This window comes from Rhyacophila brunnea, unplaced genomic scaffold, assembly GCF_057557595.1.
Source record: "Rhyacophila brunnea isolate RB1 unplaced genomic scaffold, BYU_Rbru_1.0 scaffold_3, whole genome shotgun sequence".
In the NCBI taxonomy this organism is placed as follows: domain Eukaryota; kingdom Metazoa; phylum Arthropoda; class Insecta; order Trichoptera; family Rhyacophilidae; genus Rhyacophila; species Rhyacophila brunnea.
This window is the reverse complement of record NW_028232965.1, coordinates 57,302,909-57,360,289: the sequence shown is the minus strand read 5'-3', so window position 1 is coordinate 57,360,289 and position 57,381 is coordinate 57,302,909. Positions and strand designations below refer to the sequence as shown.

Genomic DNA, 57,381 nt, shown 5'->3' with positions numbered 1-57,381 from the left:
TTTCTAAGTTTATCTTAATATTCTCACCGTTCAGATTAGTCGTTTTTCGCGATCGCAGATTCACTTACATTTTTTCTGATATCGTTAGATACCAGACAATGTGTACAATAATTTAGCGCTATCGTTGATATTACATGCAAGTGTGATAAGTACTAATTTTATTGTTAAACCATAGCTGCGCAGGAAATATTATTAACATGGAACATGTGTTACTCATGATCTCCGACGCAAAAGCGTTACTAAAAATAGACGTAGAGTAACTATAGACGCGCAGCCCACCCGCGGCCCGCCCCAATTACTTACGCGCGCTGATTATTTTCATTTTACGTTCAGTAGCCCTCAATCTGTGCGACGTATTGTTCGTCTGTTTTTCTGTTACTTCTTTAGTTTTTTTTTTTTTTTAGAATTATTATTAACCATGTCCTTCCTTTTTCGTACAAGGTGGTTGTTAGTAATTTTGAACAATCACAAACACCCAGGCTTTGAGAAAAACACGTAAATGTTTTTGTCTTGACCAGGAATCGAACCCAGAACTCTCGGGTGAAAGGCCACCGCCTTACCCACTGCACCACGACAGCCGCCTAGTTTTATTATTGTAATTACATAATTTTGAGAAAAGTAAAATTGCAATTTTTGTTTCGAATTTGGACAACCAGCATTCAGAGAATCAGTAGGCAAAGCATGTTCCATGTTTAATAATTTTAGCCGTCAGGTTTTAACTAACTATAATCTGAGGGGGCTAGGGGGGCGGAGCCCCCCCCCACCCGCAAGGCGCGAAGCGCCGAGTTTTTATAATAATGTACAATATTGTCGAATAAGAACTTCTTACCTACGTGTTAAAACTGTGAACTAACAATCCCCTCCAGTGCAGCTAGTTGCACTTCCGTTTTAAAATGAGGAACGCCCTAAATTTATCATTTTATTTTACGCTCCCGTAGCGTACGGATCTATAAATTTATGTAATTTGAAGCTTTTTATAATAAAAATATGCCTAAAACGATCAGGAGCGATATTAGAATTATTATTAGTAAACTTTTGGTTTATTGCAAAGAAGAAAAAGAGTCGTATCTAAAAGAAGAGCATATACATTATTTAATCACGCCTCTAGCATGCGTTGTCGATAAGTACGTCACTGAGAAGTCTTCTATATGCGACTACAGTGATTTCCTGTTATCGTCAATTTCTTGTTGTCAGACAGTACAGCATGACTTGCCAACAAATAAAATTTTAGAATTGCGTTTACTAACTTTGAACACACAGAACAAAGAGGAAAGCGTTTCGTTTAAAAAGCGTTCATTAAAAAAATAAGTTGCCATCGTATAAAAGAAAGTTGATTTATTTTATTGTTGGAAATCCCTGAGATAATGTTTCATGGCCTACATCTATTAAATTTGTATTAAAGTAGTTTAATTTGCAATAAAAAATATAGTTTAATATAATAGAAATGTAAGTTCGGGATACATCACACGACGTAGAAAGTTCAATTGAATTAAAATGGCCGGGTCAAGACACCTGCCTCGTTATGTAGTAACCAGCGACCGCATCAGTATTGCCAGTGTGTCCGTCATTATCTATTGATGAAATATACGTGATGATTTTTGTCGTGAAGTAAATGTCATTTTTACAAATCACTTTGCGGTTTCTTTGCAATAGAGCGCAGAACCAAAAGCGCTGATATTAGCGTAATGATAATAAAGACTTTTCAGGAATATTCTAAAGCTGCAATATTCCATGGTTACTTTTAATGGATTTTTATTAAATGATCATTATGTTTAGAAATTATACTGATTCTCATACCATTGCATATATTTGTAAATCTATTAAAGAATCTTATATATATTATGTAATATGTATAGTGAAAGGAATCCATCACAAAGCATATTATATTAGTTTAGTAACACTGCTATGACATATTAAGTAAATTAGGTTAAGGTAAGGAGTGGTCTGACATCTGAATATCGCAATTACTGTCTAGATTTAAATATTATTTATTTATTAGTCGAAGATTAAAAAAAAAAACTAATACATATTCCATCGTGTACGTTTATTGACAATTTTATTTATTCTCTAATGTCAAAAAAGGTCATTTGTGAAACGTATTTTTGTTTATTGATTGCTACAAAATTTAAAACTTATCTGAACAACTTGAATAAGTTTTTTTTTATCTATTTTCTTTCTTGTCAAACTTGATATTTCCATCATACGAATTTTATTTTTCTTTAGCAAATAGCAAATCTTACACTACATCATATTTTCTTCAGTAGGAAGCTGTTCCGGGCGGCAAGTAATATTATATTATCAAATTAATATTAATAATATAGTTAAAAGAATATCTTATTCTAAATATTGTATCATTTATTGCTTTAAATCTTTGTTTGAAGACCACTGTGATTTAAAAGTAGTGTTTTTTTGTGCTTCTTTCACAGATTATAGTTATAAACTAAATATATATTAGCAGAGGAAATACAATGTATTTTAAATATTAAATATGTGGTAGATGTATATAAAACTATGTATACATATATGTAATTTAATATTTAAACTGTCTTGTTTTAAGCATTAATAAAAAAATGTGAAGAGAATTAATACTCCATGTATGAAGGGTATTGGGTACTTTAGAGACTGCAATCCCGGACAGAAATCAAAATATTTAATTAGACGTAAACCAGTAAAATTTCACCGATAATATTTACTACTATTCCACGATGGCCGAGTAGTAACTTGTCGGTTTATTATGTCGTGGATCCCAAGTCTGTGAAATTTTGTACGTTGTTTTTTTCCATGTGTGTTTGGACCCAAAATATGGATATAAAAAAGTTGAGAAAGTGGCTAACATCCATTTTTCGCTAAAAATAACAATCTTTTCATAAACCTGAATGATTCATTTAAGATCAAACATGGTAATGTAACATTTACTATCTGGTACCTGTGTATCCTTGCAAATTAAACCTTGGTTCATATTATTAAATATTTATGTCAGTATAATATGACATAAAAAACTTGTTAACACACCGCAAGAATCCATCAATAGAATATCAATGACAGTTTAAAACAATTACCGAGAAGTCTTTTAGGATTTCAAAATGACTTATCAATGATTTAATTTTAAATTCTTATAATATATATATATGAAAATTGAAAAAAAAACAGGACACGTACTTACGAAAGTACGGTCGGAATATTAACTAACAATAGTTGCAGCACATCGAAGATAACTAATAATTTACATTTTAGTATTTATCAGATAAATATTGCCATTAAATAAATAAGGATTGAGCGTGATGGTTTGAAGACACGTTTTACAACTGTGAATATAAATAGAGTTTTCTTAAATCAGTGATATAATAATTATTGCATGCTACAAATATTTAGCATTTTCTCTGGTCAATGGCTTGTTTATTGTTAATAATCATAATTTATTGAAAATAATACATTAGATATAGACATTACATTTTAGAGAGTCCTTAATTTATAAGTAATTGTAACATTAGTAAAGGCCCGCTAAGACAACCCTCAAATGCCTTTATCTGGGTGTGGCAGAAAAAAAGTATAATTCTCGAGAGTGAAGAAATATTGGATAAACTTGAACACATGTTAAAGAATATTTTTTTTTTTCAATAGTCACGTTTGTATTCATTAAAGTTTGTTACGTAATCTAAATGTGCATTCAATATTGGTAATATATGAGAACCTTCCGGAGGACCGTCATTTTGTACTAAACAAAATCCGGCTTTAAATTATTGGTATATGGCGATTGGCTTTACATTTCTATCTTATTAATCTGTTCTGTAGCATATACTTTTATTTTACCCAGTTATGATCCAACATAACTGGATGAAATCTGAAAAAAAATATCGGAGCATAGTACAGACACAAAGTAACGCATATTTTTCTCGATACAGCGCCACGTCTAGCACTTTTGCGCTCGTTTAACATCGCTGTAGGATGAGGAAGGATTGGTTATACCGCTATATCAATGAAATTCATGCGCCTATGCCACAAAAGTACACCACGTAAAACGTCTAATCCATGGGTGGCCAACCCGCGGCCCGCTGGGTATCAACTTGTGGCCCGCGGAGCAGTGAGAAAATAAAAATAATATCAAATGCTGCCACTATATGTGCTAATTTCGCATATTCAGATTCGATGTAGGCTCGCTCGAATTTGAATCGACTTTTAAATACATATTAATAAGAATACAAGCTGCGATTACCGAGTATTTTGTCTACCATACCGAGTCTTTACTAATTTTTTAAAGTGCAGTGAAGGTAAGCAAACCCAGCTATTATTTTTTAATCATTCTATGATGTTTGGCTTTAATTTTGTAGATTTTTCTTTTTTGTACAAAAAATACAAGGCATTTTTTAGTATTTTACTTTATTTACAAACTTTATTTTAATTTTACTAATGAATCAGCCCGAATCAGATACTTATGGACTTGACATCTAATGGTGATTTCGCTATTTGGAAAAACTTACACGTGTGAACAGCTTTTTAGTCAGATGAAGCATATCAAATCCAGAGTGAGAACACGAATCACCGATATGCATTTGGAAAACTGTTTGCTTGTAGGAACAACCTCACTCGATATCGATATTGATGCACTTAGTTCTGCCACACAAAATCAAACTTCTCACTAAAATTTATTATTTTTATACTATTTTGTTTATTTTTTTGTTATTTAAAAAAGTTTAATCTAATAAATATGTTTGATTCTCATTTTTGTTTTATTTTATTAATATATGATATAATATATATTTCTTTTTTGTTTTGTATAGATAATAAAAAAATCGGTTGTGCGGCCCGGTAGGAAATCTCATTTTTAGAATCTGGCCCGGCTGTTAAAAAGGTTGGCCACCCATGGTCTAATCCAAATCCGATATTATATAATATAATGTATACTTATATTATTTCTACTAATGTTTGCAGATAGTTTTCATACGTTATTCATTTATTTACGCGTGGATGTATTTTGGTCTGTTAGTACTGGGCACAAGATTTGTTTCAAAATGTGTCTTAGCCAAAGCTGTCACGTTCGATGTGCAAATCAATAAATATCACTGTTATCAAAGTGTGCCAACGGTGCTCTTTTGTCGTTTTGCATCGCATCGGAACCAAATATGTCGACTGCTTAATAATATTACGAGTATGCAGTCATTGTCAATATTCTGCTTTCTTTTGTTGCGACATCAATCCGATAAGGATTTGATTTTATTAATGTGAATTTTTGAGGAGGCGGACGAAAGACGCGCGGAAGTGAATGTTGCTCGTTTGGGAAACTGTGCTGTCAGCATTATGACATTAATTCCACTGCTCATATTACACAGAAACACTCCAAATTCTGTAAAAATCCAAACCATAAATATCGCCTATTTATATAAACTGATTGACTAAATATCCTAAGAAACTATTGAAGTTATACTTCTTTTGGCGCATTTGGGAAAACAGACCAGAGTGAATTTTTGGCATGTGACGAAGTTGCGCGCGCCGATGCAACACATAATTTATTATTATGATAATATTCATTTCGGTCTCAAGGGTACATGCACATGCGCATAGTGTCATTTAGTTAGTCGTTCAATACAAAAAAGTAGTTGTTTAAATTAAACAGCACGTGTTGTAAATATAACCAATATTGTCTCATAATAAATATATATGTTATAAACAAATTTCGGGAGACTAACATTCTACACTGTTAATTTATATTCATAAAACTTTATTTATATTGGAGTGTATATTTATTTTTCATTATAAAGAATATGTATCAAGATTAGAGGCAATATTTATGTAAGTATTATTTATGAGTAAAATTATATTAGTATTAATAAATAAAAAAATGTGAATGTTGAGTTGGTAAATAATTCAAAAAATATATTAAAATTTGATTTTTAATTAATTCATCATGGGCACTTCTGAATCGATTATAACCGCTGTATGGCAAAGATGAGCTTTGGTCCAATACAATAATTAAATTACAATTATCATGTGCTATATGAGACACAGATGAATCGCGTACGTTTTCATCAACCTAATCCACTGTAAACTGTAATTTAATAGACTCAGGTAACGGCTTATTTTGTTTTGTTACGCCTAAGAAGTATAACTTCTAACGCGCGTACATAAGTACACACACCGATTTTTGTTTTGCTATTCAAGATAGTGTAACGTTTATACATACTAATAGCGCCTATACACGTGCATGTATTTACAGGCAGCAATAGTGAATATTTTAAACTATCGTGACAATAACTGTTTACACCTAAAAGTGCTGACTGTCTCTCCAATTCATTCTTTAACAGTGAGCGAGACGCGATGTTGTCTTTTTATGGTACTATTTCGTACTATTTGACATGTAGTAAAATTGGTCAATCTGAAAATTCATTCATAGTTCGTTTTTTGCCGGCAGGTTTGCCGCTATCGTTCTACTGCGCAGGCGCAGATCGAAAAAATCCAAACCAAAAAAACCCATACATTTTCTTGTTATGGCCGTGATAATACTTACTGTCAACAGTAAATCCATGCACGTGTAAACGGGGTATAATAGTACACAGCTTGATGCTGTGGCAAACATTTAAACAAGCAATTAATATGCATTGTCAGGGTTTGGTTTGAAAATTGGCTTAAATCCCGAAAGCTGAAATACCGAAAAATAAAATGCCATATAATAATATCATCGGTAAATAGATAAAACGCTTTAAAAAACAATGTTAAAATTATGTGCAAGGCGGCTCTCGTGGTGCAGTGGGTAAGGCGCTGGCCTTCCACCCGAGAGTTCTGGGTTCGATTCCCGGTCATGACAAAAACATTTATGTGTTTTCTCAAAGGCTGTGTGTTTGTGATTGTTGAAAATTACTAACAACCACCTTGTACGAAAAAGCAAGTACATAGTTATTAATAATTCAAAAAAAAATGTTAAATTTGTTAAATAATACATAAAATTGGTTATATTTATTTACTTATTTTCATTCAGATGATTCTAGGCCGTAATTAGGAAAATAAACAGTAACAAGGAACACTAGATACGACGCATCAATAAAAACACACCTAAAATAATTGTATCACTAAACTGACTAAACGTTGATCTGATTATTATCTTCGTTATATTGTTACCTTTTTAATTAATAATGTCGTTTTCTGTGTACATTCCCTAAACAGGAAGATTATGATAAACCTTACTATTATTATTGGCCAAATTTATCTGTCTTCTCACATTTTAAAATTATCTAAGTCTATCTTACTATCTCTCTACTCAATCTGAAAAGTGTATTACTGTATTGTAACAATACACTCTCATGCAATTAATTGCTATAGTCTACATACACCATACTCATATATCAAACGGTAGCGATCTGAGAATATCATGCACTTTCCATGTACCATCAACTGATGCAATGTTAATCTGGTATTAATAATATGCTCTCTCGTATAATTTATTGACGTGATTCCAAGCTGACGCCGCTAGTCTTTGAGTCGGATTTAATTGAGTTGCGTCTTTCGTTGTAATATGGTGATATAACAAAACACAGCCGTGCTGCAAACATTATGCCATTAGCTCTATAATATAATGCATAATAAATTTAATCTCATGGTGTAATAATGATTTATCATACCAACCTTATGTTAAACGCCAGAAATGATTGTTTGTCAATAATTTATTTAAGATTCCAAACCCGTTCATACATATATTTGACAATATTATTATATCGTTAAATATTTCTGATTTCTTGGTAGCAGCCATCAAGTTAAAATGTGTACTTAGCCTAAATATGTTTCAATAATAAGACAATGAGCAATGCATTTAACTGAGAAAATAGATAAGTACTTATAACTATTACCGTATTATATCGATTATAAGACGCTCTCGATTATAAGGGGCACATTTATTTTTAAAAACCGATAATAAAATTAAAATAAACCATCACAAATTCAGATAAAACTTAATTAGGAAGATAAAAATTATGTAACGAAAATAAAAAGCAGCATATTATTATGTATGCACTTTCATTTGCAATATCATCACCAGAGCCTAAAGCTATTTCAAATTCAGTTTTCGATTTTTCAGAATCCTTTTTCGGCTCAGCGTCGTTGATCTTTGCGTTTTCGCATAGTTTCGTTATAAGCAGCGATTATTAAACGCATTCCGTATTCAGAGACTATTGATGCAATATGGTAATAACTAGTGGGTCTAGGACGATTTGGCGCCGGACAACTGGGCGCCACGCAATTAAAAGAAATTCGAAAATAAATAGTCGTTCGCGAATTATAGGCAGTTTTAAAATATATATTTAATATTATTATTTATATTAAAATTATTATATTATTATTTAATACTTGGTAATAATTTAAATATGCACATGTAAATAATGATATAATTGTGCATATGTTTAAGTTCCAAAGAGAAGAGAGTTCTTTTATTTTTATGACATGATAATTCTCAATCCGCAGTAAAAAAAAAACATTATGTTAAGAGCAAAATTAATTAAAACTACAAAGTAGTACCTAGATAGAAACTGATTAAAATTTCTCGTCTACTGTCTGTATAAAATCGTAACAAACGCCTATTTATTTCATTCTACAGTGCGGCGCCCAATTATCCTGGCGCCCAGTTGTCCCATTCCCTAATATGGTATGATTTTTTTATAGATATGCACAAACAGTGAACATTGGTTCGCATGTTTAACTCCTGGTTTGAAATGATGGGTTCGATAACTTGCCAGGATTAAATAAGTAACGTATTGTGTTTATTAATAATATATACCTACTGCGACTTTTCAACGGGCTGGGCAAATAGCAAACAAGTTTATCAAAATCTTCTTCTTGGAGTGGATTGGTGATATAGGTACCTATTTCATACATCCATTACTATTAATTGACCTAGACAAATGTATTTTTAAATCTTATTATCTGTACTTGATTAAAATTTTATAACATCACTGTATTATACTGATAAATTGAGAAAGTTTTATGGGTATTTTCAATGAATAAAAATCGTGACATTCGTATTATAGTAAGTACTGTATTATGTTTTAAAGCTTTTACGCACCGTTCAATTACTTTTAATTTGTATGATAACTAATGAAAAGCTTAAACCGGTGTACTTAATCAAAAAAACATTATTATCTGTTGTGTGAAAACCAATTATATTTTATTAAATCAAAAATATGTATTATTAGTGGGTACCTACCTACTATTCATTCAGTACCTAATTGAATACAGAAACAGTTTTTTTTGTTCATCTAACTTTGTAATAGTACAATTATCTATAAACCAGCCAAGACCACCCACCCTTCAGAGTCATATGCTTCACTCATAGCGAAGTGAAGACAGCCCCACAGTAAACTTATCCCATACTTGGCCTTCTATGAAGACTAGACTTAAGTACTAAGTAATTTGCCTGATAAACTTTACTGCAGAAGGCGTCTTAAGCGCGAAATATATTATGGTGCATGTCGTCTATCACGTGACGTCACAGTAAGCTGGCGCTATGGGGAAAAATGTGTAGTGTCGTTTTTCTTGGTGTTTAAAATGTTATCAGACTGATGCTCCCATCCCGTAGCACATTTTGAACCTTTAATCAAACATTGTCAGTTAGCAAAATCTGCCTATATCACCAGAACAACAATGAGGTCATCTCAGGTTGAACTGCACTGCACCGATACCTGCATGACTCAATGAACGTTTTTATTATCTTCTAATGTCAAAATCAGGTTTTTTTGTTTTTAGCGGTTGGCACTATGTATTTTCTATAAGAATGTTGTTTATTATCTATGGTCTGCAGGTTGGGTTCTGTTCAAAATATTATCTATGGACGTCATGTACGCACACATAGAAACTGTTAAAATTAATTGAAATTAGCATGAATAATTAATAATAATTCAAATTACTAATATGTACATTATAGTTGGCACTCTTCATCAGTGTCATTATTCAGTGAATTTACAGAGATGATGATCATTCAAAATATTCTGCAAAATGACGAAACCATAGACTAAATTTGTCGCCACGACAGCGTGACAATAGGCGACATGTAGGCGACATGCACCTCAATTTGATTACAACTTTAGATAATTTTCTATAGCCTTATTTTGATTCTCTGAATGACTGAGTGACTTGTTCTTTGCGTTGATTAACTAATTGGGAAATGTATGTACCTTCAATAAAAAAAATTGTTATGTATGCTTACTTGGAATAATTAAAATCTTCTAACCTAAACTGTAATTAAAAACCATGGTAATTTGAATTAATAGCACATATAGAACAAATTAATTAATATTATAATATATATGGTATACTAAACCTGATATAAATAAAATTATATTGTAGTTTTTTTTATGCATGAAAAACGATAAACTCTCGTCACAATTTCATGTATACGAAGAAAACAGAAACAATATACTAGCATTTAATATGCAGTGACATCCCGTGAGGGCAGTTAGGCCATGCGTTGCTTAGAATAAGGAATAGAAATATTACAACTTTTGAGAGCAGTGGAGGTTTTCCGTAATGTGGACGATGCGGTTTCTTCATTAGAAAATATTGACATCGCAGTTTTAAAACTAATTGAACCCTAAAAGTTGTATTGTAATACCCATTAAAATAGATATTTTATTGCAAGGAAACACGGGAAACGCTCTTAAGATTTTAGTGAATTTTTCTGTTTAAGATGGCTGAAAATAAGTAACTAGGTACCTAACAACTTTGCAGACAATTTGACACTAAAAATAAAATAGGACGGCATTCTAAGTTTGTATAAGGGTTGGCACTTTACCTAGGGATGCTATTGGCAATATGTACATACCTATTTAACATTATTTTAGGAATAATTAAACTTTGGTAATAATAACATAATATCTTTTTTGTTCGATCTAATACTTAACATCTGTTATAACATTCGACCAAGTAAATTCATTCATTGTGATGAAGATCTCGTATTATTTAAATGCATTATAAGTTCTATATTTTTTTTGGTGTCAAGGCTGTGAATTAGTTTTTTGTACCATTTTTTGTTATAAATCACTTTATAAACATCCGCGAATTCAATTTGGATGCGGCAAAATATTTTTATATCTACCTAATATAAAATAAGTGTATGATACTCGCATGTACCTATAAAATATTTAATATTCGAATCTGTTTTGCTGTAACATAATTATTATAACTCCCCGGTATTGTTTCCCTATGGGAGCAAATGTGGTGTAGTGCGGGACTTACTATTTGGTAATTGGTAGTGAATTTAATATTACTTAAAAATAGAATATTAATATCATAATATATTACTATTTATAAGTATTTTGTTAATAAATTACTACAATTTTACTTGTCCATTCCACTCGCAAGTTATGTATACATTTATTTGATTTGAAAATCTTCTAGTATTTTAAAATTAGAATATGCGGCGTGACAAAAAAAATCCCGCCTCTGCACGTCTTACTTTTTAAATATAAGTTACAACTGATATAATATGATGCTGAAAACATACTTACCACATATTTGTACATAAATAACAATGCATACAGCGTGATTAAATTTAACCGTATGCATGCTACAAGTGCATTTCGGTGCTCTACAATTCCGTGCGCACAAGGCCGGCCATATAAAATGCGCGTGTATACACGCTATACTTTACACTCATTATACTAGCCCCGATGAAATATTTTACATACACAGTCATCTTTTGGAACCACGGTGAAATACTTAAGTGAAATACAATTCCTTATGATATACTTTTAATATATTTCCATAACAAATATATTTTTTCTATTTCTAAAGACATAGCTCAGAATCGGTATCTTTAAAAGTATTTTTAAATGTGTAAATCTTGCCCATTTTTTGAATAATAAAATGCCTAATTCTTGTCAAATTTGGGATCACAGAGATTATCAATATAATTTTTTATTGTAAATATTTCACTATAATAATGTCGACATAAATTTTACTAATGGTTTTATAAATGCTTTTAAAAATTAATAAATATAAAAAATCTTAACAACATTTCGCATGGACGTACTGAAATATGACTATATTCTAAAAAAAATAGAGCGAGAGGCTTAAAAGAATACTATTTTATGTAATAAAAGTACTTTATGCAGTCATCAAATGTTTAAAATAAATATAAAGGATAATAAGGCTTAAAAATGATGTAAATAGATTATCTACAACGTTTAAGGGATGTCCAGGATCATGCTTTGAAAATAGAATAAAAGCTCCATTTTGACGTACGCTGAGCATGTGGGCCGTTATTACATTTTACTAGATAAATATTATATAATCAAAGAACATTACAAAAATAGAGAAATAAAATAAACTAGTGTGTTAACTTAGTGTTGTTAACTTAGTCAAATACTCTCTTCAGAAGAGGTCCATACACTACTTTATTGTATTTATTACAACTTAATCAATTTTTAATTTGTTAATTATGTATATAGAAGCAAAACTCCCACAGAGTCTGAGTTGGTAGATATGATAATAATAATAATATGTTGAACTCTTTTCATGCGATGACTAAATTACTGTTTAATTAACAAAAAATACTTCATACCGAGTTTTTGCCAAAAAAAAAAATAACTACGCAGATTTTTATAAAAAAAACGATAATTTTACAACTCAATTTATTTGATAAATGTTTCCTCAGTTGAAAATATTATTAAATTATTAAAAAAAACAAAATTCTCGAGCAACAAAGCGGGTTCATTTAAAAATATGAGTTAGCCTTGGAGTCTTTATTCGTTGACCAATAATAATTACATAAAACCAGAATTTTAAATAGCGGTCAAGTTCAAACAATATAGACATTTTGACATTCAATCTAACTCCATCAATTCTTCGATTACCTACATATCTTTTTTTTTTCAAATAATATCTTCAATTTACTTGACAACCACATACTTCAAGCTGGTGTTAGTTATTTATAGTACTATTAGTAATGCTCCAATCTTATAATGTATTTATGTTGACAAAGATATTAGACATCGGATAAAAACGTCAGAGTTATTTGGTAAGTACACAAAGTTTAATGGAGGTGATCGTTTATATCTATAATTTTACAAATAAAAGCTGATATCAAAGATTTTGTAGAAAAACTTTTCTATTGATATGGAACATATGAAATTTAAGCTTAAAAAAGGAACCCATCGCCATTATTCCAATATACCACCGCCATCTTTAAATTAATAAAGCCTGAGCATAACTTTTTGTACAAGCAACGAGTGGTCCACTGCCATACTATTTATTGATAACGTACTTGCAAGCAGAGTTTGGTATTCTACTTGGTACTGGTTATTAGTTATTGTCGTTTAGAATCGACTGTCACATTGACAAACATCCTAGTGTATTATGATATTATTATACACAGAAGAAGTTTACTTACTTTGATTGTCACTTGCAATTATTAATTACACATAACCACTAAATCATATGAACTCCAAGGTTTCCAAGATACGTTAAAATAATCTGAAAGAAATCTGAAACTAAGAATACTCCGATAAGTGAACATGACAGACGCGTCAGTATGAGCACTCTATAGGCAATGGCAGGCAATGACAGGTCATCCATAGACAACGGAAGGGGCGAAAAGTAGGACCAGTCGTGTAATTTATCAGCTTCCTTCTTGAGTGGGCAATGGATGTACCCATCGCGAGTGGAATGTATCTTGCCGAGATTATCGAGTTGGATTGGAATAAATGCGTGTCTACTAATTTCCATGAAAATGAAAACAGTCATAAAGTCGTTCATTGTTTATTACATAGAAAAATGGCACTTATGACAAACTGATAATCAATTCAACTATTTTGTTGTGGAAATCGCAGAAGGCTTCATTTTGCAGAAGACCGGTTTCCTCCTTTAGTTTATACTGAAAAATAACAATTATTTTGTATGCATAATTACATATATCGTCACCGTTCAGGCAAAAGTCACCAACCCTAAAAACATAGTTTTGAGATATCGCAATTTGAAAGTTTGAAAATGCAGGAAAAATCAGATTAAATTTTTTTTAAGGTTTTATATACATTACATTATTTTCTCATGTGTTCTTAATAATTTCTTTAAGGTACTTTTACTTTTTGATGCTAATTAAAACATCTAGAAGGTTTTGAAGGAGGTAAGGTAGCTCAATTATGGTTTGGTGACTTTTGCTTGTTAATAATCTGACCAAAGCGATCTTATTATAACAAGCTAAGGTAAACTATTCCTGTTTGGTTATTTTTGCGTATTTCAGACAAGTGTTAGAAGTTTTCAAATGACAAATCAGTAAAAGTCACCATCCATAGTATAGTGACTTTTGCTTGTATATTTATAACGAAGGATTTATTTTTTTAGAGTCAATAATGTCTATTCACCTATAATGACTTTTGCTTGTTAAGATTTTATCGAAAGTCACTTAGTGGAAAACAAATAATTCGGATTTAAGCAACATTTTACTAACTAATATACCGTGGTGACTTTTGCATCTTAAAGAACATAATTTTACGCTTCGTGTGACATACTCAACTCAAAACTGCCATTTTCAGGGTTGGTGACTTTTGCCTGAACGGTGACGATATATTCTTTTTAACACTACAATAGACTATCAGGCCCAATAACAGTAGTGTAATAGTAGAAATGAAACGATCGCATAAATACATACCTAGGCTTTGAGAAAACCACATGTAATATGACCTCACCGAAATGAAACCAGGAGTCCCTGGATGAACAACTAGTGCCATGTTTTTTGCTTAATAAAATAATAAATTATAAATTGGTGGCCAATATCTACGTACTATTCATCAATTATTGCACAGTTTCAATTGGTAGAGCGATATCTCTTAATCTGAAATATCCCTTCATAATGAATGCCATTTTTGAACTCGGAGTAGTTTGACAGGGCGGGTTGTAGTAACTTGAAATAAAAGCGATTGGCGCGCTATAAATAGTATGAATTTCGCCGCCATTCAACATCGTTTCAAGCGCCGATAGATATGTTTTTCCAACTAACAATTTTCCATCAATCCATTAAGTACATTAAGTTTCGTCTATTCTGTGAATACCAACAGAATCACATTGATAAAGTTGACATGTGAGTGGTGCCAATTTGTATGTACTACCTGTCTTAAGAGCTTGTAGGAGTGAACACAGGCGCATAGCACAGCGGGAACAGTGTTTTAATGTGAACCAACGTTTTACAAAAAAAAATCTTAATAATTTGGTAATACCATCTGTTAATTTGTTATGCATACGCTTATAGCGAGACTTTGTCTGTAATCATTTTTGTGAAAAAAGGCAACATGAATGATGAAACCAATAAAATTCTTTTTTTTAAAACCTTATTGACTTAAAATATGTTCATTTTTCTTGCAAGTGAAAGTAAATCAATGTCTAAAAAAGTTTTTATGCTATTTTTTATGTTTAAGATTAAAGATTTACACCTATGTATGTACCATAGTTTACTCATCAATATGTCATGTTACCAACAAGTTAAAATTTGAATATGTGTGTTGTTTACAATTAAACATCAACATTGACATTATGTAAAATTATAAAATTACATATTATAATCTTTTCATTGAATATTTAGAAATTTAGTCAGCCTTCATTATGATGGTTAATTCTAATAAGTACATAGCTTTGCGTTATAACGTCAATGTCGTTCATACAAATTTACATACGCCGTGACGTGTCGTTTTTAAAATCGGTTTTAATAATGTTCATAATACCAACAGTTCGTTCAAATAATCTTGTTAGTGCAATGAATGTTAAGGTTGATAAAATAAATCAATATAAAAGAGTATTTGTAGCTCATTATGATAATTTAAATAAAGTTGTTGTTTCATATACCCCATCCACCAACCACCAAAAGTTAGTTATATAGGCTCTTTATTTTCATCAATCGTTTATGAAACTATTTAATATGTGTCGCTAGATTTCAGAATCAGCCAAGTCCACCCCTTAGGTATTTTTTTTACTTTTTTGTGAATTCCTGAAGAACTAATGCTTTCTAACATTTCTGCATTATAGAAATGTGGAACTTCTTAATTTTGAATATTCTATACTCGAAATAATATAAACTTTCACCCCTGTGACTGTGTACTTGAGAAAACAAAAAGCTGTTTTTTTCCTATTCATCTATTACGGACTTGGCTGATTTTGAAATCTAGCGACACATATCATCATGTTTCGCATGTCTCCATGGCTACTGCAATATTCTGTCCGACAACAAGAAATCGGCGATAACGGAAAGTCGCTGCATTTGCTGTAGTCGCATATAGAAGACTTCTCAGTGTCGTACCAAAGCGTGCTAGAGGCATGTTAAATTAATGTATTGGCTCTCTTTTTAGGTGCAACTCCTTTCCTTCTTCGCAATAAACCAAAACTTTACAAATAATAATTCTAACATCACTTCTGATAGTTTTAGACATATTTTTATTATAAAACGCTTCAAATAACGTAACATGATAGATCCACACAGTACGGGAGCGTAAAATGAAATGATAAATTTGAGGGCGTTCCTTATTTGATAACGGAAGTGCGATTAGCTTTACTGGAGGGGATTGTAAGGTCACAGTTTTAACACGTGGACAAGAAGTTCTTGTTCGAAAGTAGCTACATTTGTCGAATGATTATAAACTCGTTGAGAGATATAGGGACTGATTGCCATTTCGTCAGTTTGGCTTACATAATATCGTCGGTGTTTTGTAAAAAGGGCGAATCAACCATTTTGGCGAAATCAAGATTTTAATGAAAATACAATATGTACCCCATTAGCGATGTTGTGTAAAAACTGCGAATTTTTATCTCCACAGGAAAGTACTTAAAAACGATAATCGACTAACATTAAATTAATTAAAAATACGAAATAAAAAGCAAATGTGACATATTAGGCCTTTTAAGCTATTATATAATAATACCTATTTTAATGACAGTATTCTTTCTAAGCTTTATTATAAACTTATTAGATATTTTTAATCATCTACAGGTAAAAAACAAATAAATGTCAAAAGTTAAAAATCCTCCTCCTGTAAAGTAGCATTTTGGTTAATTCGCCCTTTTTACAAAACACCGACGATATATTATCATCAATCATCTTCGCGATTGAGGATCGTGACTATTGTGCAACACTAAATCTTTGAATCAATTGTCTCTGTGCAAAGTTAATGCCGAGAAATTTCTCAAGTACTTAGTTCAAATCATTGCTATCTCATTTACTTACCACTCTCGAGTCATTAGTATTATAAACTTTTTGACAGAGGATCTATGAACAGTTGCCTAAAACTGAAAAATTTGTTTGCAGGCAACAGAAAAAAGTTTATTTCCAGCAATATCGCTGCCTGATTTCCAAGTTGTTCTATTTCACATTTTTAAGAAAAATGACTTTTTAATGCCATTTTGTTCTATTTCCAGAACTCTGTCTAACCCATTAGTCAGAATACAAAAATTATGAATGCTTTTTTCGATGATCTCGAAAATAAGTTATTCTTTTATATGCAGAACACAGTTTTTAATATATATATGTTGTGCAATTATTTCAATGTGAACTATCAAATTGCTCTCCTAAGAATTTTACAGAAATTAATATAGAACAACCTGGGAACCAGACACCGATATATATATTGGTGGTGCAATTTATTATTTAAATGTGAACTTTCAAATTGCTCTCCTAAACATTTTACTTAAAGTGACATAGAACAACCTGAAAATCAGGCAGCGATATATATGTATTTTATATTATGTTCCTTTCGTGATAATATTATATTCCGCAGTATTTATTGTATATATATATTTTATAAAATATAAATCAGTAAATTGTATCTATACTGCCCTGCTTATTTGATTAAAATTTTATTACTAACAATACAATAGAAATAATATACAAGAATATTAATCCAAGTTATGAAACTGTGTAGGCGAAGATTTTTAACGAGTTTTAATCTTTGAAATACTTTTTAAATTCACAATAACTAACATAACGATACCCATTACCTTAATTGCTACACGTTTTATATAAATTGCATTCGCTGAGTGAATTTCTTGTCTATGTCACCAACAAAATAGGTAGTAAGTACTATTTTTTTTTTTAATTCTGTAACGATGGCATGCAAATGATATTTCCAAGATGGCTAATATCTTGGAGCCATTCATATAATTATATCAAGCGATAATTTTTTACTCAATTTCTTTGCTACATATAAACGGTGGGAATCACATTTTGATGGTGTTGCTGATAGCAAACGCTCGAAAGTGAAAATGGGACTCAACGCCGCGTATTTTTTCACATGAATATAATTTCTTGCAGCCAGATTATTATTTGTAATTATATGTATATACTGATTGTATCTTCAACTAACGGACCGCGATCAATGATTATTAAAAATATATTGTGCAATTGTAAGTTTCCATGAAAACACTCACTGACTATATCACCTCTCCTAGTCTGTGACCCTATTAACATTTGTTGAAATCTATAAACAGTAAATTAAACAACAACTAACTATGTGGTATGTTCTCCATCGCCACTAACCTTCCGTAGTTCTGGTCTGTTAGCAGCCATATTTATTTTAAAAGGCTATATATTTTAAATTGACTGAAAATGTGACCGAAATCTCTTTTAAATCATGTGTGTTATGTCAGTTGATAATATAACAAATATATTATATTAAAGCTCATTCGAAAGCTATGTCAACTTGCCATTTCACATAACATCATTGATATTATAATTGAAAATTTGATTTTTATCCAATTTATTGTCCAGTTTCGCAAATCCATTTTATTTTCAAAAGACAGTGTGATCATAATAAAACAATACTTGTATGCCACATGATACTAATTGTATATGATATGAAAAAAATCTATATAATCTCTATGATTCCATCAAATGTATCACATATTTTTCCTATTCTACTATTAATCTTAATAGTGAAATACAAGAAATAAAGAATTTTTATGCATTGATAGTGACTATAGAGAGTTTTTTCACCTCATATTTTGTGGTATACTAGGTATTGTTTTCTCATGAGCACACTGTTATAGATATTTTACGTATTTCTTAATCTAGTATCTGAAACTTTCTGTTGAACTAGTTATTGAAAATATTTGAAAAATTTTTGAGCAACTAAAAATCATGCTGTGTATTGGATTGTTTCCTAAAATTTTGAGAATTTTCCAATGATTGTATTTTCAATGAAAACCCTGCATTGTTTCGTGCACAAATAGTAACTCTGAACACATACTATAGATATTTTAAAAAAATATATCAATTAGGGGGTTTCAAGTGCGGGTCGAGATAATAATATAATGGTGAGCTATACTCTCTATATGGGACCAAAAAAAATATTACAGAGACTACGTTTCGCCGGCCATGTATATTAAATAATGCCAAAGTAGCTACCAATTAGGGGTTATATATACGTATCTATCGAGAGGAATTTGAAAATGTTCAACCAAAATAATTGAAAACAACGGCACTGCATTGCCTGAGATGAAGAAAGTTTCTAGAGGATGGTAGAGTCAAAAATATATTGTTCTGAAGCTTTCCAAGTTATATATTATGTATATAATTTATTAGTATAATATTGGTTTAAGCTATTCACCTATATTCTATTGATCCTGTACAGATATGCTGGTGATATTATGTTAATATAATATATGAAATAAATCAACAACAAAACCTTGCTCTTTCCTTCATCAACCGCTCTACATTCCAAATACGAAACTGAAAGTAGTCACTTCCGGAGGAATAATGCAATATGCAGCCTACAAACGAACCAAACTGTCATGTCATGTAATAGCGCCTTGTAGATTCGCCATTGTGTGTCACAACGATGTTATATGATCGTTGCCATTCATTGGACGATAATGTCGAATTAGTACATGACGCAAATTGCATATTTCATATTAATTACCCTAAATAATGCATCAGATATAAATAATTATCACAATACAATTAAGTACATGCGTGTAATGTGTAATTAACTTCTTTAAATATTATTGTTAACCAGCATTCCTCGAATGGTTTACGCATTACTGGCACCAATAATGAGTAAATTAAACTATTGTGATACTAACTGCTTACACACAAAAGTGCTGACTGTCTCGCCAATCTCATTATTCCAGCGTAAGCGAGACGCATTGGTACGATTAGATGAAAATTGGTAAATGTCAAGATGCTCTGCGTGGTGTAGTTCCTATTTTTTCCGGCAGGTTCGCCACTATTGTTCTACTGCGCAAGTTGCAACTATCGCACGAAAATTTAAAACCCGCTAAATTTTTTTGATCTATGCATATAGTCTTGCAAGACGAATAAGAATACATCAAAACTACTATATTACATAATGAAATAATAATATCCGTACCTTCGTAGTGTATAAAAGTGAAAGAATATTGATAAATTCAAAAAGAAGATCCTACAAAGAATTTTCGGAGCCATTAAATAAAATAACATTTAATGAGTAAGGTATAACTGTAATAGTAGTAAAAAATACCGTACTTTATTAAGGTAGCATGCTTACGAAGGGCATTTTCTAATCCAAGGCTAGCGAAAACGCACTCTCCAAAATTCTAATCAAGGATGCCACCAAACTGGAGAACTAATAGCTCAAGATAGTCAAGCATGCTGAGATATGATATCCTGGAGGTGCTATTAAAATCATGACAAATAAAATAAATAGAAAAAATAATGATTGATAATTAAATAAAAGAAATATTTATTTTAATAATAACACATATTTAATATGTTCATACACAAACATCTATTTTAAAATCATTATTAATACTATGCATATAATAACCTGTCCAATGTGTAATATTTTTAGTATGGTTTTACGGATATATATATTTTTTAAATCATATTATTCAAAATACACATTCGGTGAAATTAATATAACAAATTGTCAAAGAAGATTTGATAACTGAAGTCTTGGCATTCATTTTTTACAACACTGAGTGTTTGAACTGCTGATACATGCAACAGACATGAATGTAATTAACAAGTCATTACATATCATTATAATAGTTACATGTTCATAATAATTAAGCAGTATAATGAATTAATATTGTTTGCATACAAAATATAGATTCTACAGACATTAAAATTAACAATAAATAATAATATTATTTTTCTTTTAATAAATAGAATAAAACAAATATATAAAAACAACAATTTTGTTTTTAACTGCGTTATAAATATTTTGAAAAACTTTTTAATATGTTATTAAGTATAGTCTACCAATATCATAAGATAAATAATCATACACTCGTATACATCACTTTTATCCATGTTTATTTGTAGGCTTTCTCTAATTCCGTTAACTATATATTAGGTTATCCCTCAAAAAATAATGCTGTACATTTTTATATACACTTCATAAGTTCATGAGCTTCGCAAAAAACATAAGTTTAGTAAGGCAGACGGTTGAAAACCATATGCGATTTCAGTATATGGATGAGCTTCTAAACTTATGATTACCGATTATAGAAATCTATGTTCACTGAATAAAAAAATGTGAATACACGGTATATAAAGGGACACGAACAGATTATCGCATATTTGTTAAAAATATATTCCCATGAACCGTAATTGCGTGTATAGTATGGCAAATTGTATTATGGTCATGTGACTTTCGCCTATGGATAGCTTATTATAGACGGACACTCTCACATTAATTTACCGTTAGACTTTCTTCCAGAAAATTCATTGCCTCTTTTTAAAATTTATGTTCTCTTCTCCCCCTTCTCTCTCTCTCTCTATCTTTAAATTTTCCAGGATTTTTCATCCATGGTCTTTAAGGGGGGACATGCTCAGCGTAGGTCAAAATGGAGCTTTTATTCTATTTTATAAGCATGATCCTGGACATTCCTTAAACGTTGTAGATGATCTATTTATATAATTTTGAAGCCTTATTATCCTTTATATTTATTTTAAACATTTGATGACTGCATAAAGTATTTTTATTACATAAAATAGTATTCTTTTAAACCTCTCGCTCTAATGCTTTAGAATATAGTCATATTTCAGTACATAAATGTGTAGTGCAGTTAACACATTTGAAGATAATTCTAAAGATACTAATTATAAGCTATGTCTTTGAGTATTCAAGTGTTATACCCATTTTTTGAATAATAAAATGCCTAATTCTTGTAAAATTTGGGATCACATAGATTATCAATATAATTTTTTATCGTAAATATTTCATTATAATAATGTCAACATAAATTATTGTAATGGTTTTATAAATACGTTTAAAAATTAATACATGTAAAAAATCTTAACACCACTGCACATGCATGTACTAAAATATGACTATATTCTAAAACATTAGAGCGAGAGGTTTAAAAGAATACTATTTTATGTAATAAAAATACTTTATGCAGTCATCAAATCTTTAAAATATATATAAAAGATAATATGGCTTCAAAATTATATAAATAGATTATCTACAACGTTTAAGGAATATCCAGGATCATGCTTGGAAAATAGAATAAAAGCTCCATTTTGACCCACGCCGAGCACGTTGGCCCTTAACTTAACATCTTCTCAATAAGAATATTTATCTGATCAATGAATTCCGTTCATGTTTAATAATATTGCATCTTGGTTCACTTCAAATTAAATAATATTTAATTTACACGTGTAGGTACTCATTATCTGTTCTCATAAATCGTAGTGATTTGAAAAGAATATTGAATTATAACAAAAATGTTTCTTACTACTTCATGAATGAAATAATAATATATTTCGGTTCATTATTTTTAAATTATAAACATCATAAAACGTCAATCAAAAATCATTTTGCTAAAATAAATTTCGTCATGACTCACGTCTTTCTAAATTCAAAACATGTCAATTAGGCATCTACGTTTGTGCCTAATAAACATGCGTCTTTAGTTATGTTATGGCATTTAAATGATATTAAATTGATCTTTGAAATCATCTTACGTTGAATAGATTTAGGTAATAGTGTGATTTGAAAAAAAAAATAACTAGATAGGTACCAGATATAAATATATTTGTGGTAATTCTCTTTTTGCAATGGGGATTACTAGTGTAAAATTCACTGTACATAATAATGATTGTGCTTGTAATGAAACTGTTGTATAATATGATAATTTATGATTTTACTTTTCATTTAAGTACATTCATATGAAACCATTTGGTTTTGGTTTTTTTACATTAAGGTTATTGTAATTAATATCATAATATATATTAGAGACGTGGGCAGATTTTCAGGTTCAAGTGCATCCAAGGGTAAGGTCTCGTGCTTACAAGGGTCCCTCAAGAAATAATAAGAAAAAATAGCCAAAATCTCAGCAACTACGTTTTCAAATGTTGATCTTAAAATACCTGTTGAACTGTTTATTTGCAAGAATGGACTCAAATTTTTGCAGTTAAAAAGGGTCATTATTATTTGGTTTTAAATGATTATCCTTTTTCAAAACATTTATTGTCAGATAGCGAAAGACGTACTCGCGATAACGAAGTGTGGCACTAAAACATTATCGATCAGATACGTTTATATTGTCATGGAAGGCGGCTGTGCACAAACCTGCTGCATATACATGACTGGCAATTAGCGAACATGGGGTAACTCAAATCATTAATTTAAAATTAATAACCTATATTACAATTCAAAAGACGTAGAAGAAAGTTTTATAAAACGTAAAAAGATACTTATTGAGGTATCGGAAGTATTATTAAAATGAAAGAAATTGTTGTGATAAAACTGACTCATGGCCCTCCATATAGGGTAGATTTGTAGTAGAGAAGGAAATCAATTAAATCGATATTGAAATGCCATTTTACCTATAAAATTTATGAGGTGAACACAATGAGAACTTTCAAAATAATAAGTTTACTTACCTAGAGGATTATGATATAGTCCATGTGTACATTTAGGAAATTATTAATAGAAATGTAATTTTCTTACCATTTTAGATGGATACTGTAATTTTGTTGATTCTTATCCATGGGAAGCCACAGTTGGTACTGCTCCCCAAATTGTTAAAACCACCCATCTATTAAATGAATTTCAAAATATATATCTTATATTGAATTAATTAAAATAAATAAAAAAATAAATAAGTAAAATACCTACATTGAAATATGAATCATTCAAAAATCTCTTCATCTTGTAAAGCAAGCCTTTATCACAATATTTTAATGAACTTATTAAAATACATCTTATGTGGTAATTAAAAAGTAATTATCTAGTCAGCAGTCGGTGTGTTAATGTTAAACATAACCATGTAATTACATCTAGTAATAAGAGGCGACTATTCAATGAACCTCAATTTAAAACGGTTTTTTTTTAAAGTTGTAAGTGAATTTGATTATTTGGTACTGTTCGGTTATCAGAAATACAACGGAAAACACATTTTGAAAATACCCGATATACTGGATTATTTGTTAGTTTGGGTTAGGTTAGGTTAGGTTTGGTTAGGTTAACCTAACAAATAATCCAGTTTATCGGCTATTTTCAAAATGTGTTTTCCGCTGTATTCCTGATAACCGAACAGTACCGATTATTTGTATATATACCTATACGTTTTGATTAATTAAAACACATTACGATGAAAATGATGAGTAAATTATTATATCGCTAATTGCACTAGTGTCAATGGTATCCCAATAACAATTCTGATTGTTATTAATTTTCATGGAATAAGTAGTACAAATTTGATTGGAACATAATCTTTTTCCACAGTTGTTGACAGTTAGCACCTTTAAGTCAATATTAAAATACACTATTAAATTAACTCTCAATATATTAAGATTATTATGCGTACTTTTCTCTTTAAAATTATGAAAACAGAACTTTGTTGATGATTCATACAACTTTCATGAAAGAAATAAAATATATTCAGTCCAAGGCCTGAACAAAAACGAACCATAAGTGCGAGTGAGAAAGCATTCGGCACGATTAGGTATATCTACGCAAAAGGCGTTCGAGTAAGATAAAATTTCTACGGCTGAATTAAATATTTTTTCTACACGTCGCCAGTAAATATTGATTTGGATGAATAGATTCATTAAAAAACAGCGAGTACATGTTGCTGAAATTTATTGTTTTTGTGTTAAATATAAAGTAAGTGGTAATTATTTTTAGTTAATTTAGTAGAAATATTAACTATGTTGTGCTTAAATTTGATAGCCGTACTGAGAAGCAACATGATGGTATAACGTTTCATAGTGTTAATAATAATAAAATTGATGTTACACTGTGCGTTATACGCAAGAAACGTGGCTTCATTTTGTCAAACAATATCCACTCTCTATATATTATTACTCTGAGATTCAGCCTGACTATTTATTTCTTTTTTTAAAGATTGCATCAACACAAAATCGTGGTTTTTATTTTAAATTCAGATTTAATTCTGGGTACGAAAATTAAATGATCCAAAAAATACATGCAAAAACTTCGACTACATGCTATTTGTCAAGAATTTAAATCACTTAATTTTGAAAACGAGGATTTATTTGTGATTACAAAGATGGCAAACAGGTCACGTACCTACCATTCCTTATCTCAAAAAACATACTTATCTTATACTTAAACTTTTAGCACTATAAATTTGTACAAAATGTGAATACCAAAGAACAAAGGACATGACTTGAATTTTACAGTCCACTTTTATAACATGTGATGCGAATGCAGTGATTTTTTCCTGATAATATATAATTATATATTTATTTTCAATATTAATCAAATTTGAAATTACCCGCCAGTTGCAAATTGTTATGTAAGTTTGACTTGATTAGTGATTACAATGATTACATCGTTACATTAATTGGAAAAGAGGTATGTGATAGTTGTGTGTAAAGTATGAATAAAATGTTTATAACTAAATATACATTGTTTTAATGAGTTAATGCGCTAACGCTTCGTTTTACTTACTCTTTCATGAAATTTAATTGGTGAGTCGAATCAAGTTGCCGTTTTTATGATGTTTCTAACTCCAGTGTGGACAGTCTTTCACATTTACATCGTAATAGATTTTTGGGACGTACTAGATTCTACATTCGACAGAGAATAAAAGAAAATTGAAGTATAATACAATATTAAGAAAACGCGATTTGAAAAACTATTAGAAACAAAACCCGGGAAAGTGAAATACTTATGTGAGATTTTTTCTAATAATGTGTTTATTTCTGAGATATTTCAAAGTTGTTTTTTTCTATAACATCTCTCGGTGTGCGCGTACATGTGCAAGATATGATATATTTATCAATTTAGGGTTTAGCAGAAGCTCGAGAGAAAACATATGATTACAGTAAACAAATCTCAATGCAGATGAAATTTTTACTGGGTCGCTTTTGATAGTGTTTTTACCCATTTGGCCGGAAATCATAAGTACGTTTCCGTGTAGGTATACGTTACAATATATGAAGCAGAAATTAAAGTTTGCCTAAAGGCTTTCAAATTCGTAACGATTATGCTGAAAAAAGATCTTGATCGAACTGTTCGATTTCTTGGAAAGATAATAAATCTTGAGTTTTATTGTGGTAAGTAATACACTTTCCCTGACAAGACGGTGCGAATTCGTGACTAGGGTTCACTGATTCGTTGACCACTGACCGCTCAGCATAGTCTGAAATCTGAGAGCTGATAAATTGTTTATGGTTTACTATTCTAGTCGGTTTTGTTTCTCGGGCGAGGCGGATTTAGTCGTCGCTTTAAAAACCAAACACTACAATAAAATTATTGCCTAATCGTTCTTCATGTAACACCTCCAGAGTGCAGACATCGTCGTTCTCACATTACAAAATGAAGCCTGAAGATTGATTTGCTGCTAAAACGGTGACCTCAGAAGATTTTGAACAAATAAATGCACTAATTACCTACGAATCACTATTTCTTTCAATATACACTTATATTATAATATACCCACATTTTTTAAAAAGCCCATAAATATAAGTGTTAGAAAAAAAGTTGCAGCAATATCGAACCAAATCGGTATCTTAAGCGCAAAATATATTGTGGTCCATGTCGCGGACTGTCACGTGACGTCACAGTAAGCTGCCGCTACGGGGAAGAAGTGTGTTGTTGTTTTTCTTGGTGTTTAAAATGTTATCAGACTGATGCTCCCATCCCGTAGCACATTTTGAACCTTTAAACAAACATTGTCAGTTGGCAAAATCTGCTGAAATCACCAAAAACAACAATAAGGTCACCTCACATTGAATCGCACTGCATCGACACCTGCATGACGTTTTGAACATTTTTATAATTTTCTACATGTCTACACTTTTTCGAATCATGTCAAAATTACGGTTTTTTTTTTGTTTTTAGTGGTTGGCACAGTGTATTTTCTTTAATATTGTTTATGATTTTTGTTTACGTATGGCATTTACTATGGCTATGGCCACAGAAAAGAAAATAAATAGAACTCCGATCTCCTATTCTACAAACGTTTGAAAGTGAAGCAGGATTTTAGTAGTGTGAGTAAATGTGTGGACGCAAAAAAAAATGACCTTCGTAGCACGCACAGAGCCGCATTATTGATGACTACTTTCAGTAGAAAGACTTAATACGAAACATATTTTAAATACTTACATATTACTAATATTAGTGTTTTAACGCGTTTTTAAATTAACATACATACTTATTAATTTCACACACAATTATTAGGAATATACTTTCTAGAAATTAAAAAAAGGATATTAATTTGGTTTTTTAGAAAGTATATTTATATGAAATGAATGAACATAAATAACACATTGTACAGAATAATTATGAAAAATATTAAATATAATTATAAAAATCCCATTCAACTTATACGTCACATAATATATAAGATTAAGTAATAACAAGATAAGTACAGCAATATTTACATACAACAGGTAATTCTATATAGGTATAACATTAATCGCATTTATAATAATATATTAACAGAAAGCATACATTTTGTCTTATACCTAACTTACTGTCATCCATCAAACACACATTTTATTAATGGTGTGGGTTGAAAAAATCAATCTAATAAACAATAATGATGGGACCCATGTAGGGCTTCCAATTATTATTAACCAGAGGAAAATTACTTACTATCCAGTTAGCGGTTAGTTTGCTTATTTACATTATTTACAATATATTTGTATACAAACAAAATTATTTACGGGCAAGACAAGACGTGTACCTACTCAATTTAGGGGATTAAGCAAAAAACCCAAAGCAGTTGTCGATATCCCACAGCTCTATAGATTTGCCGTGGATATCTAAGCCACGCGTAATCCTTAAAGACCGCCGCGCTATTATTTATTCTATGGAATTTGTCTCACACTATATCAATAACAATAAAAGTAAGCCATTTAAAGGGTAAGTAAGTAATAAAGTAATTTAGGCAGGCGATTTTATTACTTGAGTGAAGACTGAGTTGTTGATTATTTGTTACGACGCGACGTTTTTGAAAAAGCTTTCACATGTTATTTTCGCGGTTTGTCTCTTTAGTTCATATACCTACTAATAATTATATAATAATAACCCGGTTTTCGGTTAGTTTAAATATCCGCGGTTACCCAGTTAGCAGGTTTCAGTAAAAATAGGGTTGGAAGCTCTAGATCTATTAACACGCTATTCATTTTTCGTATACAAATATGAAAAACGACGGTACGGACGTAAATAAGAAAATATTATACACGATTTATTCAATCGAGACAGGGAGAAAAACCAAATATCAACTTTTTTGACTTTTCTGTCGCATGTATAATGGAAGATCTCTCTAAACATGGCATTATCACTTCCCTTCCGACTAGGTAGGTACACAATACATCTACGGTGAGCAATAATACATAACTGAAACATTTAATGACTTCAAAATAAAGTGATAGTCAGCAATTACAAGGTTTTGTGTCTGCTTATGGTAGTCGAGATGGATATCCAAAACAAGGTACCTATTTGGAATGATAAAAAGATCATGGCTATGTCAAAATGCCGACGGAGATTAGGTATGTCGACGTAGTTTTAAAATTTGAAATAATATAGCTAGCCATGTGTTTTTTTTTAATTCATAATCGGCGGTAGTGCGTAAGGTACTGGCCTTCCATCCCAGATGATGAGTTCTGGGTTCGATCCCGGTGAAGTCAAAATATATTTACATAATCTAATATGTAAATTCCTTAAGCCTGGGAGTTTTACCACTATTATTGGGCTTCACGGCCTGTTATGGTGTTTAATAAAGAAACAAATAATAATTATAAAAAATAATACAGCCCCTTTATAAACATTATATATGTATACAATACTTATGTGTTTACGTTATTTCTTGATAATAGAAAGTAACATTCAGACCATCGACATCTAATTCAAATATAATTTTCTACAGTAAATATTTTACTATATAACTATAACAATACTAACCTAACATGATCTTGATCTTGATCCCGTGGAAATCTGTTATGCCAAAAGTCAATTCTTAGTATAATATCATTAATTATTCATAAAATATTTGAAATCGTTAAACTTTGTAATTTGTGTGTTTATCTCTTCATTTTGTGATTAAAATGAATATTGACAGTAAATAAATGCACATTTACCTATGCATATTGCATACGCAACTGTATAAATCATTATTATAAACAAAACAGTTATAATTGATTATAATAAATATTATCTAATATTCCCTGTCTGAAATGCGGCCCTGTTATTCAAACAAAACACACGTATTATATGCATACAATGGTGTGCGTCGCACTTTCCAAATACACCCAATATTGTTTGTGCGTCGTCAAATACCACGCGTAAAATTAATTTTAATTCATGTTAAGATATTGACATATATATTCAAAATAACAACAAAAATATGCTTTCTTGTGAAATGTAGTTGCGCTATTTGTTTTATTTTTCATATTTGTATCGCTACTACAACCTTTTACTGGACATATTGCCATTTTCAATTTTAAATTAACATAAAACCGAGAGCACTGAGGCAGTTGTCAGACCGACGCACAAGTTTAGAGTGACGTTTTCTGAACACGCGGTTTAAGTTTACCTTACTCGAGATCGGTTGCTTGCGTAGCCTTACCGGTTGGGTATTTCAGTTCCCTATATTTCTGAGTTCCCTGGCTATGGCTGTTGCTATGGGTATGGTGGTTTGATTCACCACAGTTTCGATCTCATCCCAATCCGAAGAACTAGTTGAGCTACTACTTTCCATCATCGAATTTATAGGGATAGTGAACGCTCAAAATATTCTGCGGAATGACGAAACCATCGACTAAATTTATCTCCGTGACTTGCACGTGATAGCACGCGACATGCATCTCAATTTGATCACAACTTTATAGGCTTTAAGAACACTCCGCCGGAAAGTAATACATGTGAGTTAAAATCCCACTCAGTCCATTTTTTTAGGAGTTACATATACATTTGCACGCATGGACGTCCATAAAATACGGAGTATCCTTCGCCAGCACCACATTTCGAAGTGTCAATTCTCTTCCTATCGGATTCCCTGAAACTCCAGATGCCAACACCATATAAGAAAAATGAAAATACTTCACAACATAATCAATTAATTTATATAAAATTTATTGTAAAATCTACTAGCCCGTAATACCTAGTCATATTTTTAACTCATTAATACAACTCCTAGTATGTATGCAAATGGAAACATTTCATATGCCATAGCATTAAACATTATAATATCTTCTATCTCCTCGTGAAATAAATAAATCTTACATTGCTTAATCATTGACCCATACTAAATTTTCGTTTGATCACATTAAAATCGATTTTATTACCAAATTTATTATTTATTTTTTTGAATATTTAACGTGGTTTTCAACTGTGCTACTTAAAAATAATATATTTTGTGAAGGCAGTGCAGAAATTTCAGCTAGCTTGCTACTCCATAGATATATTTGAGACTCGAGTAGAGTTTTAATTATTTTCGATATTCGATTTTTTAACATAACTTTATACTAAACGTGTATAGAAAGCTGTCTTCCTTCACTAAATTTTATTAATCACGATCTGTATTTATTACTTTTTATTACAGACTATATGAGTAATACGAAAATCAGTTAAAAGCATAATTAATTAGTATGTACCTACTTTTTTAGCTACGGTAGTGAAATCACCTGAAAGATAGTTGAAATTTTAAAGTTTGAACCATTCATATGTAGTAATAAATCTTTGATAACCTGTGTGAAGTCGCTACAAATTCATTTGCAACGTGGATACCCTTAGTAAGCTTATTATTAACTTCAGATTATGTATTAAATAAAGTATAAAGGCTCGATCTTTACAAAAGATTTTTTTTCAAAATGTTTGGTTTATCATATATATGTGAATAAGAAGTTGGAACTAGTATCTCGTTTTCTGTATTTTAAACTAGAGTTTTCACCATATCAATACAATATAATCAATTCGATAAAATAATGTATAAATTAAACTCTTTAATGTTAGTTTTAATGTATTGGGATGTCTACGTCAATGTGTGATTTTTCCAAATACTTCTACATACTTTTTTAACCTAATGATAAATTAATAATATTATCCCACTCTTTTAATATATATATATATATATTATATATAGGCATTTACAGTGGCGCGTTTAGTGACGTAGAAACCCAACTGATTTAGATCCCTCCTTACAATAAAAATAACTAACTATTTTTAATATCTTTTTTTTTAGTATAATTTAATAACTATTTGACTGGTTTTAACTCTTTGGATAATGATAAATGAATTAGAATTTAAATTCAATATTTGTCAGGTATCGTCAGCCAAAAATATTAGTTTCTAACGTATTTTATTAATTGCAATATTCATATAATTGGTAGGTAATTAGGTAATGATTAATTTACATAAATCTCTATATATATAAAAATCTCGTGTCACGATGTTCGTGGTCGAACTCCTCCGAAATGGCTCGACCGATTTTTATGAATTTTTTTATATATATTTGTTAGGTATGAGAATAGGTCAACAAGTATATTTCATATCGCTAGGTGATTAGGATATCTCTATCCAGAAAAATTTTCTTTTATTTTTTTGACAATCTTTTTTTTGTATTTTTTTTATTATTTGGCAAAAAAAAATACCTATAACCCCAAATTTTCACTCTCCTACTCTTACCCTCCCATTTTTAAATCGCGATTTTATTATTTTTGTATGAACAAATTTAACCGTATTTCAAACAGAACGAAATTATTTATGTTGTTGAATGACAGATAGCGCTACGTCCGAGAAGATTTCAAGAGAAGCGTCGCGTCATTTTGACATTTCATTCGGCATATCACAACGCAGTGCGTGCAAAATTTTCTACGATTTATTTTAATTTATCTATTTTTATGTGCGTGTATTACAGTGCACAATGCCAGCAAGAAGCAAGGGGGGCCATTTGGGCCGTCGAACGAATAAAGCAACAAACATGCGAAATAGTAGAGCAGAAAGAACAGACGAACAAATCCAACAAGATAACAAAAACGTGCGTGTAAGCATGTCGCAATTGCGTGCATCTCAATTACAAGAGGCACGAGCTGAACGAAATCAACAACGACAATTGGAACGGAGCCAAGCGCGCCGGTTCGTAGTTAACACGCGCAGAGCAAATGACCGACAACGCCAACAAGTACATCGAACATTAACATCTGCTTCGTTCCTTCATCTCGCATTCGAGTACGAGCCAGACATTGAATATTCCGCTCATCCGAAAGTGCTGATTGGTGCTATGGCAAAGAATGTCCCCATTGTCATGCGCTCGAATTCAAACATGAGACAGCCGGGATGTGTTGCGCATCAGGAAATGTGCAACTACCAGAAATTGAGATACCACCAGAACCATTGAACGGCTTGCTCATCGGCACGGTTCCAGATTCAAACCTGTTCCTGAAGTCCATTCGCACATTCAATTCATGCTTCCAAATGACTTCGTCCGGAGCAACAGAAATAGTTCACAATACTGCGGCAAATGGTCAACAATTCCATTATACGTTCAAAATCAAAGGCCAAGTATACCACAAAGTAGGCTCATTGCTGCCAATGCCAAACGAACCACATACATTTTTACAAATCTACTTCATGGGCGCGGCGAGGACATCAATCATGTGGATGTATGTTGCGGCTACAATAGCCTCAATTTGCCTAATGCCAGGCGCATCGTCGGCGAACTGGGCGCCCTGTTGAATGAGCACAATGAATTATTGAAATTCTTCAAAGCACACATGCACGAATTGCAAAGTGACAATCACGCTATTGTCATCAATCCTGATAAAACACCAGCTGGAGAGCACGTATTTCGATTCAATGCGACTGTTGTTGACGACATTGCTGGAATCATGGTTGGCGACCGCACATCGACGCGAGAAATCATGATTCGAAGAAGAAACAATAATCTGGAGTTCATCGCTGACACACACCGTTCATACGACGCTCTCCAATATCCGCTAATTTTCTGGAAGTCACAAGACGGATATTGCATAAACATTAAACAACGAGATCCTGTCACAGGTAATTCATTCATTATGAACATCATTACTCATTTTGAATTGAGAAAATGAATGGTTGATATTTTTTGTTTTTATCGGCGGTCATCGTCTATAGCGCTCTATTCCTCTTTCTGTCATAGATCCAATCCCCACACACTTACGATACATTCGTTATTTTTTATTTAACAACCAAAATATTCACTAGAAATAATTTATATGGCAGAACAACGTTTGCCGAGTCAGCTAGTTCTCTTATAATATTAGTATTAAATATTAGCACAACATATTACGAGGGTGGGTCAATAATTCCTTAGAAAAAAGCATTAAAACAGTTTTTTTTTTTGTATTTTTTTTTTATTTCTCAACATAATCTCCTTGGAGCTCAATACACTTGGTTAGACGTTTCTCAATTTTTTTTAAACCGTCAGAAAAATAAGTTTTCGGAAGGTCCTCAAAATAAGCATTTGTCCGATCGATGACTTCTTCATTTGAAAAAAAAACGTTGTCTACTTAGCCATTTTTTTAAGTTTGGGAAAAGGAAAAAGTCACTGGGGGCTAAATCTGGCGAATACGGTGGGTGGTCGACCAATTCGAACTTCAATTCTTCAATTTTAGCCATTGACCGTAAACATGTGTGAACACGGGCATTGTCCTGATGAAAGAGGATTTTTTTCCTGTTTAAATGAGGCCGTTTTTCTTCAATTTCGTTTTTTAGCTGGTCCAATAAAGATGCATAATAATCCCCTGTTATTGTTTTTCCTTTTTCCAAATAGTCAACGAAAATAATTCCACGTACATCCCAAAATACAGTAGCCATAACCTTACCAGCTGATTTTACGGTTTTCGCCTTCTTTGGACATGGTTCGCCTTTCGCAATCCACTGCTTTGACTGTTCTTTCGTCTCGGGAGTATAGTGGTGTATCCATGTTTCATCTACAGTCACAAAGCGACGAAAAAATTCATCCGGATTGCGTTGCATGAGCGACAACAGGGCTTTAGAGGCCACCACCCTATTGCGTTTATTGTCGACTGTGAGCAAACGCGGCACCCATCTTGCAGAAACTTTTTTCATGCCCAATTTGTCATGTAAAATAGAAATGACGCTACCTTTTGAGATCCCTGTAACCTCAATTATCTCACTCAACTTTAATCTTCGGTCACTTAACACCATATCGTGGATTTTATTGATCATTTCTGGTGTAGTCACTTCTACAGGACGTCCTGAGCGTGGTTCATCCTTTGTTGATGTACGACCACGTTTAAATTCATTTAACCAGTTATAAATAGTTGCAAGTGAAGGAGCAGATATGCCGTGAACTAAATCCAACTCATTTTTTATTTCCTTTGCTGTTAACCCTTTTATATTAAAATGTTTAATAACAGCTCTAAATTCAATTTTCTCCATTTTTGTAAACAAGCAAATTTTTTTTTAAATGTACGAAAATAAAAAACAACAACCCGACCAATCTGATTGAAACTTCGCAGCATACTGAATCGGTAGTGCCGCTGCATGAAAACAAACCGCTTACAGTACTAGTCGCGCCACCTGTCGGCTTTTCTAAGGACTTATTGACCCACCCTCGTATTAATCTAGGTACACAATATTATCTCTAACGAGGTTTTTAATCTGTTGCCATGGATCAATATTATTATAATCATATTATGTATATATTTATTAATGATTGTTTAAGCCTCAGACATGATTAACATTTAAAAAATATAAAACTCTAATGAATAGAATAGTTATTTCAGGAGAACTATTTATTTAAAACCTGAATTATTCAAGAATATTTATTACTGGTATTTCCTGCGATAATTTTGGCCAGGTGTCTTATTTTCATTCACAAAAATCATTATATTAATTGTATTCCTAGTGTGATGTAAAAGTTCTTTTTCACCTTGAACAACCTTCATAAAATAATAATTTATATCAAAATAAATTTGAGATATAACCTTAAACAACTATTTTTACTGTGGTGTAAACTGAATTGAAATTGACAAAGTAACGATTTTTTGACAATCAAATTTTTAAAAACATAATTTATAAATTGTATATTTTCCAGTTTTCTAAAAACTATTTTCTCCAGTTTAATCTAACTTAACTTCTATATTATTATATGTATAATTTTGTTTACCATCCATAGAATTATTCAAATATGATAGTGAAGTTCATATACCTACCCTAAACGTGAATTTAATTAATTCAATAATTAAAAAATCATTTTTTTAATTTTAAATAAGTACCTACCATAATTATAAAAAAATGATGGTAAAATACATGATACTTAATTTAAAGTCTTGTCATGATGGAATATTCTCAAGACCAACGATAATTGTTTCCTAAATAATTTTAACAGTATTAAGAATGTATAATTTAAGACTATTTTTTTGATTTCAGATAGTGATTAGTGTACTTGGTGGCCCATGCAGTGGCGGACGTCGCTGCGGTCACGGAGGGGACTACGGAGACGATTGCACTTTCGTTCCGGCGCCCCCAGGACGTACTCCAGCCTGCGCCGCCCCTGGATACACATACTGTGAACAACTTGACTATTATCCAAAGTAATAATTGATTTATGCAATAAATTTATGAATTATGAAATATAATTTCTTATGACTTATCGGAGAGTATGATAAATAGGTTGATGATTTAGTTGAAATCTACAAAATTGAGAAATCCCATTTAACTAGTATTATTGAACCAAGGTTCGATATTGTGACCATATCAAAGCTCGATTCGATATAAATGATGCCATGTACATAAGTTATATATGTTTTATTTATTATATTAAAATAATAATATTTTTTTAAATAATTATAATTAAATAAAATAAAATAAACTATGAATTATTTAAAATCTCTTTATGATCTTCAAAAAAAATGCATTTATTTATAAAAATAACCAAAAACTAGGCATCTTTCATAATATTTTTAACTAAAAAAAAATCTCAACCTTGGTAGGTACGTGTTGGTTAAAAAAACTTTATAATGTAGATTAACAGAAAATTCATTAAAATGTTCTTCGTATTATGTCGCTGGATACTGTTGGTACCATTATTCTTTGATAGTCGAACTAACTAGAATTGCCACTAACTAACTAAAATTGACATGGTGTTATTTTTCACCTCAATGCATGTTTGGGTACAAAGCATGGATCCAATGGTTTGAATAAATGGTTTACAATCTTCACTTGTAAGTAAACATGCCCAACGTGAGCCAATACGCTTTGTCTTGAAGCGGTCTTTATAATAAGAGTCTAATTTTTAATATTTACATTCATATTAAAAATAAGTCTGTCTCAAATCACTTTCTCGGATTATAGTAATAATTCATACTTGCGGAAACCAGAAAATTCATTCAATAATAATTAAGTTTCGATTAGTGCATAAGTCTTGACATTACTTTTGTGCAAATGAATCGAGTTGCTAATTTGTCTGACAACCGAGAGAAAGAAAAAAAGCAAGTGTGCCAGGTGCATTGCATAATGTTCAAATCACCATGAAGACATGTTTTGCCCGCGGCCACATTTTTTATGCGCATCTAAGCTCCTCCGATTGGAAACGGTCATTAAAATATTACATATTAACATTTTTTTTTACACTTTTCTTGAATATTAATCAAATGCTACTGATTTGTGATATATTCAACGTAAACTTTATCATACTTATTAAACGTAATCTTCATTTTTTGTACGCCAATAATTTATTGCCAAAGAGGTAATTTAATACTTATATATTTTTGAAGTTATACTTCTTTTGGCGCGTTTGGAAAATCCGATCAGGTGTATTTTTGGCGTGTGACATGTAACACATAATTTATTTTTTCACACGAAAAAAAACGTACTCGATTGGATTCGAACCACCGATTGTTCGGTTATCAGCCGAACACACTACCTTTACGCCACAGTATGATACTGCAATCGTGACGATTATACAGTATAATATTATAGTTTAGAATTGTTCCGTTGCCTAGGCAGCGAATTTATTAAGGCCATTAAAAATTCCTTACGTAAAAAAACTATTAAACGTCATAGTGGCAGTTGTTACTTTAAAAATAAACAACGATAAATAATTATATAATTTAGTAATATAAGTTAAAATTTATAAAAATAAACCAAAGGCGCGTTTTCTTACGATTGTAATTTAACAAGATAATTAAGAGCTAGTCGAATAATCTAGGTTATCACAAGTTTTGTTTTTGTTTTGTTACGCCAAAGAAGTATAACTTCTAACGCGCGTACATAAGTACACACACCGATTTTTTTGTTGTTGATAACTACACAATATTATTTATATTTATAAAATCGGTCATTAAAACAAATAAAATAATTCGTCATTCGAGAATTATATTGAAAAGGTAAACCCACGTATGACAACTTTTTGTGCATTAATAATGTCAGAGAAACTATATTATAATATATAGTGTGTTATTCAAAATATATGTGCAATATATTAAAACTACAATGACGTAAAACGGTGTGATTAAACAAGTTTGAATTATTGGTCCTCCCCCTTCCCCTTCCCACCGAATTAAAAAATCAATAATAAATTATGAAGATTTTTTCTAAATCGACCCCTCTCACTTATATCATTTTTCTGTGTGCCTGCCTGGACTATATTGAACTAAATCAATAAGTATAAGTATGATCACAGAATATACCTAATGTATAATAAAGATTAAGTGACATTTAAAAATACACCTATCGTTAATACAAAACATTATTACATGAGATCACGGTACTTTTATCTCAATCAAAAAAGAGCAATTAGAAAATAGACCATGTTTTTTACATAATGAAAATTTAAACCGACCATGAATAATCTATTTGTGAAAGTTTTAGGTCGATTGCATTCATCATTAGCAAAAAAAAACATTTATAAGAAGCACATGTATGTATCTACAATGGCATTGCATTACCTTTTGTTCATCAAATTTTGAATCTCTGAATATATAGGAAACCATCGACAATGTAAGTTCATAATATATAATAGCATTATGCATAAGGCAGAGTATTCAATATTGTGTTAATTTACTATTTTGACTTATACTATTTATTATATTTGAATATATCTAACATCGTAATGAAATATAAAAACCAAAGGTTTTAATACATAGTATAGGTATAACTAATACTTAACTTAACTGTACAATATATTGTACTGTGTTCTTGATATGTTATAGGAGAAATATATTATACATCGACTATAATATTTAGGTGCATTTTTGAAAAAAAAAACTTTTACAACAATCGATTTGGAAACATTTCATTTTATATGAATTTGATTACTCCATAACACAAATAATCATCTCATCGTCTTAAAATAATAGTTCCAATTAAGCACCATGTCTAAAAATGTTGTTCTAACAAAAATGTTTGATGTTTATTGTCTTGGCGTGTGCCATCAGAAGTTTATGAATGATAGTCATAATATAAAAATAAATACTCGTACAAGAATAAATCTAAATTTGACACGAATTTTTGATCAGGTGTTTTATTGAATTTAAATTAATATGCAAACTGCCTATTTAGATGTCGCTATCGCTGTGGTCTTGGTAAAACGCTATTAGTTATTGACCACAAGAGTTATTGATTGCGTTAAGTTTTGGTGGCATCTGAATCACGTCCGAAGGTCATATAACAGCCACAACTTTGACATACGTGTTTTTTTAAATGCCTTACTAAACTGCAATAGCATCACGGTCACATTACGCAAGGAGAATATCTAAATTGCCAATCAAATGCAACCCAAAAACAATAATGGTGACCTCAGGTCTAGTCTGAGTGAACAGGGCTGGACTATGTTTGTAGGAAAAAAAGAGGTTTAAAAAAACATTTTTGAAAACTTTGTTCACTGTCACTGTTTTGCCTTATTTTTTTCATATTATCATTTCGACTCAGGAATTAGATGCAATTATACTAATAAAAATCCTTACAGCGATTAGACAGTTTATAAAACCCTGAGACTCCTATATATTTCGAGGATCTGGGCTATGTAGTCCCTTTAGCTCTACGGTATATCCAGCTCCGAGTATTCTAATAATATATTAATTCGTGACGTAACAATTTTATAATACCATAGTTTTATACTCAAGGGTACAATGTGTCTTATAATTAAATATGTACATAAACATTTCATAAAATAAATGACAAAGGTATATACCAAAAACCAAAAAACCTTTTCGTATATAGCACGAACAATCACGGTATGTTTTATAGTAAGTTAAGAGCATACATAAGTGAAACGGCAAATAATTTTCAACAATAGGTGGGACGAAATTCGCATTCGTTGTCAATCGAAGAGGGGTAGTCGAGATGTGAGCACGTCAATTTGTTTTGTGATGGCGTCGGAGGAATATATTCTTATATCGTGTAAAGTTGACTAAAAGACGTTACACATGGACTCGAAAAAGAAAACATGTCAATGAATATATTATTATTATTATTATTATTACTAATTTAACAATAAACATAACATTAAATGGACGCATGTTGATTTTTATGACCAATTATGTTTTGTTCGGCACGCGTCGTTTGCACAATCTGCGCGTCGTGTAGTTACTATCTTTTTACACCATGCCTCAGCTGAAGTATAGCCTTAATACTTTTAACTATTTTATGAGTCTTATCCAATATTCCAGAAATTAAATCTCGAATAAAATTCGAAATGACTTCATCAAAATTTTATACCGCCTAAGTAAAATCCTGAACACCGAAAGATGTAAAACGAAGTAACTTTTAACATACTATTGGCATGGCCATAAGACGATTCATTATTTAGGACAAAAAAATAGTATTAGTAATGGGTAAAGCCATTATTTAATAGTAGTTCTGTAAATAAACATTCCATCTGTTTATTTACAAGAACTATATTTTGATTCAGGATTTAACAAATATTATTTTGAGTAAAATCCCTAATCCTCAGAATGCGACCCTGCATATAAGTAAATAAAATCACATTAAATAATATTTAGTCTGCATTAAATTCAAAACACATGCTCTGAGTGCTAACCATGATTTGACTATTAAATTTATTTGTCAATAATCTCTGGCCCCCCTTGTCATAGATCCAAAGGTCTTCGAATAATTGAGATCCCATCTTGTCAATTATTTTTTTCAACACTAAATTTGCATGGCATTGTGACTATTATAGTAATGATTGTATTATTAAATGCATACTATTGTTTTTTTTTTCTCGTATTGTATTAACTGTCAATTCATGGTGGAAATGCATTGTATTATTGATTAAACGTATTATTTCTCATATTTCATTCATAACGTAATAATGTATGCCTTCCACAATTACGCTCTAAAAAATTGAAGGAAAAGTATTATTTTCGAAATGCGAAAACAAGTTTCATTTACCTTACATTTAGATAAGTAAACATTACAAATTACAAGTTCAAAACACCATGAAAAGGGTGAGATAATCCATAGTAATATATGAACAGTGGAATCGCCATTAACGCTGAATACATCAGTCACCTGCGCTTTCCAGATGACACTGTTATCTTTCCTAACGAATTTCAGAACAGGATTCAGGAGCTTGCAAAATAAAGCCGCAATGTAGGCTTAAAGATAAATGTCTCAAAGACAGAAGTAATGGTAAACTGCTTTACTGAATCGAAAGCGATCCTCGTCAGTGACACTCAAAGTGAGTGGAGAACATGATGGCAATGGACGATGGTATCTATTTATATCGATTTGCTCACAGAACTAAACTGGCATGGGTTGCATTTAGACGCATGAATAGTATTTTCAAAAGTAACTTTCCATCGTGTTTTAAACGTAAAGTCTCCAACCAATGTGTACCACCAGTGCTTGCGTTTGGATGTGAAAAATTCTAGTAGCGCAACGAGGCATGAAAAGACCTCAAAAGAAACCAAGGATGCAGACGACAATAAACAGTGTAATAGAGATCGCCAAATAGATGAAAATGTACATAGGCTTTATATGTCGCTCGGCGACTGGACAACCACTAGACAAATGCCATCATTCGCTGTCATATACGACCACAGGGATACCCTAAAATACGCTTCAAAAACGAACTCATAAAGTTCGGTGGATGTACGTGGCAATAGAGAACTAGGGACCGAGAAGAATCTTGGGAGCTAGGGGAGGCCTTCGTGCATTGACTCCGGTGAATGATGATCATAATAATACAAATGTATATACGTTATACAAGGCAATTTGATTGAACACATGTATATAATATTATGTATGACACTGTTCTAGGTGTTTTGTGAACTGTATGAATTTCTCAAATGCACTGCTACAAAATATAAAATAACACAATGAACTTATAATTCCAATAAAAAATATAATCTCGTCCAATCATTTCTTTTATACAGGTCAGGGCGATAAATTTAATTCTGCTTATCAACTAAGTGAATCTTAATAGACGATCGTCGAAAAGTATTGCTATGATTTAATAAAAAGTTATTATTAAATTAAATTTTATTATGGATATTGAAAGTCAATAAACCTATCTTATAATTATATGTGAATATGTAGATGTGTATAATCTAAGATATGAGGGAGTAGTAATGGAACAAGATTATTTTTTTATTATTTTGTGTTATATTCCTAATTACGTACACATTATTTTTCAGCAATTTGATTCGCCACCTCGTCGACAAGGGGGAATATGATTTCTCCACTTTATTGAGCGACGAAACCCGAGAAGACTTTGGGGCCACTAGACCAACTCAGGGTCCCTATGGATACGGGCCTCACTCCCTTTCGGGCACCCAAGGCATCAGCCTGGTCACGGAGAAGCCTGCGTATATATCCAAGCAACCGCAGTACCACGGCCATGGCCAATTTCAGGGCCACGACCAATTCCAAAATAATGGACCTTATCAAACTCAATATCCGAATCAACAGCAGACTTTTACAATAAACAAAGCAATTACACTTCCGCCCCCAAGTGGTAAGGTTATTTATTAATACCTACATCATTACTAATTATTTTGTTACTAACTATACACTTTTTTTTTCCATTTCAGTAACTGCCATTTCATTATTTAATTCAGATTAGATACAAGAAAATCAAACTCAATAAAAAAAATTAAGTGTACCGAGTAAACTTAGGTTATTTCTTACTTTACTGCACTTTTCGTTAGTATTTCCTATATCGAACATACATAATTTGAAAACATCTCTTGCATATTATACACACTATAAAGAATCTATTTGTAGAAAAAAATACGATACCCGACGAGACTTGAACCTTTATCTGTTGGATTCGCGCCAGTATGCATTCCGATAGCAGTACGATTTAAATTAGTAGTTGTTACATGAAATGCTTATCTAATTCGTGGGTCGGGATGTGAAGTCAGATAAGTCACAAATTGTCATTTTGAGATATAGCAAAAACAAAGTTCAAAAAATTCCCCACATTCCCCTAATCATAGTTATGTTTTTTTATGGGTAACAAATCAAAGAACATGTAATTGGCTTTCAATTATATGTCCTAGAAGTATTCTAACTACTTTGTTTCATTAAAACTTAATTGGTTAAAAAAAAAAGGAATTGACTTAACTGGAATTGCACAAAAAATGATTGACTTACCTTACTACGCACAAAGTAATATTGTTATTTTTTCATGTTAATCTGACTAATATTAGCAATAAAACACACATTTTATACATAAATCTTATTGGTTTATTGAACAAAATATTATATAAATTTAAAAGTAGCATTTTTATAACTTTTTTTTTACTTTAATGTTATTTAGTAGTGAAAAGGCACACAAACCTGAATATTATAAAGGTTCATCGTTATCATTAAACTTCAGTATGGATTTCTTCAATGGTATCAGGTTAAATATCACTGACTATCTCAGATGTCTCAAGTGACTCACAAAATTCTCTATAATACGATGAAATGTATGGAAGTAAGTCTATCAAATCTTTCATCTTGTCTCGTCTTATATATGAAATTTGTTAAAATGCAGTCGTCTCGTCGAGAGTTCTTTTAAATTTCAGTATTCCCGGTTTGTGTTTGTTGAATTGAAGCCACAAAACATCTCTCCAAACAAACTTTTTCCCATCTGTGTCTATTTTTCTGAGTGGCAATGGTCCTTTTAATCGATTCGAGTAGTTAAAAAAATCTGCATGAGTCATTTCATTGACTATAAAAGGATTTTTCTTTGCAACCTCACACATTGATTTGGCCCAATCATGAGGATGCTCGATCGTTCCACTAAATGTCTTTTTTTTCTTCTCAATTATGCGATGGTCACTATCGCACTCCATATGTGTGTGGCCAGGGACTAAAAAGTGTGATCAATTTTGTTTAAAATCTCAGAATGTTTTACTGCTATCATGCACATTACAGCTACGTGGCTATTTTTGTTTTGACCCGCACATCTATCAGAATACATGATCACATGCTTAATATTATCATGTATCCCCTTGGTTAAGTATTTGAACAGGCATGAAGCAATATCGTTAGCTTCTCTATTAGCAAGAGTCTCATGGCATACATAGCAATATCCCTGGTTATTATCACAATCATGCACTGTAAAATGTCGTTTGTAAAAGGCCAGGGAACTTTGCTGCATGTCAAATGTTACAATTTGGCAAGAGGAATATTGCAAGTACTCTTTATCACAACTTTTAGCTGAATATGCAAAGTCAGCTTCGTCATGATGCTCTTTCAATTCCTCACGATTTTTATTTCTTTTTTCATCGTTGGTGGAATTCTTAATTGAGTTAAGTTTATCGCATTTTTGGCAAGTATCTTTATTTGGCCGTTTGAATGTTAAGTTCATGCCATGGAATATTTCTGCGTATAAACGAATATTGATGGGATTATAGCTAAAATACTCTTCAAATATTGAGAATACATCACAGTTATCGTCAAATGTGGCGGTAAGTATTTTCTGACAGTCCCTTCTAGAGTAATGACTCTCATAATGATGGAATTGAGAGTATATGTGTCTTTGCTATTTGCCTATCTTCTTCGCTATCTTTGTTTGTAGAGATATCTTTCATCTTGCATCTTCTTGAATAAGTATACCGGAAGTAGTCGCACGTTTTTTTCTTAAAACATATTCAAAAAAAATGTGACTTTCACGTAATGTTTTTAGTGTACAACCTTTACAAATTGGTTTCCGTAACAGTTCAACAGTCAAGAATTATTGAACTGTTACTTGGCGAAAATGTTGTTTTCCTGTTCGCTTTGTCTGATACGACTTTTTTTCGTATTCATAACTTCCATTATAGGTACTTGTTGTGTAACTTTTGCCAGTATTTCGTGCAACATTTTTATCATTTCTGAAAGCTTTGTATCATCCCTTAAGTTACATTTTTGGTGATTATTACTTCTCAATCGAGAACGAGGGTAAAAGGTTAAAACATCGTTGATGTTGAGCATGAAGGGTGTGGTTCTTCAATGTCGGTAAATTAGACTGTAATAATTCTTGAATACTAAAATCAGGATCTTTTATGCCATCAATGAATCGTCAACATATAAGTTATTGGAGTATGTGGTTGAACCTAGTAGCAAGATTATTTGTTTGGATATTGTGTACGTGTTTTTAAATTTAAATAAATCAAATTCGATAAATTTGGTATATTTTGTATTATTTACAAATAATACACATACTTACTTATTTATATAAGTCATAATTTATTATAATATGACTATTTTACTTACGTTCTGTTGTTATTTTTTTTTCAAAATTTCTCAAATTATCTTTAAAAATACGTTAGATTCACCAAAATCAACACTGAGTAGTTATGACGTTTGAAGGTAAGCCAACTATGAGTAGTAAGGTAAGTCACACAAAATGTTGACTTATCTGACTACTCATGTGACTTAACTGTGTACACACCCCGTAAAATAAAAAATATGTTTTGACTGAAACTGCATCTCGCAATTGGTGAGACGTATGGCTTACCTGACTACACACAACGAAAGATTATTTTTTTTTTAGTATAGTGGCATTCATATCTCATTTTTGCTGTTTTGTGACTTACCTGACTACACATCCCGACCCACGAATTGCACGTTATCGTCGCAGTTTGTAAGATGCCCGTAGTTTAATTATAAATGCATACTGGCGCGAATCCAGCAGATACAGGTTCAAGTGTCGTCGGGTATCGTATTTTTTCTAAAAATAGATTTTTTCTAGAGTGTATATGCATGAGATGTTTTCAAATATGTATGTTCAATACATATAATGTTACATTCTCAAATCTTGCGTTTTATTTGTTGAATAAAAGAAATATATTATTAAATTTCCTATATCATTTTCACAAATATATATATATATATATAATAATCAAGGCTTTTATAATACATATTTTATTTATATTATTACGTTATTTATTACAGATGCATATGAATAGGTACGCTTTCCTATGTGACTTGACTCCAGTTCCAACTGTTTCAAGACATTCATTGAAATTTACTCTTATAGTCAACATACGTTGTTGTTTTCTAATACATTATTATTTTCGCAACATTTTCCTTAAAAAGTTAAAAGAATAACATTCAGCAGTAACAATCATTTACACAATTTGAAATATTTACGATTAGGAATCTTTACTCCTAGGTATTTTAGTAACACTTTAAACAAAAAATTCTCTGCATACAATTGAAGCCAGAATAACTGCTTTATATTAATATTTAAAGGTTTAACATTCAATTATTAATACAATTCGATAAATTAATGATTATGTTGGAAAATGTCTGAGAATTAAGATTAAGTTTTTCCAAGATGAGAACACTCCACCAACCTCAAAAATTAACTGAGAGTATCTGATCGAGCTATCCGTGAATTAAAACGAATATTATGTTAGTACAAAATACAGTTGATATCACATTGGCAAAAGGCATTGAAACATTATTTTACTCTGAATTAAAATTTCCCCTGCTGGGGTAATATAGCCTCAGTTTACAGTAGGTACACTCCAACTAAAATAGTTGAAAGCATATGATTTTTTTTATTTAACAACTATATTATACGGAAAATGGTTAGCAATAATTAGACTAACTAATTTAACATTTTAAATAGGTACATTCTTCGTGGTGAGGGGACACAGCTTCCATAACTTAGCGTTGTTTGCACAATTTAATAAAATATATTTATTTTATAGATAACTACATAATATAATATAAGCAAAATTAAAATAAATAAAATGAAATTTTCATGGCAAAATGTTAATAGTATATTATATTAAAAAAACTACACTTTTATTTATCTATAATGAATATATCTGGAATGAATCGATGAAAAATCTTTAATTTTTGTATCAATAGAAATCATTTCGATTCCAGAACAAGTTACATTATACAGTTTACAATAACAACTTGTCTACATTTACTTGTATAACAGTGGTGAGATCATTGTAAATATGACATTGTCTCAGATAACGATGATGTCCTTTATCATTGCACCAATATTGAATAAATATTTTGGTATAAGCAAAGTGTTATAATAGTTATTGTTATTAGACATATTATATTGTGACAGAAAAACGAAACACGCAATTATAAATAATTGCAGACTACTTATTTATCATTGTATATCTTTTGCACACAATATATAAGTAGAGAAAATATTACGAATTAGTTTTAAGTGTTGTATGGTAATAGTAGCGTCAGGAGATGGGGCATTGGAGTATTAAATCGGTATTGTTTGAGCATAACCTGTTAACTGAAAAATATTGAATTTACAGGAGATCAATTCTAAGTTTTGAATTGCCCACACAAAACTCGGTTCATTTTTTTGTCTAACATTGAGAAAACATTTTAAAATAAATAACTGAAGTAGAATATGACAATAATTAGATTGTCAATAATTATTCCACTAATTAGCAATATAATCTCACCTATCAGTGATCAAACTATGATAAGGTCTTTGGTCATGTTTGTACCAAACTAACCGCTGTGTTTGTTCACATATTATCATCATATTATTTATTACCTTAGCGTTTTGAGCATTTAAAATGAAATATAGATATCGGGTTATTACCAAATGGAAGATAATAGATACTATAGTGACCCAATTTTACTTATCACATAAAATGACCAAAAAAGCAGTTATCAGGTTATGGCCAAAAAACACCGAAATACATCGGACAATTTTAATTAGAATCGGTACATTTATATAACTCCGATTACTTATAAAACTATTCACATATTGTTATATAGCGATATTAAGGGGGAGAGGCATGCCAGCAGAGAACCTAGCGGAAAAATACGAAGCTTGCAATTTGAGATTTTTTTATGATAATTTACAATTTCAACTGTATCAATTAATAAATATGTAAGTATCTGAAAACATTAAATAGAACTTTATTTTTTTTTTTAATTTAAAGATAAACTTACAATTGTAAAAAAATGTAATAAAATGTGAATTCGTTGCAGGGTCACATCTTATTATTACATTTTATTTTATCGTCATATTTATTATTATAATTTAGTTTATTAAGTTTTCAATTTTCTGTCGTTTAGATTTTTGACTAATTCATCGTTTTAATATTTTTTATATTTATTTAAAAAAACATCGATTTGTATAAAAATATAAATGTGTATAACTTGAAATGAAACGAAAATGAAATGAAAACGAAATGAAAACTTGAAAAGGATAATATATCGATCGCTTTTAGGTGGTAGAATTCCATTTATAATGGTTTTGAATCAAAGTAATTTTTGTTAATTCTTCTTTAATTGAGTCGTTTACATTGACAACTGTTTCGAGCTATCAAACCATCTTCAGAATGATCGACTTCAGCAGAATTACCAAAAATATCTTTCTTTCAAAATTAAAATAATATAAATAATAACAACCTAAAGATGCATTCAAGAATAATGAGATATAGAAGAAAAACCTTTTTTTGTCAATATGTACCGATAGAGTTGGGTATTTCCCGAAAAAATCTCAATCTCAAGATTCGGAATTTCCAGAAAAGAATTCTAGAGATATCGGGAAATTTAAAAAAAAAAACCTGTAAAAATCCTAAAATCAGTGTAAAAACAGACAAATTCCAAAAAAATATGATTTTCTTTATTTTTATAAGAAGACAAACAAAATACAAGTAGGACAACAAAAATAATTCAAAACATTACTTATTAAAATGGAATATCAAATCACACAGACTGTCAATCGCTGCGTTTAACAATCACGTACGCTTTTGAGACATAATTCCCTGATGTTGCAAAAATTGCGCTCAATTTAAGTCGACGTTGGCTTAATTGTGTTAAATGTCCCTATCAGTCTTTGAACGTTTTGTGTTTTCTGTCCACTTTTTTCATAAAGAAAATCGTTTTTTTTTCAATTATTATTTGATAATAAAGAATTCCCGAAATGTTAAAAATTTCAATTCTGTAGATTCGGGATGGAAAATCTCGAAAATTTCTCGAGAATTCCCGTCGGGAAATTCCCGAAACCCAACTCTAGGTACCGATATCCAAATTTCTAGTGAGCATGTTTACAAAATAATACTTATTATATTAAATATTTCGCTCATCCCTAACTTTTTGTCTTCCTTTGGTGACTTTATAATATATTAACCGCATGACAAGTGATATTTTTTTCTTATCACATTTTTTTTATGCAAACATAAATACTTTATATGCAAAAGCGAAATCAGAAATCTGAAGATATCGAGCGACGAATCCCATAGCGTAAATGACCATATTTACTTCAGTTCACAGATTTGTAGATTTTCATACAAGCAAGCACTCTTAAAAATATTAATATTAATCAACCCCGCACTATAAACACATGGCTGGTATATAGGATTAAAAGGTATTTTAAGTTTTGATTTCAGGGAATGGAGGTGTAATTGGATAAAAATAATAATCTACCCCCCTCCCCTTGTTTTAACTTCCCGTGTGGTGGCGTTCACATTAACATGTTGATAGTGTAAATAACACAAGAAAATATTGGAATAAAAATAATTAATAATTTTCAAAACCCTTTTTGAAGTTCGTTGCACAATAATTATCTTGTTTCTAGGTTCGAAGCTATGGTAGCGTTATTTTATCTGATTAAACTTGCAAATGCATAATTACGTATCCCTTCAATGATTAACTATCATAAAGTTTTATGTTCATACCGATTTGGTCAAGTTTTTTACTTACATTGTTTTACGTTTATTAATTAAAAACTAGAATAAAAATTAGAATCCGTAATAACATGATCATTTTCTCTCACAATTATATGCTTTAAAATGGAGCTTATTTTAAGTAAATGTAAATTCATTTATGCTCTAATTACACTAGCACACTCAAGACGATAGTCATAAATAATCGTTAATCTGAAATAGTAATTACATGAAATGATTCAGGTGCCAATTGGATCATCTTGACGCTTGTTGTGATTAGTAAAAAATGTAAGAACCTAAACCAAAAAATATCTATTGATTAGCCTGGTGGTATTCCTCCATATTGTCTTAAAACAAATTTCACCGCAAATTCTTGGAGATCGTACAAGTAATAAGTCATTGATTGTATTTACTAGCCTACTTCATATTATTATTGTTTATTAAAATAATGAATAAAGTCCTGAGGTTATTATTATAAAGGTAAACGTCAACATGACAGCACGTCTAACCTAACTTAACGTTTTCGAGGCAATCATACACTGTAATTGTCAAGTAAAATTGTTTCTATTCCACTCACAACTTAGCGAAAAGATAAAGTAGCATTACACGATCGATTCATAAGTTAAGTGATAGTCTTCTATTCGGGTCAGCGAGTCCGCTTGTGTAATTTTGGCGTTACATGTAAGAACCTTAATATCACCTTCGTACGGTAATTAAAGATAGATTTTATACTTTCTATGTTTATATACGGCTATGAAAAATAATATGATTAAAACACAGTTATGCTTCATTTTTTCCATTGTGCATTTGTGTGTTTCGTCGGATTAAAACTGCCTTAGCATTGGACCTATTGATTGTACTAATGTGATCCAAATGCCATGCCATAGGTTACGTCGGTTACTACACTCCGAGCCTCCACCAACGACCTCTATCACCGACGTATTTACCGTCGCGCGAATCCTATTTACCCCCAAAGAGTTCGAACGCGAGCCTCACCACTGGTACCACTGACCCCTTTATCCGGGGAAATTTCCCGGCCGGGGTAAATTTGGACCAATACGACGACTTTTGGCGGGGGAATTCATATTTCGAAGTTCCGAAACCGACGCCGTTTTCGAATTCGAATTTCCACGGTAGAAATTTCGCCCCACACGCGAATTATTTCGATAATAATGGGCCGAGCCCGTATTACAGCACGCCCAGTGATTCGGCGAGTCCGTATTACAAGGCCGTATCTAGTGGGCAGAATGGGTGGAGTGGACCAGGGAAGCGCCAGCAGCAATTTCCCTATGGGGACGCCATACGCCAGACTATAACACCTTTCAACCCCAACGACTGGTGGCAAAGGTAAGCATGTTCTTTAAAGTAAATGTAAATTATTTTCAGCACAAGAACTTCTTTAATTGTCGTTAAACATACATCACTAGAGTAAATTTGTTAGCCGTACATTCGCAAATAACTAGTACATCTTTAATATACAGACAATGCAAGAGTAGCTAACTGCATTGGAGACTTCAATATTATATTTGGTACTTAGGCTGGTACAACTGGCTTGGCGTCGATCCATGTGATAATTTTACACCAGCTCATTGAAACCTGATTGAAATTTAATTCTTTGTTAAACAGATAAATACAGATGAAGTTCAAAAAATGAATGCGCTTGTGTGCATTCATATTTATACAGTATTATTGTAGCATTCTACTATTGTAACCAGATTTAAGAATACGTCATATTATGCAGGTATGTAGTTTAAAAATCACTCTACCTGTGTACATTTATATAAAGGCGATTAATATAAATTGTCGGCTGAGCACTTAAATATTGAAATATAGTATGGGAACTTATTGTGTCCTTATATAAATCAATGTTTTCAGTGAAAAAATAATCCAATAATTACCTAAAACAACCTGCCGTATCATGGAATAAGTTACTACTTAGTGATTTGTATTAATTAATCCAGCATCAATTCCGTGGCGCTGGCTTAATTAACAAGAACCTAATATTTTATTAAATTTTGTAAGGATACCTCAACAGTGGCTGATTAATGCTCTTGCAGTCCACAAAGTAAATTCTATTAATACCATAAATCAGACTCAAATCGAATCTTAATCAATACTGAATATAGTTAAATTGAGAAACCAATTTTATTTCAGAGATTACAAAATAAAATAATGTTAACTACCATCGTTCTGAGCCTTCCGAGGGTAGTAGATGTAATGCCTGATATAGAAAATCAGTCAACTAGTCGAACTATTCGGCCATTTTAATCTATTGACAACTTATTTGTGTATTATAACAATTTAATAATACGTTTAAAAAATACATTTTACAGGTATTCAAGCGACTATCGTCGTTCAGATGAATTGCCATTCAAATCAGTCGACAGCAATGAAATAAAACCACGAACAATGGCCAAACGAGACACCACTTCTAGAATTAAGAAACCTAAAATTTTAAGATCAAATAAATCTAAAAACCCATTTGTTGACCACAAAAAAGATGTGACACTTAGCAGAAAGAAGCGTCAAAGTCCAGGAACAGGAGGAGAGCAACTGTGCCCAACGAGATCTCAGTACATTATGCCACGAGCAGCTCTGAACAAACAAGGGAATTGGATGTACGTCGTGAATATGGGAGAATCCATGGACAACATGTATTCCCAGCTGGTGAAGAGTGAAGTTTGTGTGTATGTATATAAATTTATTTCTAAATTAATTAGATATAAAATAATCGTTGGTTAGGTACCTACTGAAAATCAAATTGAATTGCAAAAAAGTGAAACTATGCTGAAAAACTCAAACACGAGCGCAGAGATTTATATCTGATTTGCAGCGGCGCGTTTCTTTGACGCAAATGACGCAACCGATTTATCATAAAATTTAAATGAGGATCTCCATAGATTTAAAACCAGCCACAGAGCCATTGAATTTTAAAAAAGAAATTTTCTAATACAGTAAAAAATTAACCAAAGAAAAACAAAATTCTTTAATTTATTTTTGGAAATTTTAAAATACATTAAATATCATTTTTTTATCCTTTATATCCGTCAGTACATAGGTAGCTACATTACTAAACGCACCACTGCTGATTGATAGTAGTCTGTGGCAATCCACTGCTAGATGAAGGTCTGTTCTAGCTGATTTTATTTTAAAATTGTTAATAACCATGTCCTTGCTTTTTCATACAAGGTGGTTGTTAGTAATTTTGAACATTCACAAACCACCCAGGCTTTGAGAAAAACACATTGATATTGTGTCCTCGCCGGGAATCGAACCCAGAACTGTCGGATGGAAGGCCAGCACTGCACCACGAGAGCCGCCCGTTCAATGATTTAATAGCAGTCTATGGCAATCCACTGCTAGACGAAGACCTGTCCTAGCTGATTTTATTTCTCGCGTTAAATTGACATAATATAGTATACTCCCGTATAACTTAAACATATCGTATATCCAAGGGAATGTTAGTCTCCTTAGTCTCATTGGTATAGGTGCTTATCCTAAAAATGGTTGTAAGTAACAATTATTGCATGACTCACAGTGATATCCAATCATGGCTTACATTTTTTTCATACGCTCCTACAGTTTATAATAATTCCTCCAATAGTACTATGTAACTCGTATTACTTTTCCGGTTATGTAATTAGTAGGAAATAAAATATATCCTATTAACCTATTCATTTTGCTTGTTAGGGTTAGTTACATGAGTATTGCTCGTTTCCAGATCACAGACGTGCAATGGGATTTGCTCCTTGCCTCTCGGCTACACATCGCAGTGTGAACAAAGATATGTGCAAAAGAGACTTGTGGCTCTGGACCAAGGAGGACAACGACTCTACACAGACGTCTTCTGGTTCCCGAGCTGTTGTCTGTGCACCATTAGCAATAATCCAACTTAAAACAAGTGTGACTTTGATAATTCTAAGAAAATGTCAAGAATAAACTAAATTATCTTGAAGTGTTATGTCGTGGTTAAGATTATCCGTTTCAATTATCACTAACGTGAATGTGTTACATATCTAATTAAAGACGTGCTGTATTGAATTCCTCATGTTTCTTTTGTTCATTTTTATGAACAGAAAAGTGAATACCTACTTGAAAATTCGAGGATTATATAAAATTTTGCGCAGGAATTTTATGTGTTTACATGAAAATGTGCAACATGCATTTTTTAATAAAACTGTGCTGTTTTATTTTTACGTGATGTTTATTTCTTAATGTTAGGTGTAATTGTCACTAATGGCATAATATATCGATTGAATTACGAGACATACAATAAAATACAATTTTCTGGAAAATTACCATCGATTAAAAAATAATTTGAAGAAATAATATAAAATATAGACAACGACAATTACTGTAATCGACTCTTCGTCATATTTTTATAATAAACTATGCAAAAGTTACTAGAAAGTATTGCCGTGAAAGTATAGATGCTCGAGTTTCTATAAATGCATAGGACATATGCAATTTAGACGTAAACCTCTGACCAATAAATAATACAACTAAAATAGTTTTTTGGTTTGATATTTAATATTTAATTAAACTAAATCCTATTTTCGGTACCCATACTGCAAAAAAATACCACGTAAGCGACACACGTGTTGTAGAAACAATATCTATATATTTTGGTAAATAACAATAATTGATGACCCATTTTATAAACTATAATTAACCCACAATATTATGTACTAGTATTCAAGATTAATCTAAAGAAGTTCTCATAAATTTATTCCAGTTTTTCAATTATTACTTTATCTTTGAATTAAAGGAAATTTTTCAATCAATTCTGTTTATTTGCGTGTTTCGTAATTATATCACTAGATGTCTCTAATAGTACTGCACTTCTCGTTAATATAACAAAATTATGTCGTTCTATAATATATATTATATTAGCGATATTGAAGTGAATACCGGTGTATCTTTTGCTTTGAATTTCGATTTATGTATTTTGTAGTTTCTCTATGTATAAAATGTGGTTATTCTTAATTTTACACTAATATAATCACAGAACAGATTAAAACCCCCGCATATTTTTGTAAAACACGTGCAATTAAAATGGTTTTTAATATTTAAAAAAAAAATATAGTACCTAGGTACTTTTAATTATTGTTTCATTCCATACGAATCTTTGAAAATATTGCGTTATTATATATATATATATACACAGTGACGTCCCGTGGGGGTAAGCAGATTGAGCGTCGCTTGGGGGCGGCAGTTACTCGAAGGGCGGCAAATCGAGGAGAATCATTTGGTATTTATAGACAGAGCTAAAATTGTTTTGTTTACATGTTGTACCTACAAATAATTATTATAGCATAGCATAAATGGTGTGGAAATAATAAATCTTTGTATTGCTAAATGGTACAAACCAATTGTGTCAGAATATCAACCACATATAGAACCTCAGACTCTGATAATTTGGATATATTTATTCGCTTTTTATATCTAAATTTAATTTTGTATGTTTTACTAGTATAATTATATTGTGTTAGTAATGTGTCCAGACAACACATTTATTCGATATTGGAGTGGTGAAAGCATGATTAAAAATACGGTATAAATATAGGGCGGCATTTTGGCGCTGCCTAGGGGCGGAATTTTGTCTAGGGACGTCACTGTATATACAATTCTTTTCAAATGGTACGATTATGTCATGATATTATTTAATTAGGAAATATCTATTTTTAAGTCATCTAACTATATTTTTAATGATTGTATTTGATCTCTAGAATTAATTAATACATTTATGATTACTTTTTAGTGCCTATTCTATTTCTTTTGTGTTTAAAATTTATAATACATTGACACGTCATTAGGGATTGCAATACCGAATGAATATATTAATACCGGTATTTCGGTATTTCTTATTGAATACCGGTATTAATACCGGTATTCGTCAAAACATATTATAGAAAAAAATAAGTATCTATCAATAAATATGACTATTAAAATCTATTTAGGTACCTACTAAAGTACCTTTGTAAATATGCATAGATCATAATATTTTACAACTGCTCTGGGTACAGAAAAATCTCTCTGAAATTCAACGTTTGTTGGATATACTATCAACGCTATCAACGTTGGATCAATGTTATAAAATAATTGGAAATATTAGCCACGAATGTTATCTTTTTCGAAATATGTCAATTCATCGCAATATTCTATGATTATATTTGAGGGATTTTGTTTTAATATTATTTAACCTTTGTTAGTTTCAGTCAATATATTTGAATTTTGACATTGACAGCATAAAACTTATACATTAAATTTAATATAACATAATATAGTAGTAAGTAATGTCAAAATAACATTAATTTCAATTTCGAAAAACATAAATGTGTATGCTTTCTTAATACCGAAAATACCGGTATTTTGGATTTTTGAAACCGGTATTTTGGTATCGATAAATAATTGAATACCCGTTTTGAAATACCGGTATTGCAATTCCTACACGTCATCACTGTTGCTTTGATAGAACTAGTGACGTTTGAAACAATATCTATATTCTATTTATTGTACCTACATCATCTCAATAATATTAATTTATAATATACTTACTTATATTGTATTAGCTTTTGCAATTATTCAGAAAAAAAAAATTATAATTGGCACTATTACTGTGTTATATGACACAAAAAAACTATTACTGTGTTATATGTAAAACATACTAAATATGTACCTACATAAAGGCAACTTTTTAATTTATGAAATATTATTCTGGAAAACTAGGTAGGTACGCTTTTTCGTGAAAGTTGCATCAAAGTCAGAGGCGTTTTTGTAGTCGATGTCCAAGGAACTAACATAATATTAGTTGCCCATTTATGTAAACCACGATAATTATCGAGTGTAAAAATGCAACATTTTTCACATTTTGATTGATTATTGATTTTTTACACTCAAGTTAAAAAAAAAATACCCATTCATTTAATATTTTGTATTCTTTATGACGAAACAACCGCATCTGCTTCGTGGAAATCAGTAACTCCCAGGGAACTGTGGTAACTCCTATCATGCACCATGTACGTATATGCACATTTAGTAAACTGTATGTTTTGAAAGATATATATTATTTTTAAATTAACGAGATATTAAATTTATATAAATGAAAATAATTCCTCTATATTATTTTTATCATGTTTTCAAACCTATCATAATAGTGTCATCTATGAGAGCTTATTCAAACCAAAATAAATTTATAATGACCTAATAGCAATTTCGCTAGATGGAGCATTATTATAAAAAAAAAATACATAAAATATACGTAATTTTGATAGATAATTTTATTATTGTTTTGTCTATCTACTTTCTTTAGAATTCTTAGATAATAAATTTTGTTCCTCATTATTTTTCTAATTTAAAAAAATATGTAAGTACATCTATTCTGCTTTATGACTCGTGTCTCAGTGGTTTTATGTTTGTTGTCAATATTATTATATTATTATTATCTACCTAAGTAGGTACCATTATTATTAATAAATACTTACTGTAAAATATCTAGAAGTTTACGTTTCAGCATTTTTAAATTTACAAAATAAAATAGAATCTTTACAAATATCCCGGTGTTTCCTTTCGCCTCTTCCCTGACCCCAGCACACTGAAGTAAAAAGTATGTTGATATTTTACGTTATAAAATTATCAAATAATATTACATATATAATATAATATATGAAAGAACATCAGTACCTATAAAAAATGCCAATAATTTAACATATTATTGGGCAATATAAATTAGATTCTCACAATTCACATTTATCTTTTATAACATAAGTACATTAAAATATGAATTACTTATTCAAAAATATCCTTGATAAAATAATATGTAATAATAAAATGGCATAATACTTGTTTGACATTAAATAAACATATTTTTCTTTTGAATGCATGTAGTACTTATATCTATGGCATAACGTCTCAAATTGCAAGTT

At 31.0% G+C, this 57,381-nt stretch overlaps 1 protein-coding gene across 1 annotated transcript; it reads left to right on the top strand.

Moving 5' to 3' along the window:
- Nucleotides 1-23,543: 23,543 nt before the first annotated feature.
- LOC147068601 (protein spaetzle 5-like) lies at nt 23,544-56,999 on the top strand. Its single transcript, XM_085953006.1, has 5 exons — nt 23,544-23,548; nt 50,344-50,457; nt 50,651-50,803; nt 51,790-52,143; nt 53,178-56,999. The coding sequence occupies exons 1-5, from the start codon at nt 23,544-23,546 to the stop codon at nt 53,350-53,352; spliced, it is 801 nt and encodes a 266-aa protein (XP_085809132.1). The 3' UTR covers nt 53,353-56,999.
- The last annotated feature ends 382 nt before the right edge of the window (nt 57,000-57,381 follow it).

Bases quoted from the DNA above. Each gene is read 5' to 3' on its own strand.
- LOC147068601 (XM_085953006.1), top strand. The intron at 50,458-50,650 runs GTACCACTGACC...CCCGTATTACAG, and splicing joins GAACGCGAGCCTCACCACTG to CACGCCCAGTGATTCGGCGA. The intron at 50,804-51,789 runs GTAAGCATGTTC...TACATTTTACAG, and splicing joins CCCAACGACTGGTGGCAAAG to GTATTCAAGCGACTATCGTC.